Genomic DNA, 72089 nt, shown 5'->3' on the forward strand with positions numbered 1-72089 from the left:
ATTGTATGGCAGATATACTGGGACTCATGTCAAACAGGTAGGCATTATCACAAAGGAGTATAAAGAGAAGAAAAATCATTCATAACATAAGTAGAAGGGAACAAGTCATTTTAACACATAAACATGACATTCAAATCTTAACCAAACACTATACATTGTAGAAAAATATAATACTGGTCTATGTAATGTTTGTTTAACAGAGGAGTCAGTGGAACATGTTAGGATGATATGTACAGCATATGAAAGAGAAAGGGATCAACTTGCAGTCCTTGAATGAGATGACAATGAGAGATGAATAACAATCCTTAGAAGTGAAAGAATTTTCATAAAGTAGTATTCAGAATAATAGTCCAAATGCAGGAAAACAAATAAGTGCAATCATGAGATTTCTTAGGAAATGTGGAATAATGAACAGAATACAAGATTTAGGTGAGAAACAGCAGTCTCGTCATACTCCATCACAGTAGGTGGCGGTATGCACATATGAAGTTGGTTCGCAACCTGCCATAAAACCAAAAGAAGAAGAAGAAGATGGCTCTTCCAGCCTTTTACTGTCTATGCTTCCAGCTCATATTGGGTTGAGAGGTAATGAGGAGGCTGATGCATTAGCAAAAAAGGCAATAGAACGAGAAAAAGTAGATATACAGATTTTTATTTAGGTAGGTCAGAAAATTAAGTCAATTATTAAAAGGAATATTCTGAAAATATGGCAGCAATATTGGGATAATGAAATAAAAGGTAGACATATGCATCAAATACAGTCAATAGTAGGTAAAGGAAGAAGAAACAGGTAAGGAGTAGATATGAGGAGAATATGATTACAAGATTAAGATTGGGGCATACAAGATTGAATAGTACATTGCATTTAATAGGTAAGAATCCAACAGGTTTATGTGAGGCATGTGAAGTTAGTGAAAACAGTTGAGCATGTAGTAATGCACTGCAGGAGATATAAGGTAGAAAGGAAAGAGTTGAAGAAGGAATTAAATAATATAGGAGTTAAGTTTACAATTAAAAATGTATTAAAGTCAGATAGGAGTATAATAAATTTAATGGTAGAATATTTGGGAAATACTGGGTTAAATAAGCGTATTTAAATGAGGAAATTTTTTTTATTTTTTATTTTTTCTCTGTCATGGGGGCTGAGAGTGGACGGAGGAGCTGAACACACAGCGCCGGATGAAACTCTATGAAGCCTCGGTGCGGGTAAATAAGGAGAATTTATGTTGGTTGAAAGGTTATAGAATAGGAAGTGTCTATGGTCCATTTCAAAATAGGTGGCGGTAATGCACATATTTGTCTGCGATCCGCCGTTAAAAAGCAAGAAGAAGAAGAAGATGGCTCGAAAGGAAGTAAATGAGCGTCCTCTTTTAATTTTTATCGTCTGTATTGTATTTATACATTTGTTTATCTGTCCTTACACCAAAGTTGAGGAAAGTTTTAACTTACAAGCAATTCACGATGTTCTGTATCACAGATTTGATTTTGAAAAGGTAAGTGCTCAAATCTCAAAAATATTTTAATTTAAATCATTTAAGATCACGTTTAACCCTAAAACAGCGCATTTAACTATTTAAATTATAACGTGTTCTCTTTGTTAATCCTGTGTTATAGTGCGTTAAACCTAAGCCAGTGATCTGATTAAATTTGCTAAGAGTGCTGCAGCTGTGACGTCAAAACCCCGAAGAGAGTCCCGTCGTGGATTATTAAGCACTCCGTTGTAGTGATATGTTGCTTAGTGTTGTATAGCATTGAAACAATAAGACCTACATAAAGACTTAACTCTTTGTTATTACTGTTTCTCCAGTATGACCATCATGAGTTTCCTGGTGTGGTTCCACGGACGTTTCTCGGACCCCTGTTCATATCAGCACTCAGTGCACCAATGACTTGTGTGCTTGCACTCTTTCAGATACCAAAGTTTTACACTCAGATCCTCGGTATGTCTGAGATCACAACCTGTAGCTTTAGGCCTGCATTAAACTCATTTTAATTGTTTCAGTTTCATCTGCTTTATGTTCTTCTTTGTTCCACAGTGAGAGGAGTTCTTGGACTATGTGTGATTCTGTCACTATGGCAGATGCAAAGAGAGGTCCGGAGGCAGTTTGGGTCAATGGTGTCCAGGCTGTTTTGCTTTATCTGCATCACACAGTTCCATCTGATGTTTTACAGTACCAGAACCCTCCCAAATGTGTTTGCTTTTTTTTTTGGTGAATATTTTATGTATTGTTGTAAGTATTTTTTTGGAGCAATATTTACAGTTTTCTATTAGCCGTTTTGTTATTTTTGGCTTAGAAAACAAAGCAACTTGACTTGCTGACTTGCTTTATGAATCATATTCATAAAAATGTCAGTGTGTAATGGCATCTTGTTCTAGTAACACATTATTTTGTCTAACTTAAATTTTAGCATTAAACAGCTTTTCCAAATTGTCTTTTATTGAATAGTTTTGCTGGCATTCACATCTTGGTTGGGCCAGAGACACAGTGCCTTCATTTGGCTCTCCGCTTTGGCCATTATTGTGTTTCGCTCCGAATTGTGTCTCTTCTTTGGTCTGATGTTGTTGATGTCACTCCTGAGCAGAAAACTCCATTTTCTACAGTTGCTTTACCATGCCGTACCTGCTGGTCTTTTATCTTTGGGTCAGTGATGCACAAGTACTTGTTTTCTGTATTGTCTTAGTATTTTATTTGTCTAAAGCTAAATGTAGACTTTTCCAATTGTTCATTATGTTTTGCTTCTCATCATGCACAGACAAAGACCTTCACAGACTGAAGTGCGTTTGTCTTTTGTAGGTCTCACTGTCATGGTTGACACAGTTTTCTGGAATAAGCTGCTCTGGCCTGAAGGTCAGGTACTATGGTACAACACTGTCTTGAATAAAAGCTCCAACTGGGGAATATCCTTTTGCAAAATTCTTTTAAAATGCTTGTAGTTTAAAGGAATAGTTTAGTCAAAATAAAATGTTCTGTCATTGTCTCTCATGACAATCCAAGCCCTTATGACTTCTGAGGAGCACAAAAGGAAGAACTGGTTGCTCTTTTCAAATTCCAATGAATGAGCACTGGAGATTTCAAGATTTAAAAATGACAAAGTCAAAAGGACTACTAATCCATAGGACTAACAGGTTTGTGAGGAGAGTGCATTTGTGTGGGATAACAAATAATGGAAAGGACGGAGAAAGCTGCTTATCGCATATACATTCTAGTTAATAAAACTGCTAACAGTGCATTTAAACACATACTATTACTCAGTGTTTTGGGCTCAGTGGCTCTGAAGGTAATAGCTAAGGCTTTAACAGCTGAATGTGGAAGAAAAACTTGTATTCTGCTTCTGCATTCTTTTTGATGCTTAAAACAATGATCACATGAGTAATAGTGACCAGTAAACTGTTGTGTTACAAAGAAGAAAGAGAGAACTACAGATTTTAAGTAACATGAGATTGAGTAAATGATGACAGATTTTTTTTTTAAACTTTGGGCCAACTAGGCTAAACATTTAAAAACAATGGTAATGCATTACTATTATCATAAAAAAATGCATTCTTGCACGATTCTGTTGCCTGTCAAAATTTTGTATCTTTCCTTGACTTCTTTCGTGCCTCAAACTTTCCCTTTTCTGTGGTACTTCTACTCTGCTCTCCCTCGAGCTCTTGGCAGCACTATACTATTTATTCCACTCGGCCTGTTGGATAGACGAACAAGAAAACCGCTCATCGTAACTGTAGGCTTCATTCTACTGTACTCCTTTCTCCCCCACAAGGAGCTCCGTTTCATCATCTACACCTTCCCTGTGTTCAACATGATTGCTGCCTGCGGTTGTTCCTTTATGTAAGTTGAACATATTTTGATAGTATGATTTGGTAGCTGTATTGAATTTTCTTGCTTGAAACCCAGTTTACTTTCATGCTTTGGTGTATTGAAGAGTGAAACAGAATAGTGAATGAGAAAAATGTATGATAAGATTTTATTTTATCCATTTGAGACTTGATTGGTAGATAAAAAAATATGGGTGTACCTGAATAGTGCCAGAATGAATGAGAGTTTGCTAAAACAAAACTTTAGTAGTTAGCATTTTATAGCCTACTTGGCTTAAGTGACATGAGAGCAAAAGGAAATAAATGTAAAAAGAAAGTTACAACAGTCCCTTAGTAGCAAGCCTAATAAGAGAACATTGATAAGGACAAAATACTAGGGAAGTAACGATATTATCAATATCGCGATAGCAAAACTGTCTTGATATTATCGTGGTCACATGACAATATGAAATGTAGATCTTCTGGACAAAAAGTGTAGTTTTTAAAATATATTTAAACTTCTTATTTTAACATAAAAGGCCTTTAAAGTTGTGTTTTGGGCCATTATGTCAATTGTTACTGTCATTACTGTCAAACAAACTGTATCTGTCAAACAAAATGGAGCTCTTAATTTTGAACTGTCAAAGTGCATTAGATAGAATAATTTAACTTTAAAATGTATTTTTTTTTTTCCAATTCTTCAATTGTCGTTACATCCCTACAAAATACCTATGATTTTTTAAATAGATGAGGAAGAAACGTTATCACAAACCAAAACCTGCCTAGAAAGCTTCATACTTGACACAAGATGTCCTGTTAGCTGAAAATGTTAGAACACTGGACATTTAATTTTATTTTTTGATTAACAAAATAATTTAATTGGTCTTGAACTGCATTTTTCAATGTTTCCTGAGATTACTCAGGGCCTGAACTTTAGTGCAGGATTATACATTTTGCAATTAATTATCTTTCCTGTATGTACCTTGCATTAATATAGTTAATCCACATTCATACACAGATCAAATATGCAATTTGACATCTTTCTGTCTTTCTGTTTCACAAACAATTTGCAACAACAAACTTTGTAAACTTTATAAACTAACCTCCAGTGTTGGGGTAATGCATTACAAGTAATGCGAGTTACATAATTTACAAGAAAATATCTGAGTTACTTTTTCAAAAAGTAACACCAGTTTCTTTGTTTTCCCATTTATTGACTGAGAAGTCTCCTGTCCCCATATTGAGAGAAATCAGAAGTACAGATGTAGTTCTAGACTAAATGTGAATTTGCATTAATTCATCCCACTGGAAAAACAGATTTAGTATTCATCAAAATTAATTAAAACAGTGAAATACAAACTCAGAATTTGCAAAAACCTGCAATAACTAAATATCTTGACACAAATGTATGATCTAATCCCATTTTATTAACTGCTGACCTTTGATGATCCAGTTCAACCATACTAATAAGCAAAAATGACTTTAGATAAACTAACAGTTGTACTTCTTTATATATATACAGGTCCTTCTCAAAAAATTAGCATATTGTGAAAAGTTCATTATTTTCCATAATGTAATGATAAAAATTAAACTTTCATATATTTTAGATTCATTGCACACCAACTGAAATATTTCAGGTCTTTTATTGTTTTAATACTGATGATTTTGGCATACAGCTCATGAAAACCCAAAATTCCTATCTCAAAAAATTAGCATATTTCATCCGACCAATATAAAGAAAAGTGTTTTTAATACAAAAAAAGTCAACCTTCAAATAATTATGTTCAGTTATGCACTCAATACTTGGTCGGGAATCCTTTTGCAGAAATGACTGCTTCAATGCGGGGTGGCATGGAGGCAATCAGCCTGTGGCACTGCTGAGTGTGTTATGGAGGCCCAGGATGCTTCGATAGCGGCCTTAAGCTCATCCAGAGTGTTGGGTCTTGCGTCTCTCACCTTTCTCTTCACAATATCCCACAGATTCTCTATGGGGTTCAGGTCAGGAGAGTTGAGAGGCCAATTGAGCACAGTAATACCATGGTCAGTAAACCATTTACCAGTGGTTTTGGCACTGTGAGCAGGTGCCAGGTCGTGCTGAAAAAACTAAATCTTCATCTCCATAAAGCTTTTCAGCAGATGGAAGCATGAAGTGCTCCAAAATCTCCTGATAGCTAGCTGCATTGACCCTGCCCTTGATTAAACACAGTGGACCTACACCAGCAGCTGACATGGCACCCCCAGACCATCACTGACTGTGGGTACTTGACACTGGACTTCAGGCATTTTGGCATTTCCTTCTCCCCCAGTCTTCCTCCAGACTCTGGCACCTTGATTTCCGAATGACATGCAAAATTTGCTTTCATCCGAAAAAAAGTACTTGGACCACTGAGCAACAGTCCAGTGCTGCTTCTCTGTAGCCCAGGTCAGGCGCTTCTGCCGCTGTTTCTGGTTCAAAAACACACGCCTGTGCACGGTGGCTCTGGATGTTTATACTCCAGACTCAGTCCACTGCTTCCGCAGGTCCCCCAAGGTATGGAATCGGTCCTTCTCCACAATCTTCCTCAGGGTCTGGTCACCTCTTCTCGTTGTGCAGCGTTTTTTGCCACACTTTTTCCTTTCCACAGACTTCCCACTGAGGTGCCTTGATACAGCACTCGGGGAACAGCCTATTCGTTCAGAAATTTCTTTCTGTGTCTTACCCTCTCGCTTGAGGGTGTCAGGTCGGCAGTCTTACCCATGATTGCGGTTTTGAGTAATGAACCAGGCTGGGAGTTTTTAAAAGCCTCAGGAATCTTTTGCTGGTGTTTAGAGTTAATTAGTTGATTCAGATGATTAGGTTAATAGCTCGTTTAGAGAACCTTTTCTTGATATGCTAATTTTTTGAGATAGGAATTTTGGGTTTTCATGAGCTGCATGCCAAAATCATCAGTATTAAAACAATAAAAGACCTGAAATATTTCAGTTGGTGTGCAATGAATCTAAAATATATGAAAGTTTAATTTTTATCATTACATTATGGAAAATAATGAACTTTTTCACAATATGCTAATTTTTTGAGAAGGACCTGTATGTATGTGTGTATATATATGTATATATATATATGTGTATATATATATATATATATATATGTATATATATATATATATATATATATATATATATATATATATATATATATATATATATATATATATATATATATATATATATATAATATATTTATATATATATATATATATATATATACATATATATATATATATATATATATATATACATATAACCTAACCTCTAGAAACATAATCTGAGATGGCGTTTCATGACCTGTGATTGTTGTCATATACAGTCATATACAGTCGTTCTTTGTCGCAACAAGTTCACTGCTTTTATGCATTAGTGAATCGAGCCAGTGACTGAATGTTCAACTACACACAATTCTTGATAGTCACATGAAAACCACAGGGGTTAAAGCAAAACAAAAAACCTGAGCCTGAACTTTTTTCTGGGGCTTGAGGGTTGCGGGGGCGGACATATACACAGGGTTATTTGGCAAACAACAAAAGAAAATGATTTTCCTCTAAACTAATTAGTAACGTATCTGCCATTAGCCCTTGACAGGCTCAGACTACAGATTATGGTTGGATTTTTGAAACAGCAATACCAAGAAAGGTTACTCACTACAATATGGTGCAAACCACTGATCTATATATGACTGGATCACTCATCGCGTTCTAAACTGCCAATAGGCAGTGAATCCACCGGATTTTACTAATCCCATCCCTACCGGCAGAGAGCACCATTGACTCACATGCAAACCGCTGACCTAAAATCACCCGATTTGAAGCAAATCAGTCAAACTGGATTATTTTTTTTATGTTGTTTGTAAATTAATTTTTACTTCAGGTGTTATCTGCAATGTTTATGGTCTTTTTGGGCAGGATAAGAGATATATTTAAACCGCTTAGGTGGGTGTGTCTGCTACGGATTGCTACGTTTTCAAGGACTAAAATCAGATCTAATTTATTAATCAATATTGTTATTATCTTTCAAATTCTAATAAATAAACTAATAAAACAAAATGGTACAAAAAAAGTGCAGCACATGCAAAGAATGCAATGACTGTGGCAACTTTAATATTTGAAAGGATACTATGGCAAAGTTATCACTTTCCTTATTCAAACTGATAAAAAAAAAAAATGAATATATGATTGCCCTGAAGAATGAAAGCTATGTTATACACGTGGAAAATTATGAGGTTTATCATGCTCATAGACAAGGGTGTGACAATACACTTATACTTGGTTCACTAGAACGAGACAATGTTTTGAGAAATTTTCAAATGTCAAAATATTTGTCTTTTAATCACAGAAAGTAAAACAATGCAGTTGTATTTTGAAATGTTTTAACTAATCTAGTGCTTAAGGGGATACTTCACCCCAAAATGTAAATTTTGTATTACTCACTTACCTCCATGTCGTTCCAAACCTGTAAAAGCTCTGTTCGTCTTTGGAACACAATTTAAGATATTTTGGATGAAAACCTGGAGGCCTGTGACTGTCCCATAGACTGACAAGTAAATAACAGTGTCAAGGTTCATAAAAGGTATGAAAGTCATCGTCAGAATACTCCATCTGCCATCAGACGTGCAATCTGGGTTATATGAAGTGATGGGAAGACTTTTTGTAAGCGAAGAAAACAAAAATAATGACTTTATTCAACAATTCCTTTGTCAACAGTCTCCTCTGTGTCTCTCCATACCACTGTATGCTGTGTATGCTCTTCTGTGTCATCCGCGCCATAAGGATGCGCTGTTTTATTTCAAACCAAAGCTAAATACACATAGAAAGAGTGGAAGTGGAAAAACAGGCTTTAATATGACTATATATAAAGTAACGATGAGGCAATAATAATTGGCTTCGAATAAAGTATCAAAACCAAGTACATGGTTTTATTGAACAACACTGTTAAATACACAATATAATATGCCTATATTATTACAAATACCTGCAGAGGGCACCAACGGCCTGGTGATGTTTCATGTAATTCAACTACATTTAAATCCATTTAATTTTAATATTTGGCCACATGCATTCAGAAACTTTTATTTTGAAATCGTGCTGTACAATAAATCGCATATTTAGAAAAATGTTGATGTATTCTACTGTGTTGGCATAGGTTCAAATGATTTACATTACAAATCAAGTGAGTTTTCCCAGATGAACATTAATTAAGCAGCCCAAACTCACCGCATATGCAGTGGAAGAGTTTAGCGCCTTTCACACTTACAGTCTTTACTGGTAAATTAACGTTAAGAGATCATGTGTTTACAAGGCTCCACTGCTTTTTAAATAGCTTTTCTATGTAAATATGACACTAAATGGAAATCTTTAACCATTGTGCCTCGCAGCTTTTTTTAGTGTGTTGCGCTCGAGACCCAGGCTTCTTTTCCATTCATCAGCTAATGCTTGTGTTTATGAGAGCAAAAACTTCTGATTGGCTTGTAATGTTAGTTTGGTTGAGAGTGAAAGGTGTGTTCCTCTCTCATACATTGGTAGGTAAACTCATGAACTCGAACGTGATATCAACAAGTGTTTTTAAATGTAGGACGACTTTTTTTTCCCGCAGCCAAATGCTGCAAGCTGGAGATCCGGCACGGTGCCGGAGAACTTCAAGACCTGAAACCAGCAGTGAACTATACTGTGATCATTTTATATATAGAAAGCAATCAAAGATCATTCTCTTTATAATCACAGGAGCAGTAAAAGTCTATCAGTAACATGATTTCTGCATTTTTGCTGCAACTCTAGTTATAATCAATGACACAGTTTACAACACTCAATAAATCTCATATTACACTGTTTTCACTATGTTAGTTATACCATTGCAACAAATAGGACAAAAAGTCGAATGTCAAATTAGATCTTGGAGTGTAAATGCAGACTCATAGACTTGCCAATTGTTCTGTATAATGAGTTTCTTTGTTCTTCATTTTATTACTAACATTTCACTTGACCTTTTTAAAGCAATTTTTACTTAATTGAAAACTATTTGAAGGCTACATGCTGTTTTAATGGATTATTTACTTTTTTAAACTATTATTCTATCTTAATATTTTTAACTAGTTTTCAAATAGAACATTATTAAACTAGGATAAAACATTATTAAACTTAATTAAAAAATATTGAATTGAAATTGAATTGAAGTTACAATAAAATAGAAGTAGAGACAGAGCTTTTGTTTTTATATTGTGATGTACATCTGAGTATAACAGATTATTGAAAAAGAAAAACTTTTGGATGGGGATTTGATCTCAGTTGTTGATTGGATTTGAAATGTGCGTGTTGCACTAAAAAAGGGAGGAAAATGAAGTTCGCAGGTGGAGAATTCCTGCATACGTCACCAGAGAGAGGGTTTTCTCGGAAAAGCCCTGTTATTATATTTTGATGAAATATTACAAGGTCAAAATTTTTAAAGTAAAATAATCTGAAATACATGATCCTAATTTCTGAAATTCATGAACCTTCTTTTGTGTGGACGTACAGTATTATTTGCCAGTGCTTCTGAATTTCAGTAAATGATGGGCAGTTTCAGTTAACACAACCCCTAGTTATGCTGGCTAACTTTTACTTGATATTATAGATATTAGTTAAAATTGCTCAGTAAACAACACCCTTTTTACTTTGTCAAAAACAGCTGTTCACAGCGACCCAGCAAGTCTTATTTTTTTTCTTTGCTTGTCCATGTGGCTAAAAAAACTAATCTGATACATTCAAACAGACCAATCAGCACATTAAAGCTGTACTAAATGTTAAAATCTGTTTTGGTATGGAACAGGTGGTTTTAACAGGAAAAGTGTCTTTGTTAATTTTTCATCCCTAAAATATTTCATGTTAACAGATATCTTTAGATAGTTTTACTTTTCTCTTGTTTTGTTTTTTTTGTTACAGTTTGAAGAATTACCACAAGTCATGGATGTATAAAATTGGCTCCATAGCTATGGTAGGACATTTGATGCTAAATGGAGTATACACAAGTATTTCTCTTTATGTTTCCCATCACAACTACCCAGGAGGGAAAGCAATGCAGGAGCTACATAGAATAATTCCAGCAACAGCAGGTATATTACTTTTGATTGCTTGTTTACTATTGAATTATTATTATTGAAAAATGAAAGCAATCTGATTAAGTTGGATACTTCTCACACAGATGTGTCATTACACATCGACATACTTGCTGCGCAGACGGGAGTCTCACGTTTTCTGGAGCTAAATAGTAACTGGAGGTGTGTGACCAATCAATTATCAAAGACAATGCTATACATGTGCTTTATTGGTAATTTTTTTTCTGAATGTTTTTCTTTTAATTTCCTAGATATGACAAGAAGGAGAATTTGACTCTTGAAGATGCAGTTATGAAAACATATTCACACCTGTTAATGGAAGCAAATGCAACTAAGATATCGCTACTCAAAGACTCTCACAAACCTTTGGTCTTCTTCTCAGGATACCAAAACCTCGTATTTGAGATGTTCCAATTTCCACCTATCAAAATCAAGCTAAACAACAAGCTTGTGCTGCTAGAAAGACACTCAAACAATGAACCCAGATAGTGAAAGCCTGAAGCGAAATTGTTACAACAATTGAATAAAATATTCCATATGCAAAGACAGGGACAAATAAATGTTTACAGAAGTGGTTCTCTGAATTCTTGTCTGTTTTACTGAGAGGGGAGTTGTCCTGAGTTAAGGTGTTTGAATAGCACGATCATTTGCTCGCTGCTTCCTTTTGTAAGAAATGTAAAAATGCTATTACTATGCCTCCCAGTATGCTTTGCATGAGTAATAACTGTGGTTTCAGACTTTAATTGCACTTAAAGTCATCTTTACATTTTTCCAAACCTGTACAACTTTCTTTTGCAGAATACAAAACAAGATATTTTTAAGCTGGTAACCAAACCGTTTTGCTGAGCGTTGACTTCCATTTAATGAACAAAATCATGTTGTTCCACAGAAAAATGAAAGTCATACAATTGTGGAATGACATAAGGGTGAGATTATACCATTCCTTTAATCGTACATTTTTCCAAAAAGATTGTGCTATGCAGAATCATCTAAACCTCTCTGGCTGAAGGCAGAGGAACACCCTGGGCAGATGGCCTATCCATCAAATCCTTTTTTCAGAATTGCAAAAAGTATACTAAAGTTCAGCAAAACATCAAACAACACTAGTCCTATGGCAACTATAGTGCTTGTATAGCTATGTCCTCTGTATACAACTAGCCCTGTTAATACCTGAACTTCTTTCCCCACATTTTCTCAGTTTGTAGATATAGAATTAGAAAGATAATCCAGATTTGGAAAATATATACAGTAATGCATAAGGTGACAATAATTAAAAACATTCACAAGACCAAGATCTGAAACATTAAAATTGAAAGCAACATCGTTTCAAAAGTGTAAAGTTTTATTTACAAATTACCACATAAAAAGAAATAAACAAACAAAAAAACCTAGTTGTTCCAGTCTCAATTATTCCTGTCAAATTATATTTTAGAAATGTATAAAGTGTACAGTACATTTCCTTAATGTTCCATAATTTAAGATAAAAAAAAAAAAAAACGTTTTGTGCTTGACAAATTTTCAAAAAAAGATTTTAACCTGAAAGTGTACAGCATTATGTACATTTTAACAGATACAAACAAAATCATCAGTAAAAATTAAAAATAACCCTAATTCTAACAGTACCATGAACCACAAAAATCACAGAATTAAATAAAATACATTTAAAACATCTCTCAGTCACAGCATTTATTTTGGGTCATGTATTTATATAAAACAATATTCAGCTTGTAGTTTCAATTTTATAAAATCATTTAAATCAGAAGACTATGACTTGCTTTGCACATCAGTTAATATTTACAGCATGTTGACCTGAAGTAGTTTGTATAAGGCACAAGGAGAGAGAAGACAAAGATAAAATAAATGTTATAAAAGGAATCAAAGTACAGCAACAAACAATAACTACCCCTATAGCTAGCTAACCCTCCCTCCCTGAAAACACTTTTCACCAGGAACAAGACTCCAGTTATCAAGTGTACTTAACAGTAGTACTCAAGCAATCTTTTATTCAATTAAATATCATCCAAATGCTGTTGTATTGAAGAATATGAACCTCAGCAACATGAATTTAGTTAGGCCTTCTCAGAAAAGTTACTTGAGTGGTCCTAGGTTGAGGTTTATCAGAATCTAAGAAACAGCCTTGCAAATATAAATACGCAATCATCAGTACTGAAAATATATCAAAGGAAGGTTGACCTTTAAAAAAAGAAGTCCTTCAAGATTTTCTAGCAATGGCCGGGACTGATTCAGAGCACAATTGACACTTGATGTGCTAAAAAGTGTGTCTGCTGGTACAATGCTGGGTGGACAACCCACATAGCGTACAGCTACTTTGGCAAGTTCAGGCCACAGTAACTTCTTTAGGTTCCAATAATCCAGAGGATCACAACTCTGGTCAAGAATGTCTTCCTCCAAATACTCCAGCACTGCAAGCTCCAATGATTTTGGTCTCTCCTCCTGCTTGATTTTCTGTCTAATGTCATCCATAAGAGCCCAGAGGTTTTCATTGTTTGAGGCCAAGCTGTTTGATGAAGCTGGTATTTCACTGCATCCGTTTGACAGTGGTGGTTTAGTCTCCACAGAGTTAGATGCAGACACCTCAAGGTCTTGTATGAGGTCATGCTTACACTGCTCTGCTTCTTCCTCAGTAAAAAGGGAGGTCTTATACCTCGGGTCCAACATGGTTGCCCATATGTACCTGGGGTCATGAAGTATAGGTGACATTTTAGTCACCATTGCTTCCTTTAAAGACTTGAGCATATTGTCAATACCCATGGTCTCATCAAAAAGCATATCTATTTTTCGGTTGAGTATGTGAATGAGTGGAATGACCTGACCTAGTGTTGCTGTGCGATTGCTCATCTCCCTGCAGGATACCTCGAAAGGCTTAAGAGCATTACAGACTGACTGCATGACTTCCCACTGGTCACAGCTTATCAGTTCCCTGAAATTGCACTCTATTGACATCTCATCAATGGCCTTCTTTTGCTCCACTAATCGCTCAAGCATAAAATATGATGTTTTCCACTTAGAGGGAACATCCTGAACCAGCTGGTTTTCAGGTAACTGATAAGTTTTTTGCAGCTCTCCCAACTTCTCCTTTGCTTTAGCAGAACGATGCACTCTCTCACAGATTTTCCGAGCAATACTAAGCAAGTTCTGAACCATCCTCTGACTTTTTATGGCTTCATTAACAATGAGGTCTATGCTATGAACAAAACACTGCATGGTGGTGTGATCACTGCTCTCTAGTATGCTTCCAATAGTTTGATTATCTGTTACAGTAAATCCAATTTTAAGGCCTGAGGAACCAACCCAGGTGTCCCAAAGATATTCAAGCTGCTTCTGTATGTTCAGCACATTGTAGTCACAGTCAATTGAAGAAACACCAAGAAGGGCTGAACAGTGGAAATCTTGCCCCTGAGGCAGAACTTGAGACTCAAATGTTACCCAGTGGGCTGTAAGAATCAAGTACTCTTGAGTTTGGCTGCTCACCCAAACACTCGTTGTGAAATGAATGATTCCACCTTCAGCCTCCTTGAGGTGGGTCAGAACTACTTCTTTCACGCTTTCATACATTTCTGGGATTGCAGTGCTGGTAAAGTAGGATGACGAAGGTAGAGAATACTGTGGCTGGAGGTATTCCAGTAGTCGGTTCAGGCCAACATTTTCCACTACAGTTGATGGCTGAAGATCCAGTGCAAGCATTTCAGCAATGAGTTTGGTGATTTTTTTGGCAGCTGGGTGGCATTCACTGAACTTCTCTGCATTCTCCTCATAAGTAGAAATGTCCATGAGCTCCTGCTTAACTTGAATTTCAGCAGATGACACATCACCTGAGATATTGCTATTATTTTCAAGCACATGCCCATGAAATCTCTGCATGTGCCTAAATAAGCAACTAGTGCCTAAATTGGTTGTCTTTTTGCCTCTGCTAATTGTGCGGCTACAGTGCAAACAGACCACCTTTGTTGGGTCCGCAGAGGAAATGGAAAAGTGATTCCATAGCTTTGAAGTCTTTTTGCTGAAAACAGGCAGGGTGTGGTGTTTGTTCTCAGCAGCAGGGTTGTCCGTTGCATTTGTTGTCATGTTGTCCTCTGCAGCAGGGGTACAATGGGGAGACTGAGGTGAGGAAACTTTGTCATTTGTGCTTTTTTGGGTTTTGAGAACATCAGGATGCCGTCGCATCAAATGTCTCATTAAACAGCTTGTGCCAAAGTCCCCTCGTTTACCACGGCTTATGACACAGGGACAATACCGACACAAAGCTTTGAGTTGATCAACAGGAGAGACAATGAAATGATGCCATACTTCTGATTTCACTCGTTTCATGATTTTTTTGTTTTGTTGAAAAACTGAGCTCTGATCTTGGGATATGCTGTGCCCCTCACCGTGTTCCTCTGGTGAGGATGACAGAGGTATATTTTCCCCTTTCAGTCTAAAAGATGCATCAAGTGAGGACTCTTGTCCAGATTGATATGTAGCATCATTTGCCTCATCCTCAAGAGTCATGTGCTCACTGTCATCATTGGGCACTTCGTCTGATATGACATCAGAGTGATGTGAGGTACAGAGGAATTCCTTTTTGACCTCTGTGGAGTCTTGTGTGCGTGAGAGCAATGTTGGTGGAGTGGTGTAAGGTGGAGGAATGCCTGAGCCCTGTCCATTTTCTTCAATGACTATGTCTCGATGGGCCCGCCACATGTGGCGAATAAGGCAGCTCGTCCCCAAGTCTTTTCCATTTTTGCCACGACTAAATTCATTCATGCAGTGAATACACACTGCTTTCGAGCTGTCAGCAGGGGATAAATAAAAGTGTTTCCACACTGCTGAGCGCCGCCGGGAACTTGCGCTCTTAGGGGCTGATCCAGGGCATTCACTCCCCAAGTCTGTGGCATCATCATTATGGTTGTTTAAGGAATGTGGGGATGGAACCACACACATGTCACTCTTGACGCTCTTTTCAGCTTTTGGTTTGACCTTTTGTAAAGAGTCTTTGGACACTATGTCTGTGGGCTCAGCTAGAATGGAGGACATTGGAGTATGGTTGTCTGTAGGAGGCTTGATGCATACAGACAAGTCTCCATTGTTTGGTGATATATTGGGAGGTATTAAAGATGAATTATTGGACAAGCTATTTACAGAGTCACTGTCTTGCAGAAGAACAGTGGGGTGAGCCCTTCGCACATGCCTCATTAAACAACTAGTACTGAGATCTTTCTCATTTTTACCCCGGCTGAACTCTTTCATACAGTACATACAGATTGCTTTGGTACTATCACGTGGCGATATGAAAAAATGGTTCCAAGCAGGGGATTTTTTTCTAGGGTTAAGTGGACTTCTTATTGATGATAGAAGGCTTTGTGTGACAGCATCCATTGCAACATCATACAGAGTACTTGAGTACCCACTGAACAAGCTACCATAATCATCATCATAACCTCTGGTGGCAAAGGGGCCAAAGGCCCCATCAAATGATAACTTTTCATCATCCTGAGTGATTTCACCCGTTACATTTGGTTCTGCTTTGATACATACACTTGTTTCAATTTCTGAATGATTTATTTCAGTGTTCTGGCTATTATTTGAAATTGTTGGAGATGTTTGGGAGTCATGCTTTTCACAACTTTCTGCTGTTGAATCCTCTGTTGAAAGCCCATCGACCTCAGAAGAGCCATCTTCCTCTGTGCCCTCAAATGACACCAAAGAGGAATCTTTTGTCAGTGTCTCAGAGGGACAAGTGTGGGGTTCTGCTTGCAATACCTCTTGAGGAGTAATTCTGTATGATTTAAACACATAACCATCTTTCCCTTCTATTTTTAAACAGGTTCCTTTGGCCTCTATTCTCTTGTTATCTTTGGAGCCATTATGCTTGTGGCTTATATCCTCAGTCTTCTGTGAGAGGCCGTCCTCTCCATCCATTATTGCAGAAAGAATTTCTGCAGGGAAAGTAAACCTTCTCTATTCAAAGCAGCTTTTTAAGTGTTCAAGTGTCATGGGTGTGGTTCTTTCTTCCATCCAGATGTTTACTTTACCATGTTATATCTGAGCCCAGATGCAACAGATATGTTGACTTCCATTTAGGATAGTGTAAATCGCTTGTGTTCATTTGTAGAACCTGAAAAATTAGATGGGAGATAGAAGAACATTAAGATTAATTAACAGTTTAAAGGAATAAAAGTTCATCGCAACTGGATGTGTGATTAAAAATGTTATATACACATTGACAAAAAATGTATTATACAACTCAGAGCCACTTTTTATAAGTAGTTTTTATAAGACATTATTTTAAACTCATTATTGTTAGTTATTAGTAATACAATTATTATTGTAGTTCATCTGTTTGAATCAGTCTGATGATGTAAATGAATTAAATAAATGACTGACCTGAACTGCAAGTTATCATTACTTTCAGAGATATCAGTCTTGAAAAGTGGTTCTGTGTATTTATGATTTGTGGAACTAACTCTTTGCTAAGACGTGCTCAAACAGTCACCTAAAAGGTGTTCAGGGTACCAAGGAAGACTATCCAAAATGTAAACCAGAATAACGTTTTGTTGGCAACAAATTGCTGGATATTTCACTCGTTAGATATTGAAAAAATTATATTATTATCATTATTATTATATTTATGAATAACACTGGTTCTGTTCTCTCTTTTCAGCTTTGTTAGTATGTCCAATGAAAATAACCATATAGGCCTAACAGCCAAAACAGACAGTTAGTTAGTCAGTTATCAGCATAACACAAAAACAATCATCTTATTCATGGCCGGTGCATATATAAATTAGGGATCAGTAGCAATGATCAATCATACATGAACATTATATGATAATACAACCCATTCATCCAAGTGAACATGATAATGATACTTTAAAATGAACAGGAAACCTGTCCAACAATTAAATTATTATATAACCTGCATAAGGCTGCTATGGATGCCTACAGATCAGTAATGATTTTGTGCACTTTGAAGCCTTCCAAATGCGTTGTGCCTGCAAAAGTGCTGTGTGTGTGTGTGTGTATATATATATATATATATATTTATATATATATATATATATATATTTTTTTTTTTTTATTTTTTTTTTTTTTATTCTGAGTGGCATCTTTAATCTGGACCTGTAACTACACAGAGCTATGAGAGCTATACTGTGATATACACACATACTTAATTTCTTGAATTGAAACAGCGTTTATTGACCCAATAGGTATATTTTCCTCTATATAAACTATTACTATTTGAATCCTTGGTGGGGTTTTTTTCCCGAAATACCTCCATATTTAACAAAGTCATACAGCCCTTTCTTGGTTTTAACCGGTTCACAACGGAACATAGCGATAAAGATAAACAAAACGTCAGTTGTCATCAAAGACTATCTGGCCTATTACAGCAATTAATAGCAAAAACTAAATATAGGCTACATTATACGTGTCAAACTATGCTAAAATATTTCAAAGTAGAATTTGTTTTATTTGATGTAAAGAGTAGATGAAATAACGTTTACATTTTCTGTCAGTTGTCACGACATATTAAGGCATAAATTAAAAAGAAAATCAAAAATATACACTGAGCAACCTACTATGATAATTATGACCGTATGCTGTTGTATGTTCCATGTAACGTTAGTTCGAATAAAATGATGTAAAATTTATCTGAGGTGTTTCTAGTAAGGAAGTTGGGTGCTGCTTGAGGTACTCGTCTCAACACACGCTCTCGCGACCTCACGAGATGTAGGCGCTAGCTAGAGCGACACATGCTAATGGCTAGTGCATTAGCTCGTAGACAAAACAACAGGAAAACACTTAACATTTCTCTCCTGCCATATGGACATAAAACTCGAGTTACTTGTGTGTGTTTTCTCATTATTTAATTTGTGAATACGACTGCTTGGGGATTTAAAATGCGTACGTGGAATCATTTAATCATGTAGAAAGAACGTATTTGACTTAGTGACAACTCAGTTGTGTGGTTACGTTAGGCCACACAGGACATAACCTGATGAGGCAGAACCGGATCCTGGTCGCACAAAACAGAGAAGCTCGTCGAACTAGACGGGTCACTGGATCTAAACCAAAATCATGCATGCGTCTTCCCCAGACAATGTAAACACTCGAGTAAAGACATTAGTATATCTTACCTTTGTGTCCTGAGGTTTACTTAAGTGAGTCTCGGCTGTGAAATGGTTAAATAAAGCGCACGGTTGATCCAGTGTTGTAATTGAGTTCGTTGCTTTGTCTCCTGTGCCGTAAACAGTGCGCTGTAGTAGCGCCACACGGCGTCAGACGGAAGAAACATGGCTCTATGGCGTCACAGAGGCTTTCGATATAGTGGGTGGGGTTAATAAAACAAAACTACCGTCATTGCTATATCATAGCCGATAAGAGATCATAATCATGTAAATAAAATTACGAAACAACTGATTCTACACTTTGCATACCTATGTATAGACGCTCAAACCACAGATAACAAATAACGAGGGTTTACCAAAGCAAACACACGGGGTTTCTTGACCCCAGGGTTTCTCTCAGGGGCAGTCAGGCAAAACTAAAAGGACCTTTGATGTTTAAATGCGTTTTTAGGTCAATTTAAAACATGTGGCATTTTTCTGGATTTTTGCTGTTTATGAGATACTATAGCCTATTGTCCTCAACCGGCTTTCTATTTATTTGTATTTCCTGTTTGCAAATTAAATGATAAATATGTTTGTGTTCATAGAGGTTCATACAACAATGTAATTGTAAATGTTATTGAGATTTCGAATTAAGGATGGAAATTATTATTATTATTTTATTGTTGTACTTAGAATCATTAAGCTGAAACAATTGAAATGCATAACAAAATCATGGCAGAACAAATAAAAAAATAATATAAATAGTACAATACAGAATATGAAATAGCAGGATGGAGCAGATAAAATAGACATTCAGTTTTTGTAAAATAATTCTACCGTTCATTGACAGGTCTCTCATTGAGCATAAATTAAATCTATTTTTACCTTTTTGAACCACAGGTTGAAAATTAAGCGGTCCCCTTTCCATTTCATCTTTACATATTTTGATTTCTAAATAGGTAACAACATTCTTCACAGGGATCATTGATATCAAGAAGTTCACAATTTTTAAAAGGGAACAACTCACATTTGGTTACATTTGTTTAAACCCTGAAACCAATGAAAACTCATTCAAACAATCAATCAATCAAATTTTTTATTTATAATGAATCTCTAACAAATATTGTTGTATCGTCTGCTTGACAGCATTTTATTTCTCTTTCTAAAATTCCGATTCAGTGAAACTCATATTTGTTAATGTAAAGAGTCATTGTCTGGGTTACAAGTAAAAATAAAAAATGAAATATTGGACATCCCTGATTATGCCGAGGAATCTGGAGGGTTGTCTACTTCTTCTTCTTGTACGATTTAATGGCGGTTGACAAGCCAATTTATGGTGTACCGCCACCAACTGAACAGGAGTGCGAAGCATTGGGGGTTGTCTAGCTTCCTGTGTGACCTATGAGCGAGCTGGGTACGTCATGACGCTATGCTTTGCGGGTGGGACGTCTATTCGTAGTGAACCATCCGCATTGTTGTTGGTTGCATGCGAATAATAGTATCACCGCTCCTTGCCGGAAAGGAAACGACGCTGTCTTTGAATGGCAATCAAACCAAGAGTTCTCGTACTCGTAGTGATTATTAGTTCATAATTATAGTCCTGGCGGCCGCTGTGGTTAAGCGTTTGCAGCATTCCAGATTTATCCATGCAGATTTAAATTGGTGCTCCTTGGATGAGAACGTTGTGTACGAAATAACTGCAGGCCACCTCGCCAGAAAGCTGGTCCTTTCTTTATTCAGCAGATCAGAGGTAAAATGATCGATCATAAGATAACCGTCATTGTTTTGCGATTTGCAGGGGCGATTTGCACATGTTTTATAATGCCTGTGAATATAAAGAGATAAGATTTGAATGTGCACCTTCATAGTGTCTCAAAACATCGCGAACTGCCTACATTGACTGTATTTTAGGGCAGTGGTTCCCAATCCTGGTCCTGGAGAACCCCCAACACTGCACATTTTAGACGTCACACTATTCATAAACACCTGATCCAACTCAACAGCTCATAAGTGAAGACTCCAAGACCTCAAATGTGTGTGTCAGATTAGAGAGACACCAAAAACGTGCAGTGTTGGGGGTTCTCCAGGACCAGGATGATGTACCATGATAACAGTACTTTTGAATAACTTCCTCCAATGTTCTCTTTTCAGCTTTGTAAGGATCCCCAATGAAAAGAAAATCTGCACCTCACAAAGTATTCTCCCCTCAGCGGCTACCTTCCCCTATCAAACTTTTCTCAAACCGTGAGACGCTGACTTACACCCAGGCCCAGATGATGGTCGAACTAGAAGTTAATGGCCGGTTGCACCGGTTCAGCATCTTTGACAAGCTCTACATCATCACGGATGAGGATTCCATTGCACAGGAAATTATGGAGTGTACCAGCAATAAGGAGAATGCTGAAAAACACCAGCAGGTCCTGGTACGTTCTGCACGCCTCAGAAACAACCAACATAAAAAGAGCACTGCTGTCACTGCACAAAATTCTTTAGTGCAAGGCAGCACTCTTCCCGAGCCCAAATTCCGCACAGTGGATTACAATCTCCCAGCAATCCCACGCAGACCTGCTACATACTACAAGTATGAGGAGAAAACTTCTGAAGAGCTGAATGAGGAGGTGGAATATGATATGGACGAAGAGGACTATGCCTGGCTTGAGCTGGTCAATAAGAAAAGAAAGAATGAAGGTCTTAACCCGGTTTCCCCTAATGCCTTTGAGTTCCTTCTTGACCGTTTTGAAAAAGAATCGTTTTTAGAGAGTCAGGGCCAACAGAATCTACAGTTCCTAATCGATGAAGATGCTGTTTGCTGCATATGCATGGATGGAGATTGCATGGACAGCAATGCCATCCTGTTCTGTGATATGTGTAATCTAGCCGTTCATCAGGAATGTTATGGTGTTCCATATATTCCAGAGGGACAGTGGCTTTGCCGACATTGTCTGCAGTCCCCAACACAACCCGCTAACTGCGTCCTCTGCCCTAACAAGGGAGGAGCGGTCAAAAAGACAGAAGATGACCAGTGGGGTCATGTTGTTTGTGCTTTATGGGTTCCCGAGGTTGGGTTTTCCAACATGGTCTTCATTGAGCCTATTGATGGTGTTTCAAATATTCCGCCAGCTCGATGGAAGCTTACCTGCTACCTCTGTAAAGAAAAAGGTGTTGGGGCTTGTATCCAGTGCCACAAAGCGAACTGCTACACTGCGTTTCATGTTAGCTGTGCACAGAAGGCTGGTCTCTTTATGAAGATGGAGCCTATTAAAGAGTTGACTGACTCAGGTGTACCCACTTTCTCGGTGAAAAAGACAGCCTACTGTGGGGCCCACACCCCAAATGGCTCCATTAAAAGACCACTTACAATTTATAATGAAACTAAGACAAATGACATACTTTGTCAGTCAGTGGACAAAAAGAGCAGTAGGACAAGATTAAAAAAACAGAAGAGACTTAAAAACAATGAGGTGGAATTTGTAGGCCCAGTTCCAAATGCATCTGTACCCAGTTTTTCACCTGAAAGGTTTGTACGAATATTTGATTTTACAAAAGCTGGTGAGATATTGGACTCTTTTAAGCCATTTCAAGGCAAATATCAAGACTTTTTTCATTTTATTGTATACTGTCATATTCTCCTACAGGTTAAACACAATCTTCAATCAAGTTTCTTTACAGAAGAAGAAGGCATTTGGCGAACTTGTATTGAATTATTGGATGCTTAAAAGACTTTCAAGGAATGGAGTGCCACTCAACAGACGCCTCCAAACTAGCTTGCATTCCAAGAAAAACACACAGCCGGTAAGTACAGTCAAACCAAAATTTATTCAGACACCTTCAACATTTCTCACCTTATCACAGTTTATTCACTATAGTTTAGAAAATGGTAAAAAAAAATACGACAAGAACTGTGTAAACTGTGTCAACATAAATCTTGATAATCAGAGGGTTCACTGATGAGCAAGTGTCGTAATGCTCAATTTCTCAAAATCTGTTCCAATAAAGACACCAAGTCATCTATAGCAAATATTCATTTTTAGGTGAAATATTTCTTCAAGCAACACTTACACATGACCGTGCATGCTTTTACATTTTAATAACATAGTTTGCTTGAATTTGAAAACATTGTAATGACAGAAACAGACAGAAGAGGAAACTGAAGCATTGAAGGAGCAGCTGAAGGAGTGGCAACGGTTGAGACATGACCTTGAGCGAGCAAGACTCCTGCTAGAGCTGATAAGGAAGAGAGAGAAACTCAAGAAAGAAGAGGTATGAAAACAATGTGCTGCTTTAAATCAAGACAAGTTTTTGTAACAGTAAAATTTGCTAATGTTAATTGTTTGCATATTTGTGTTCTTGATGACTCTTGTGGTTGTGTTGCAGATCATGCTTCAGCAGACATTAATGGAGGTCCAACTCACTCCTTTCACAGTCCTTCTGAGGACTTTGCTGGATGAGTTACAGGAGAAAGACCAAGCACACATTTTTGCAGAGCCTGTTAGCATTAAAGAGGTTTGTCTTCATTTTCCTGAACTTTGACTTTAAAAAATGCCAAATTTGGCAAATTGAAATTGCATCATATGAGCCCTTTAAAGAACTTTTTCTATTTTTCTTTTGAACTTTACTCTTATTCATCGAAGAATCCTGAAAAATTATCATGTTCAAAAAATACAAATAAAAACCAGCATAACTGTTTCCAACACTTATAATAAATCAAGCATATTAGAACGATTTCAGGAATTTGGAAATACATAAAAAAAAATCTTATTGTTTTTGTCACATTGTCATTATTGATATAGGACTTCAAAGGTTTTTCAAAATACAACAACATGTTTTAATTATTATTATTATTATTATTATTTTTTTTTAAGAGGCTTAAGAGTCTGTGTCACTGATCAGAATTTCCTTTTTTTTTGTGTGTTCCTCACAGGTGCCTGACTATATGGACCACATCTTGCACCCTATGGATTTTTCCACAATGAGGAAACGCATTGATGCACAAGGCTACAAGAATCTGGATGAATTTGAAGCTGACTTCAATCTCATTACTGAAAACTGCATGAAGTACAATGGCAAGGATACATTCTTCTACAGGGCAGCTGTTAGATTAAGAGACCAGGGTGGAGCTGTGCTAAGGAAAACTCGCCGAGATGTTCAGAGAATCGGCTTTGATTTTGAAACTGGCATGCACCTGCTTGAACCACCTAAGATCGAGCAATCTGCGCCTTTCTCCTGGGAAGATGGTAAATACACAAAATCTGTAGTCTCAATGGTGTTTTTCCTGGTATGATTTGTAAATTTAAACCTCTTTCGAACCAGGAGAAACTGCCGTATCTGTTAGAAGAACACAAGAACTGCTGTGTGTTTGCTGCTCAATATGTGTCTGTCTGTCACCATAGAAGAGAAAACACTCAGCCTGCCCTGATCTGATGTTTCCAGCACATGTAGATTCTGTTATGCCATATTACTCTATTATATTACTTAGACTTTACATTTTGCCTCTGTAAATCTAATACTATATCTTATTTTATTTTATTTCTAACTTATACACTTACATTAATTAATTTTGCACTACATGCTTAATACTTTTTATATATTTTTATTATTACTATTATTCTTATTCTTTCTGTTAATACAGATGTGCACTATTTGTAAGCAGCCCAACTGCTTTGGCAATACAAATGTACAGTTTTTGTCATGCCAATAAAGCTCACCTTAATTGAAATCGAAATTGATTTGTAAAAGATAATTCCTTATGGACATAAAGCAAACTACACTCGTTGCACCCCCGGTGATAGTATGAGATCATTGGATATGTGTACATGTAAAACAAAATGAAAATCACACATGCATACCCACTGTTTTTCTTTCATGTGTTCTTCAAAATATAGCTAAACAAATGTACTTATTCAAGCATGTCTTTTTGTCTAACCAATGACGTTTCTTGATAAAATGTCACCATGCGACTTACTTCTCAGTTTAGTGCTTACTTGAAACTAAGAATCACTAATAGAATCAGTAAATCTGTAAAAAGAGTTATGTCAGACCAGAATGATCACATTCTTTTGCATTTCCTATCCCTACATTTTAACAAATAAATTAAAAATGGTTGCCTTTTTACTCTTTCAGTGGACCGCTTATTGGTTCCAGCCAATCGAGAGCACATGTCATTGGAAGAGCAGCTGAGGGAGCTACTGGAAAAGTTGGATCTGACTACAGCAATGAAATCCAGCCCATCACGGAGCAGACGACTAAAGCTGCTTAAGAAAATCATTAGTGATGTGAGAATGGATCTGAGTTTGAATAAGGCTTTTCCTGCTGTTGAAATGGAGAATGCTGCAGAAGAAGAAGCCGGCCATATCCTTCAAAAAGGTTTGTTTGAAAAATTTTGGTATAAATGTTTTTTCAAATATTAACCACCTCAACATCTGTCAAATCCTTATAGGTATGACTTTGACATAACAGGCTACTCAAGTTCAAGTCCCATCTCATGTTCATACTGATCCTATCCCTCTCCTGTCGCTTCCTGCCTCTGCTAAGCTGTCCTGACCAATAAACGCATAAATGCCCCAAAATACACTTAATATAAACAAGCAAACTACTTGATTAAAATCACAGTTTGTGTCTTTGGTATTGGCTAAGGTTAGCATCACTATTATTTAGGGCTGCCCCCTAATAGTCGACTAATCGTTAGTCGGGTAGAAGAGGCTCGGTCGACCAAAATTTTATTAGTTGCTTAATCGCAGAATCCACTTTGGCGAAGTCACGCAGATCGTTAACGGCTGGTCTATGGTAATACAGTACATCCGGCAGGACATCCAAACACTCATCATTCGTCAACCATAAATATAGCTTATCATCTGAAAAATGTTAGTAGCAGAAGCGTTACATGGACGCTCAATCTGATGTAAACATATAAAAAAGTGTCTATGCGGAGAGTGAAAGCCTCTAAAGTAGAGCTCGCTGCACGGCAGATGTAGGCGCCGGTGCTCTCACTTGCTCTTAAAATATTCCATGATTTTTGGTCATACAGATAAAAGTAATACATCTTTCGAATCTGTAAAGCCCTACTTTTATTTGTGTGCACTCACAATAGCAACAAAATGTGCTTTTGTAAAATAATGAAAGCAAACATGATGCTCTTTCTGATGTCTCTGTCAGTAAACTTGAGCACAAAACTCTGTGTATATCTTTGCCTTACAGACATCAAAAATATATCTATAGAGAGTGAAATGTCTACTTTAAAGTGAACCAATTCAAATGGAAAACAAATATTCTCAGATTATGTAATAATCCATGTGAAACATGCATACAGGCGCATCCACTACTGTGGAGATGACAAGAAATCACTTGTTTACCAGTGAATTATTAAAATGTTAATGCAGCCTCCTTACTGTTTTCCCGACACATTTATAATCAAAGCTTCTGCGGTGTGCTGTGGCAAGCTTTATGCGTGCGCTTGAGCACTTATTAGGCTTTGTAGGCAATTAAAGGCTCATTATAATGATTAAAATGGTTTATTAATAAATGTGAGATTAGTCGACTAATGCTTAAAATGAACGACTACTAGTCGACCAGAAAAATCCGTAGTCGAGGGCAGCCCTACTATTATTTTAGGTAAGTGATTTGCACTGAGACATATAATGAAAAAGAAAATTACAGCAAACTTTTTAACAATCTGAGTCTAGTGGAAGAGGGTAGCTCAGGGTGGATGAGAGGATAGATGTTTATTCAAATGGTATTCTGTCCCTTGGCTTCGTTGTCTCTAGTCCAGGTTTTTAGGTTCATTGTTTTATTGCATGGTGTTTCTGAGAAAGATCAGTCAAGGAAATCAAGCTATAACCTGAAGTGGTCTAAAGAGGTGAAAAATAAAATATTGACATACAATAGACTTGTAACGCCTTAAAAGGATACTCCACCCTATAATGAAAATTTTGTCATTAATCAGTTACCCCCATCTTGTTCCAAACCTGTAAAAGCTTTGTTCGTCTTCGGAAAAGCATCGTCAGAATAGTCCATCTGCCATCAGTGGTTCAACCATAACATTATGAAGTGACGAGAAAACGATTTGTATGTGAATAAAACAAAAATAACAACTTCATTCAACAATTTGTTTCCTCTGTGTCTCTCCACATCACCATAGCGCCATTTTGGAGAATATGAGCTGAATGCAGGCAGCGTACGCTCTTCTGTGTCAGCCGTGCCACAAGGATGCGCTGTTTTCGTTCAAATCAAAGCGTAAATACATGTAAAAAACAAAAATGACGCTACAGTGATGTGGAGAGACAAAACACAGAGGAGACGAATTCTTGAATAAAGTTGTTATTTTTGTTTTATTCGCATACAAAGAGTATTCTCGTCGCTTCATAACGTTACGGTTGAACCACTGATGGCAGATGGACTATTCTGACGATGCTTTTCATACTTTTCTGGACCTTGACAGTGTAATTTACTTGGCAGTTTATGGGACAGTCACAAGCCTCACGGTTTTCATCCAAAATATCTTAAATTGTGTTCTGTTAACTGCCCGTTCAAAAAAAGTATTTGTCATTGAACCTTTCATTCAAAAGATTCTAATTGAGAAACAGGTCTTAATGAATTGAGACACTGACTCCTTCATTTATTATATATTTTTTTAAATAAATATATTTTTTAAAAAGACTCAAGCAATGAACATTTTGTCAGAACCACTAGTAAATTGTTATTTTGTTTAGTTTTCTAATATTTTTTTTTTTTAGAATCGTGATCTTCAATTTATATATATAAAAAACATGATTCTAAATTTATCCAGAATCGTGCAGCTCTAGTTTACATGTTGTTTATTGCTGCATATAATTAATTAAAATAGAAGTTTAATTTTATAAAGTATAAGTTGATTTCAAAATGCACCTAAATTCTTTGCATTTTGTGTTTTTCAATTGAATAAATGACTTTTTCCCTATATCATCATTGAGGATTTCTTAAAAAAAAGTCTAAAAATCTTGTCTCGTCTCTTTCTTTGTGAACCCAGTCTCGTGTCTCATCTCATCTCATGGGATAAGTGTCTCGTCACACCCCTATTGTGCAGCCATATGGAACACTCTTTGGAACATCTTTGGAACCTTGCTGTATTGATGTAGCAACCACATAGTAAAACACTAGTAACCATCAAGAGCACTCTACTAGCACATGGTTCTTCAATCCTCTTCCTGGTGTGCTACTGTCCTGTTTCAACCCTAATCAAACACACCTGAAAAAGCTAACATGGTCTTCAGAATTACTAGTAAATTATAGGCAGATGAGTGTGATCAGGGTTAAAACTAAACTTTGCATGATAGTGGCCCTCCTGGAGCAGGATTGAAAAACCCTCTCTTAGCAACTTCATGACACTGCACTGTAAACACACACTAGCAACTTGATAGCATTATCCTGCCAACCACCTACAATATTGATTAGATTTTTCTGAGAAAATGTAAAAATTTTAGTTTGTTCTTTCTGAGAAAATGTAAAAAATCTAGTTTGTCGTCACTAAACACTGTTTTTCATACAATATTTGACGTATTTCCTTGTTTCATGGCAGATGATAAATCGGTCCCACCTAAGCTTGAGCCATCTGTTTCTGTGCCACCCTTCATTAATGTGGGATGTCACTCTGAGCCACCCAAACTGAAACCCATTGAACCCAGTCCTTATAAAAACAGGCACCACCAGGATGGCATTTCCCAGCCACTTAAAAGACACTCCCATCTGCTGTTAGAGGACAGCGATGTCAGTGTATTAGCTACATCAACTCTGGCCGAGCCATCAAGCCCAATAAACAGACGGACGTCTGTGCTTTTCCGCAAATCAAAAAGCACAAGCCCTCATAAGCGCATGAGAGGTGGTGAAACTCCAAAGGGCAGTTCTCGGCTAGGCACAAAGACATTCTTGTCAGTCGTCATACCACGCCTAGAGACATTGCTTCACTCTAGGAAGAGACCACGGAGTACCAGTAGAGACAGTGTTAAGGACAAACCGCCCATCAAACGCCTGGACACAGGTAGAAACTGCAGGAACACAAACAAAAAGGGCAAGATAGATACAGTATGATTGATACAAATTCACATTAATAATAAATGCACGTTTTTTGACAGGTCAGAGTGCATTTAAGGCTTTTTAGAATCAGGTCACTAGGATTGCTTCATGGGAAAGTGTAATATTGGGTGATTTCCTTGGTCAAAAATTAGTCTTGCGTGTCAGTAATAGACATGTGCTGTGTGATTTGTCATGTAAACCAGCGGTTCTCAATTCCAGTCCTCGCAACCCCCTGCTCTGCACATTTTGTATGTCTCTCTTACCACTTCAGACGTTTGTTCTATTCGAACGTAAGTGCCTTGCGAAGTGGACATCACAGAATATTCCACCATGATTCCAGTTCGAAGCGAACGTATATGTTCCTATCAAAGTGCATTGAAGTGTGTGAGATGTGAATTTAAATTGTATTTATTTACCGAGGTATATGATGTCACACTTGTCCATGTGTGAAGATGTTGCACAGTGCAAATCTGTGAAGGAATGTTCCGCAGTAAAGTAAACTTCAACAGTTTTCCCCTGCTCGGGGAGTAGGGAGCAATGAACACTGTGTAGGGACCATGTCAGTGGAAACACAGTTCATGCATGGAGCTCACTTCTAATGAGCTGATTATCTGAATCAGGTGTGTTAACAAAGAGAGACATAACAAATGTGCAGATCAGGGGGTCGCGAGGACTGGAATTGAGAACCGCTGATGTAAACAACCTATCTGCTATTAAAGTCTCACAAAGCTAAGTAGTTCCAAGTAAGCACAGTAGTAACCACTACTGCGCTTGCTTGAACTACTTTAGCTTTGTGAGTTTCTTTATTAGTTTCAACACTAGTTTCATTAGATTAAATGGGAATGATTTCTCTCTTTCTCATTTCCTTGTGTCTATCAGGGCTGTCAAATGGATTTGATCTGGAGCCGGAGAAAGAATTGGATTCTTGCAGGCAGTTGGAGCCTCGGCACAGGTGCGCATCTGGATCCAGCATGTCCTCCAGCAGCAGGTGGGTAGTTGACAAGTACTTTTGAAAGGATGCAGTGTACAGTGGTGTGACATGCTATATTCCATCAAAAATGATTTTCAACAGAGTTTTATATATATAATAAAGAATAAAACAAATAGAGTTAGTAAAGAGAACACCCTGATTAATAAAATTACATTGATCCAAAAGCCAGAGAGAAAAGATATGTTTTCAGTGAAGATTTAAAACACTCAACATTAGATGAAAGCCTAATGTGTACTGGCAGATCGTTCCACAGTCGTGGAGCCGCAACAGAGAAAGCACAATCTCCTTTTAACTTCAGACGTGCCCTTGGGACAGTCAGCAACAAACTGTTTGAGGACCTTAAGGGCCTAGAACATTTCCGGTGGACAATAAGATCAGAAATGTACTGTGGAGCCTGGCCATTCAGCCCCTTATACACATACAATAAAACCTTAAATTTAACACAGTATTCAACTGGAAGCCAATGAAGAGAAGCCAGAACAGGCGAGATGTGTTTTTTGCAACACGCTTTCAGAGCTTCTCTAAAACTCAACAGTTAGATAAGTAAATGATCTTCACTCACTTCATTTCAGTGCATTAATGCGTTTGTCAGATTTACATTTTTAAACAAGAAAACATACAAGTTGTAAGGCTACCCACAGGTTATTCGCGAGAGGACTAATTACTGAGCATGACTTGTTCATATAACAGCAGTAGCAGCAGCAGCAAGTGGTTTTTGTAGTTTATGTATGTGAGAATACAACGTCAAGTGTCGCAGATTTTAGAACAGTAAAGTGAATGGGAATTACCTTATTTGCCTGAAATCTCCAGTGCTTTTAATATCTTCTGTGGGCATTCATTTCTACATCAACCATGAACGGATCGCTTTCAGATGCAAACCTCACTAATGGGGTCGGTTTACAATTGGCATTTCACAGTTGTTCACAGTTAAATCAAGGTGGACCCGTATAACTGTCTTTCATAAACCTCATATTGTCAACAACAGCCCTACCTATTTAACCATAACAACTTAATGAGCAACAAAATAATACAGGTCCTTCTCAAAAAATTAGCATATTGTGATAAAAGTTCATTATTTTCCATAATGTAATGATCAAAATTAAACTTTCATATATTTTAGATTCATTGCACACCAACTGAAATATTTCAGGTCTTTTATTGTTTTAATACTGATGATTTTGGCATACAGCTCATGAAAACCCAAAATTCTCAAAAAATTAGCATATTTCATCCGACCAATAAAAGAAAAGTGTTTTACATACAAAAGTCAACCTTCAAATAATTATGTTCAGTTATGCACTCAATACTTGGTCGGGAATCCTTTTGCAGAAATGACTACTTCAATGTGGCGTGGCATGGAGGCAATCAGCCTGTGGCACTGCTGAGGTGTTATGGAGGCCCAGGATGCTTCGATAGCGGCCTTAAGCTCATCCAGAGTGTTGGGTCTTGCGTCTCTCAACTTTCTCTTCACAATATCCCACAGATTCTCTATGGGGTTCAGGTCAGGAGAGTTGATAGGCCAATTGAGCACAGTAATACCATGGTCAGTAAACCATTTACCAGTGGTTTTGGCACTGTGAGCAGGTGCCAGGTCATGCTGAAAAACGAAATCTTCATCTCCATAAAGCTTTTCAGCAGATGGAAGCATGAAGTGCTCCAAAATCTCCTGATAGCTAGCTGCATTGACCCTGCCCTTGATAAAACACAGTGGACCAACACCAGCAGCTGACATGGCACCCAGACCATCACTGACTGTGGGTACTTGACACTGGACTTCAGGCATTTTGGCATTTCCTTCTCCCCAGTGTTCCTCCAGACTCTGGCACCTTGATTTCCGAATGACATGCAAAATTTGCTTTCATCCGAAAAAAGTACTTTGGACCACTGAGCAACAGTCCAGTGCTGCTTCTCTGTAGCCCAGGTCAGGCGCTTCTGCCGCTGTTTCTGGTTCAAAAGCACACGCCTGTGCACGGTGGCTCTGGATGTTTCTACTCCAGACTCAGTCCACTGCTTCCGCAGGTCCCCCAAGGTCTGGAATCGGTCCTTCTCCACAATCTTCCTCAGGGTCCGGTCACCTCTTCTCGTTGTGCAGCGTTTTTTTTGCCACACTTTTTCCTTCCCACAGACTTCCCACTGAGGTGCCTTGATACAGCACTCTGGGAACAGCCTATTCGTTCAGAAATTTCTTTCTGTGTCTTACCCTCTCGCTTGAGGGTGTCAATGATGGCCTTCTGGACAGCAGTCAGGTCGGCAGTCTTACCCATGATTGCGGTTTTGAGTAATGAACCAGGCTGGGAGTTTTTAAAAGCCTCAGGAATCTTTTGCAGGTGTTTAGAGTTAATTAGTTGATTCAGATGATTAGGTTAATAGCTCGTTTAGAGAACCTTTTCATGATATGCTAATTTTTTGAGATAGGAATTTTGGGTTTTCATGAGCTGTATGCCAAAATCATCAGTATTAAAACAATAAAAGACCTGAAATATTTCAGTTGGTGTGCAATGAATCTAAAATATATGAAAGTTTAATTTTATCATTACATTATGGAAAATAATGAACTTTTATCACAATATGCTAATTTTTTGAGAAGGACCTGTATACCCGCTCATACGTGTACTCGTGCCACATATTTCACATGTTAACTTGGCTCAGCGATAGTGAAGAGTTTATTATGAAAGTCATGTTTAGTGATAGTTAAAAGATAATTGATCATGAATTTGTTTAAAATATAAAATTACTGCTAATAATAAATCATTTCCAATCAGTAGCGCATGTACAATGTAGCTAATAGTAGGACACTCTTAAACTGGAATTTATTTGTGTATTCAGTTGGGCTTACAGCAATTATAGTACTTTCATGGAGTGTAGCAGCAGTATCATAGAATTCAGATCGTGTTATTAGCGAATTGTTAATAGCAGTATGCATAGGAAATCAAGTCAAATTATTACTGTTGTTTATATCAGCGGGAGCAGGAAGTATTTGGCTGTGTTAAATTTTAGTGATAATACATGGGTTAAGTTACTATTTAAAATTTAAATAGGCTTTTATTTCTTTATTTAACAGGGCTTACAGAGATTTTGTGAACTCTTCAAAGTGAAATAGGCATTATTTGTTTGTGTTTCCTTGTTTAATAAAGATACTTTTAGTAATTCTATGTACTTTCATTCAGCTGTAGCAGCAATGTGCATAGCTATTCAGATCACAATTTTTAGTTAATTTAATAGCAGCAGAATGGTATAGCAAATTCAGATGCAATGTTAGAAATAATATTAACAGCAGTCTGCAATAGCAACCAATTATTATTGCTAACAGCAGGGGCAGCAGAAAGTAGTTTAGTTGCATGAAATTTCAGTGATAATGCATGGATGGGCTACATCAATTCTAGTAATTTCATGGAGTGTAGCAGCAGTATCCATAGAATTTCAGATTGCGTTATTAGCAAATTATTAATAGCAGTATGCATAGCAAATCAAATGATGCTTCTAGTTGCAGCAGCAGTAGGTAGACCACAAGTTTCAGGGACTAAAAATGGATGGTATGTGAACTCTGCAACGAATTGGCATCGTTTGTGTTTTGTTTATTTAAAAGGGGCTTATAGCAATTCTAAGTACCTTTATGCAGCTGTAGAAGCAGTATGCATCGTTATTCAGATCACATGTAGAGAATTTAATAGCAACAGCATGCATAGCAAATTCATATGCAATGTTAGAAATAATATTAGCAGCAGGAAGTCAAATTATTGTTGCTAATAAAGCAGCAGCAGCAGAACGTAATTTAGTTGCTTGAAATTTCAGTGATAATTTTAGTGGGGTAAGTAACTCTTTAAATTGGTCATATGAAGCGATTTAAATTTTTCCTTTCTCTTGGGAGTGTTACACGCTCTTGGTGCATAAAGATTATGTGTAAAGTTGGAAAGACTAAAGTCTCAAATCCAAAGAGATATTCTTTATAAAATAGAAGAGTCAACCACTCCTACCTAAAACGGCTCATTCTAACACGCCCCCACATGTCTCTGTCATGATGCGGGAATATTTGCATAACGCCACCCAATTGTTCACGCAAAGAAAGAAGGTTTAATGGCTGTTTTACATTGCAAGTGTGAGCAGCGCATATTTTTTTTTGGCATGCATGTTAATCAATGAGTGCATTCACACCGGCAGCAGGAGCAGTGAGCAGCAGTGAAGTAGGGGTTTTGGCACCGAGTCTATTTTTGCTGCGCTGCTGACGCTCAATTAAAGTGACAGCACACTTTTGAAACATGATTTCACACAAAACGTGCTAAAAATGCACAGAATAAGCACGTCTGGTCTGTTTTAACATGAATTGGAGTATGTCAGGAAAGATAAAAAATATGTATAGAAGATTTAGGCTAAGCATTTTAACTTATTTTTAATTTTTAATTGCCATAAGCAAATAATAATCAAACTCACAACGAACAATTAATCTTGCTCAGGATCTTAAGTTACAATGGATTATATACAGTACATAAGAAATTCATCATTCATTATTGACAGCTTCTGTAAATATTGTATTCTGTAAATATTGCACACATGTTCACTTACGATTGAAGTGACAAACTTATGCCTTTTATTTATTTTCAGTTTTTCAGTTACAGAAACGGTGCTATAGAAACAAAAAAAGCACATGAAACATATTGACATCTTCAACATTCGGCTTAATAAAAATATTATAAATGCTCAGCGTGTTCACCTCGGTTAGAAACACATCTTTCATTTATTTTTTTTGAAAAATTAACACATAATGACTTAAACATAATATTCTCACTTAATCTTCAGTTACAAAAACGGACAGGCACAAATTACAAACAAAGGACACAAGATGAACACAGACACAAAACAATCGTATTAATCATATTGACAGCTTCTAAGAAAAATATTAAGATTTAAATTAAGATTGGCTAGAAATGCATAGCCTTTTTTTTTTTTTTTTTATTCAGCTCTGCATAAATACATGTTGACATTCTTACTTAGCCTAATGATTCAATCCAATGAATAATTCACATTTCTCCCGATCAGTTACAAAAACGGAGCTTAATCACAAGTAATTTACATAAAGAATATTGACAGCTTCTATAAGAAACGGACATGGAGATTATGGACACACACTGTTGTTCCAGCTGGTCTCCTAGCCTGACCAGCTGAGGAAGTGGTCAGAACCCCTCTAAAACCAGCCTTCTGACCAGCTTTGACCAGCAAAGACCAGGCAGGATGAACAACTAAAATCAGTCAACCAGCTAAGGCTGGATTTAGTTGTTGTTTTTTTTTTTTTTTTTTTTTTTTTTTTTTTTTTTATTCAGCAGGGAAATGCAATAACATTTCATGTGTCCTTTAACCCACCTCCACAGACTATACACTGACTTCATTTAACCAACTATGATAATACAAAACTCATGGTTTTGGTTAGGGTTTTGTATTCACGTTACATTTTCTAAGTGACAATTTGTTCGCAAATGGGAAAAAAAAACACTCAGATCGCACAGTAAATTTGCTCAAAGATCGTTAATGCACACTGAAAACTAACATTGACATGCCATTTTCAACACGAAAACTGGTAAAAACTTTAGAAACTCTTAATATAATTTCCAACAATTCCAATTTATGTACCTTTTTCCCCATTGTATTGTCACTGGTAGGAATTCCTCAAATACAATAGATCCATTATTGAAACTCAGTGAAAGTTTGATCATGGCACATTTGGTAACACAAACAGTACAAATGGCTTGTGAATAAACACACATTGTCTATATCAGGGGTTTTCAACCTTTTAGGACATGCGCCCCCCCAAGTTTGTCTAATTTCACTTGCCCCCCCCCCCCCCATTATTCACACCGAATTACTTTATTAACAATAACATAAACGCAAATATCCATTAAAACTATTAAATCACAGAACAATTTTTCTTTTGGTCTTTTTGATTAACATTATTTACATAAAATATGCACGGATCCGTTATACTGATGTAAATTTGATATTTTCTTTACTGTTTATGTTCACTTAAAACAACCGACTGTGCTTACAAGGATACTTGTCAAGACAACCATAGGTATTCACCTGCTGTCTGAGAAGGCTAAAGCTGTGCGCATGCGTTGCGCATAGAAACGCTTTATCACAGCGCGTGAGTACCGCATTAAGTGACAATTTGTTCGCAAATGGGAAAAAATCCCATTCTTTCTTGGGCTTAAATGGCTTAAAATTACTTTAGTGTTTAAACTGACAAGACTTAAAACACGTGAGAATGAAAAACTTTCTTGAGGAAGCAGCACTGGCCTGATTGTTAAGATAGTTTTTGGGGGCTAAGGTGACAGATAGGGGGTCTGAAACCCACCTAAAAAGGGTTTAGAACCGCCCCTGGTATAGCGTGCATAATTATACTGAAACATAAATATATAACCAGTATACCTGTTTCAATGTTAATGCGGAGCATGTTTCTGAGATAACAACATGCCGACACAGCTAACCGTAAATCATCTTACTTTGTCAATAAGCGTGACTGATACTCCAACCGACTCTGCTCTAACTGTCTACAAGCAGTGGGAGTCAGATTGCCCCCTAGTGGATGACTAAAGATTTGCTAACTCATATTCATAAATCCCCAAGGGAATGTCTCTGAATTAACTGATGCTCATGCCCCCCTTGACAGGTGCGCCCCACAGGTTGAAAACCCCTGGTTTATATGACACTTTCATGTAAGCAGAATATCGCGGTGGAGAGATCGCTAAACTCGTATGTTATTATCATCATCAGCGCTTGTTCCGCCATCAGTGAGCGCGCACAGGGTTGCCAGATTGCACAAATTAAATAAAACACCGGGCAGAAAGTGTATCCTTAAAGGAGAAAAGTTCTGTTTTGGGGCTTAAAGCTCTTCACATCTGGCAACCACAAGCATGAACGCTAGTGAAGACTTGTTAGCAATGCAAGATAACGCAAATGCCAAATTAAAAACACGTTTCAGGATAAATTACGAGCTGGCCAATATCGTGACTGTTATTTTTAATTAATCTAGAAAGGTGGATATTGTTATCGAGATTAAAATACGATTAATCGTGCAGCCCTAACTGCCGTCATTCAAATTATGAAAAAGTATTGCCGTAAACAATGTATTTTGCGGCACCACAAAATAAACGATAAAGCATAATATGAAACGATAATGAAACGACTTTTAATTTCGTCCGTCCGATATATATCGTCATATCGCCCAGCCCTAATCGCGCAGGTGTTCTGACATTTTATCCTACCCATCTGGCACACACGCCATCACAGTGTTAAGGGGCGTAACGTTTCCATCACACACTTGAGACATTCGGCCAATCACAATGCACTGAATAGCTAGCCAATCAGAGCACACCTAGCTTTTCAGAATGATGAGCTTTGTAAAAATCGACGCATTTCAGAAAGGTGGGGCATATAGGAGAAACAATAATGTACATTATGTAGAAAATAGTGTTTTTTGAACCTTAAACCACAAAAACACATTGCATTACACCAAATACACAAAATTCTCTACTTTTTAGCAACGTCATATGACACCTTTGAAGTGAAATAGGCATTTTATATCTTTGCTTATTTAACAGGCCGTACAGTAGATTTTGTGAAGTCTTCAAAGCAAAATAGCATTATTTGAATGCGTTTGCTTGTCAATAAAGACAAATAGCATTTCTAAGTACCTTTGTTCAGCTGTAGCAGCAGTATGCAAAGTTATTCAGATCTCTAGTTTAGTGAATTTTAATAGCAGCAGCATGCATGCATAGCAAAATTCAGACACAATGTTAGAAATATTAGCAGCAGTCTGCATGGCAATCCAATTATTATTGTTGCTAATATAGCAACGGAAGCAGAAAGTACTTAGTTGCATGAAATTTCAGTGATAACCTGTTTTTTATACAGTCTATAATCGAGGGTAAGTAACTCTTTAAAGGGAAATGGGCATTTTATTGCTTTCCTTATATAACATGGCTCAAAGTAGATTTTGTGAACTCTTCAAAGTAAATAGCCATTATTTGATTGCATTTGCTATTTAATAAAGAGGCTAATAGCAATTGTAAGTACTTTTGTGCATGGCAATCTGATTATTGTTGCTAATATAGCAGCGGCAGCAGAAAGTACATTTATTTGCATGAAATTTCAGTGATAAGATGGTAGTGGATGGTAGTGAATTTTTTTGGTGAAATAGGGATTTTATTACTTTGCTATTCAATTCAACAGGGTTTATAGAACTCTTCAAAGCCAAATAAGCATTAATTGGTTGTTTCTTTATTTAATAAAGGGGCAGTAACAATTCTAAGTACTTTTGTGCAGTAGTATGCATAGCTATTCAGATCACAATGTTAGCTAATTTTTTTATGTTATGAATATTTTATTGAGTTGATATGTTATTAATATTATTGGTTGGAAATTATATTAGCAGGTACAATGCTTGGGGAGGCAGAAAGCGCTTTAGTTGCATGAAATTGTAGTGATGTAAATGGAGGGTAAATGAACTCTTTAAAGTGCTATAGGCATTTATTACTTTGCTTATTCAACAGGGCTTAACAGCAGGTTTTGTGCAGCAGCAGTAGATTATTATATTATAGAATTTTAATTTGATCCCCTGCTGATTTTGTAAGTTTGCCCACTTACAAAGAAATAAAGTGTCTGTAATTTTTATGGTAGGTTTATTTTAACGGACCGAGACAGAATATCAACCAAAAAAATCGAGAAAAAAACACATTATATGAAGGTTAGAAATTGATTTGCATTTCAAATTTGCAAGTGAAGTAAGTATTTGATCCTCTACCAACCAGCAAGAATTTTGGCTCCCACAGATTGGTCATGTGCCCATGTGGAATACCGATTAGTCCAGCCACTTTAAGAAGTTACTCCTAATGTCCGTTTGTTAGGTGTATAGACACCTGTCCACACAATCTCTATCTTCCATTCCAACCTCTCCCACCACCATGGGCAAGACCAAAGAGTTGCCAAATAGGGCTACACGATAGTGTGCTTTGCTCGTCAGTGAACTAGGGTTTGTTGTAGTAAATGCTGCTCCATCTGAAAGCACGTGAAAATACTATTTAATAGCATGTTTTTACTCCAAACTCACTTCATTACGTCAGTCGAGTGTTTGAAATAAATCCTTCAGTAAGATAATGTGGCTTCTTTCAATAAGGCACATAACATATTTCATATTATTCTAAGCAGTGATAAAGGCTATGTTGATTAGCATTGCATTATTGTATACTTTATTATAATAAAAATTATAATTAGACAAACTCAGATTAACCATATATTGTCATAGTTGTGTGTTTGTCATGTTTAATCAATGAAAGCAGTTAAATCTTCTGTTTATTCAGCAGCTACTATAGGCATTTCCTGGGTTTCTTCTGCAAGGTGTATTTGGAGTTTCCGTGCGAGAGTGTCGTCTGTCCTTCGGATGGATATTTACTGATGATTACAGAACCGTGCTTCACTGAAAGATATGCATGATAATTGCAGCTTCTGCCTAATCACGATGTATCGCCTTTGCGATTTAATTTAGATTAATCATTCAGCCCTGTTGTCAAAGGATGTCAGAGACAAGATTGTAGATCTGCACAAGGCTTGAATGGGCTGCAAGCCTATCAGCAAGACAACTGTTGGTGCGATAATTCGGAAATGGAACAAATACAAAACAACCATCTTTCGGCGTTGATCTGGAGCTCTGTGCAAGATCTTGCTTCATGGGGTAAGGTTGATCATGAGAAAGGTGAGGGATCTGCCCCAAACTACACGGGAGAAGCTTGTTAATGATCTTAAAGAGCAGGTCATATGCAGTGGTGTAGTACTAAAGAAAAAAGTGGTTTACTATTACCCAGTCGCACCCCAACCCCCTGTCCCACCACCACTACCAAAAAAAATAAAAAAAATTCATTAATTAATAAGTAATTAATATAGTAATTTAGTAATATCATTACAGTGCACTCTAAAATTGGTCAATGAATTATTTTTCAAGTAGTCTACGGCATGACTTCCAGGTTGTTCCAGCCCATCTGTCTACGCATTATTAATAATAATAATAATAATAATAATTCATTACATTTATATAGCGCTTTTCTAGGCACTCAAAGCACTTTACATTGTCAGGGGGTATCTCCTCACCCACCACCAGTGTGCAGCATCCACCCGGATGATGTGACGGCAGCCATTATTACACCAGAACGCCCACCACACACCAGCTTATTGATGGAAAGGAGACAGAGTGATGAAGCCAGCAGATATGGGAATTGTTAGGAGGCCCTGATGGTCAGAGGGCAGTGGGCAAATTTGGCCAGGATGCCGAGGCCATGCCTCTACTCTTTTCAAAAGACATCCTGGGATTTTTAATGACCACAGAGAGTCAGGACCTCGGTTTAACGTCTCATCCAAAGGACGGTACTTGTTGACAGTACAGTGTCCCCATCACTACACTGAGGCGTTAGGTCCCACACAGACCACAGGGTGAGCACCCCCTGCTGGCCTCACTAACACCACTTCCAGCAGCAACCTAGTTTTCCCAGGTTCCCTGCTTAGCTTCAGTGGGTAACCCTGCAGTCTTGGGCTGCAGGGTGATATGGCTGCCGACAAGTTTTTATTACAGTTCTATATAATTTCAACATGTTTCTTTGGAATTATATTCACTGTGAAAAGTGCTTCACAGATATTTGAATTTAACGTTTTATTATTATTTTTTATTTAATGTTCATCTGAATTTTGTTTTATTTTATGCTTTTATACACTGATTGTATGGTTTAGGAAGGGAATTCTACTTCTTGCAAGTGGATTTTGCAGCATATAGGCAGGGCTGGACTGGGGTTCAAATTCAGCCCTGGACATATCCAGCACATGAGTTCCTCCATGAATGTTTTGCTGGATTGTAATTTTGTCAGATAGAAATGCACTTGACATTAAAGCAATGATTTTGAGCTAGAATGTCAAAAAATTCTGTCATCCTTTCCTCACCCTCATGTGAATGCAAACCTGTATGACTTAGTTCTTCTGTGGAACACAAAAGAAGATATTTTGTAGAATGTTACCAAACCATTTTTCTTATACCCTTAATTTCTACTTGAACTATGTCTTGAATTTCTCAAATTATCTTCTTTTTTTATGTTCCACCATAGAAATAAGTTCATACAGGTTTGGAATGACATGATGTTGAGTAAATGGTCATTTTCATTTTTGGGTAAACTATCCCTTTAAGAACTTTAATATGTGTAAATAATACACAAGTTTTATTTACACATATTAAATCACATATTTTATTTACACATAAATAAAAAACCGAGCTTTAATCTGGCTCTTACTGAATCAACATTTTACTTCTATTAAAGTTAATTAGAAATAAACATCTAAAGAGAGTAGTTCTTGCTTATAATTAGTGGTTAAGATTGGTCACATGGTAAATTAAATTACTATGGTGCTGAATTGACAAGCCTGTGTTGGAGTTTTATTTTCAAATTACTATGGTGCAGTTTACATCGTCGTGGGTGTTTACAGGCAGCATCACTACAGAAACTTTAATGTTCTCATATATCACACAACTATAACAATAATTCTGTTTCACATCTGAGTGGATGAAGCAACTTATCGCTGTTATTACTTTACATCGTGGCGCAAGCAAAGCGCTGTGCAGGAGACTGCAGATTAAGCTTTTGCGCGTGGCTGGCGGATGCATTGAGTAGTACCGCTTCACACTTTTGGAGTATGTGTTTTTTGCAGTTCGCTGTAATTTAAAAACAGTGACTAATCTGGGGGAGGTCTCCCTCACTTCGGCGATCGGCTCACTACTCGACTGGTCCACCGGTCCGGAAATGTCCCAGTGCTCCCGATGGCATTTGAGCGGAGCTCTCTCACTGCAGCGGACACACTCCATCAATAATGGGCGGGAAAAGGTAGAATGACAGAAGTGATAATGCACCAATTACAACAAAGAATCACGAGTTTCACACAATTGTATGGGACACCATTAAAGGGGAAGCTATATGATAGTAGATTACGGACTTGCGAAGCAAAAAAAAACAAGTGGGTATACCGATGGTATACGCAAATATTGATTCTTAGAAGTCGTAATACGCAAACAGCCCGGGGAAAAAAGTAAGCATACGGCATATACTTGCGTATGGCTCCAACTACACCACTGGTCAATATTGTGTTGGAGTCCCCTACAACAGGTTTAAATGCATCTAAGGTCAGAAAACATTGCAATTTTCTCAGAATATACATTTAATATTAGAGTCATTTGACAATGATTTCTAAACGATTCGTTCCAAGCTTGTTCGGAGCAAACTAGAGATCGACCGATATGGGTTTTTCTATAGCCGTTTGGTCAGGTTCAGCCGATGGGTGTGTGCTGCCGATTTTTTAAGGCCGATATCTTGAAGTTTTCCCCCTTATTTGCATGCTAAAATGTCACACTAATAATAAGTGGATGCACAACATTTCTAAACTTATCATCATTTATTGAGCACTGACTTGAACCATCTCGCGAATCTTAATTTTGTGCACTGCACGGTATAAAAATTAAATTTATCCAAAGTTAACCAAACAAATTATATATCCAAGATAGTTATCTATATATAAACATATATATATAGATATATATATATACACACACACACTATATATACACACACAAGTCAATCATTTACATAAAATTTTTAGAGCATTTATCAAGCAGAATTTTTCAAGTTTGTTGGAACATAAATGTAAACTTAAATATGCATTTAAATAATAATAATAAAAAAACAATTTTATGAATAAAAATCAATTAAACTGAAAAATATAAAAAATAAAATATATAAAAAATAAATAATAGTAGTGCTGCAAACACACTAGCAACCAGCAACATTTGTGTTTGGTATAAATGACACAGAACATCTAAAGTGCATTCTAATTTCAAACTTACATCGCAGTCTGTTCATTGGTAAAATAAAGTACAGTCAACCAAAATATAAAAGGTTACACTGGACATTTTAAATAGACTGTATTATACCGGTCCACTCTGCTGTTATGCCAAGGATGTTTTTACTCATGTGAAGAGGATGATCTTTTCCGTCTAGTTTACATTAAAAAAAGAAAAAATATTATAGTTAAACATTCAGATACATTGCGGATATGTGCAGAACGAGACGTGAGCAATAACCTCCAAATACATCTAGCCAAACCCGCGCTCGCTCGTCCTAGTATGCATGCACGCACGCACTGTCATGATCTAATGCGCTGTTAATGCCGGATTTTTTAAAACAAATAGGCCTACCGGAATGCAAAAATTCAAATTCTGACATTCTCCAGAACAGGATCAAATAAAGTACTGGTCATAATACTCGCATAAAATGTTTAATGTGAAAAAAGCGGTTCACTGACTGCGCAGCACTGCCACAAGCGCCACAGTTACGTTTGGGATAATTTATTTTTTTAGTACTATAGTGTCATTTGAAAACATTGCAATTGCGTTTTAAAGTACAACAACGAGCACCACGAAACCATTTAAAGAGGCACATTCATCGGTCTCCTTGACGGGACACAGTCAACTAAGTTAAGTAAAATGATCACAAACGTATGGCGCGCTCTCTTCATTTTATCAAATGATCATAATCACATCTATTCATTTTACAGTCCTGCTACTAGCATTTTATTCAGACTAAAACCCCTTTAATTCGGGTGAGAAAGCTTTTTTTCCGAGTGGCTTTTGCACATAATAATAATACCGCTGCAGACGCATTTCACAGCATTAAGGTTATTAATTGATCATTAATTTAAACGATGATCGATCATGAAAAATAATCAAATATTGACATCCCTAAATGCAAATGAGTTGGATGGAAACCTTGCTATTGTCTGCATTAAACCATGCTTCCGAGCAAATGTCATTCACCGTTCTGGACTGCTCCAGGACAGCTGTCTCTCCGAGCACGGTGCTGTCTGTGAGCGGGGCGGAGTAACGTAGAACTCAATCATGCTGCAGTGTTTGTGAGAGCTGCCATCTTCTCCACCCTATTTACAGAGTGAAATTCCCTGACTACCTTTATCTCCCAGGACTGTTGTTGAATCTTCCAAAAGTTTTGGCTTGGGGTCCTTCACATGCGGCAGCAGCACTTTCCATCGCAGCAATAACACGGGGCTGCCCGCCGACGTGCCTGAATTTAAATCGGTGCTACTAAACATGGATATCGGCCGATGCCGATATATTAAAAAATGACAAATATCGGCTCGATATATCGGCCGACAGATATATATTGGTCGACCTCTAGAGCAAACCTCAACCTTCCAGAAGCCTACTCTGCTCTGATTGGTCAGTTGTGACTGGCACAAAGAGGAGTCCTTGAGCCAGTTAGCATGTGCTACCATTGACAAAGCACCTTTACATAAAACAATAATATAGTGCTCTGATCCGTTCTTATAATAATGACATAGAATGCAAAAACACTTATGCGTGCAAATCATGCCCACAGCTATAGTTTAGCTGGTAAACTGTGAACACTTAAAACAATAATGGTGGGTACATTAGCCGAGTGCTATCGTGACTAACTGTTGAAACAATACAGTTTGTAATGTTACTGTAACGTTGGAAGAATGACAGACAAAAGACGCTCTGTCTTAACTTTTAATCAGAATGCAGAACAACTGTATCACATGAGCAGCAGCCTTAAATAACTCGCTCGTCTCTTCGCATTAACCCTATAACTACTGGTGCAGCAAAATAAACAGCAATTTTAATATGATTATAAAGTCTGTGTGCTACACTATATTCTTTATTATTAAACGAAGTAATTAGAACAATGTCAGTCTACATTAATAGACACATTGTTGGAAATAGTGGGTTCACAGCGAATTATCAGAACTACTTCAGTAAAGCCCCCTTTCACACTGCAGTTCCGGAAAATACACGGGTAATGTGTCCCGGCAGTTGTTCCCGGGTCACTAGATTTTGCCCCTATCACACTGCCAGTGATTACCCGGAATATGTGTGTGCGTTCACACACAACCCGTAAAGATCCCGTGAAGACACGTGATATCAGGGTCTGACGTGTAATGTACGAGTCGAAAACGCTAGGCACGTTAACTTTCGTACCGCCGCCGCGGCGTCTGCAAAGTGCATTTACAGCTTTTGACCGCTGAGTGGCGCTTTAATCACAAGTTTTCAAACAAGCGCATCAAAGCACATTTTTGCGAATAGACGTCAGCTGTGCCTCACCGTTTTGTTATATTTGACTGCAGTCGGGAAAACACTTTAGGCTAGTTAAAATATTTAATATTCACAGATGAAAATTTAGTCCTTATGAAGATATGTGCGTTTCTTAGAATGAATTCAAGCAGGATAAATGTGAAGCCTATGAGCCTGTGCTTATATTTTCTCTACACCATATTTTAGATTTGACACATTTAAATAGTGTGCAGTATTATTTATATAATATGAATTGTGTGTTATATTATTCAAAAGAAATTGTGGTTTACTTTGCATCGGAGCATTAAGAGTGGTAGCCTATTGTGAGCTAGGCTTGCATGTTTTATAAATTATTTTCTTTATCTTAGTAAAAGTGAGGGACTGTATAATTTCGCTCCCATTATTTAGGCCTAATTAAAACAAGAAACAAATAAATTAAACCTGCACGATTTAGCTAAATCACTGAAACTCTAAAGAATGGACTGATTAATAAAACGTCCTCATGATTAAACTCAAGTCATTAATCAACAAAATGCACACGATGTGAAAAAGAGCTTCATTAATTGACAACTTCAGTGATTTTAAATGGAGTCTTCTTTACTTGTTTTCATATAATTTAAGTAAATAAATAAATAAATAAATGAAATAAATAAATTGCAGCCGCATTTAAATGCAGGTTTGTACAACATTCTGTAAAATGTCAGAGTGCAAGATTTGCTCAGCGCGCATGATGCTGAGTGCATGTGCAGTATTTATTCTTATTTGTCTACATTTGATCTTAATTGCAAATCTTGTTTAGTTTTATTTTGGATAATTGCATATAAAAAAAAATACTTTGTAAGGCATATGAAAAATGTGAATTATTATTCATATTCAAGTGTTTGTGCGAAAATTATTAATGCGCTTGACAGGGAGGCACCCTCTCGATCACGTGATTTTTTCCCTAATAATGAAATAACTGAAAATCTGGGTGTCTCACATACATGAAATGTCTTTTAAACGAATCAATTCAAAACGAAAGCATTATGTAATCTGAGAAGGTTTCATTTCTTTCTTAAAGCCGCGTTCATGTGGAGAGAGCCAGCACTGTGAATTTCATCTTGCAGCCGACAAGAATAACATTTGTTTATTAATAAATAATTAAAATGTCTCCTTTTTTACAATTATTAGGCTACTTCTGCCTGTGCTTTGTGGCAAACTTAATGCATGTTCTTGAGCGCGGAATATATTAATCCTCATTATGGATTATAGTTGTAAATTTAATATAAACCTGCGATTAGTTGAATAATGACAAATGACCGACTAGAAACTAGATAATCTTACGTGGGAGGCAGATCTATTAAATACCCTCTAGACATCTCTGTTAAAGTTTTTTAAAGCATTTTATACGCGTTTGTATAAATTCTTCTTTCAGAACGGTCTGTAACCGGAGAGATGCCTTAACAATGATTTTCCCTCTGAAACACAAAAACGAAAATTTAAATAAATTGATATTTTATGTTTTGAGAATGGCCAACACCTTCTCTGCAGATATTGTGCTTCTGGTTTGTGCATTTTAAATCACATAAAGTCTACAAAATATAATATCTCCCAAAACTCTGGTGTTTTTTTGTCACCTATAAAACATGTTCATAGACGGATACTTTACTGATGTCTGGACTCTGTTTGGGATTTAGAAAAACTTAAAGAGATGGTTTAATATAGGCCTATTGTTTATGAATAGGCTACATTCTGTGAAAATGTATATTTCACACTCTTAAAAAATATTGTATGGACGCAACAAAATTAAACGGCCGACGCTTCACTCAGGGCTCGTAGTTCTGATTGGGCTCAACCCTCCCCCGCGCGTTTGAGACACGCTGCCGAGCAGAGTATGAGCGGAGCGGAGTGATTCTGACTGGAGCGATTTTTTTAAAAGTCGGAGCGTCGTGGTTTTTCCATCGCTCCAGCACCGCTCCATCACGAGTACAAGCCATGTCAATGGCCCGTAATATAACTGCATATTTAGCAAGAATTCACATGATAAACATATTTAGCTATAGCTTGATACACATAATCTCTCCGTATAATGATGGCAATAGTCGAGCGTTACAGGCTAGTTCTCGAGGAGTTTGTCTGTTCCTTTTACTGATTATTTTCGGGTTAAAGCATTATTTAAACAGATACAGCGCATTCACACGCAATCGCTGTCGCAATAATGCATTCAAACAAATGTAATCTTACAGTACTTCATCTGTATCTGATTTTGAATGAGCAGAAATCTGTAAGAAATGCATCAATCTGTAGATAAAATAACCGAAAGTGTACTGTTATTTTCAATACAAACAAAATTTGCACAGCAGAAAGCAGCAATTATACCTTTTAATGCTGACAATGTTATTAGTTTGGCGTTTGGTAGGAAAAAAAGTTTGCATACAATAGCCTAATCCCCTTTGAAACTGTCCTGAAATTTTATTTATTTATTTATTTATTTTTAATTTTTATAGGCTACATTATGAAAATAACATTTCAACTTTATCCACGGAGCAAGTGCGGAGCAGTGTTTCTGGTATCAGTGAGCGTGGAGCAGAGTGATTATTAAATGCTCAAGCGCAGATGGGAAATTGTATGATTGCATGATGGGCTAGTAAAAATTTAGTAAAAATAAATAAATAAATAAAATAAAGGTCTTTCCAGCATTAAGGTAATAACGTTACTGCTTTTTATTAATCATCTTGTCTCAGTTATAAATTTGACTGGTAAATGATAAAGAATTATATTAAAACTTGTCTTGAACAATTTCGTTGTCATTTGAATATTGATTTTAAGTAGGGAGGCAAAAAAAAAATCGATTTAAATTGTAAAACGGATTGTTTTGTAAAAACAATTGTTTTGTAAATTTTTTTTTAGTAGGCCATAAGGCCTATCGCCCAGTCCTAATGCAACAGTTTGCATCTTTTAATTTAATTTTTTTTATTTATTATTATTTTTTTTTATTTATTTATTTTTTTGGAGTTAAGGCACTTCCTCTGAAATTAAGTTTTAATAACTAATAAACTTTATTGCGCTATACAGTAGTCAACATTTGAAGTGGATCAAACCTTTCTTTAAAGTTGTCCTAAAACCTGTTCTGCAAGTTTGATACCCTCATAAGGCACTGTCCATATGAAAGAGCAAGAGATTCACACCTTTATCTCGACCCCCACAAGCTATACAGAACTACCCCCAGCCCCCTCCAGATGAACTGAATTCGGTCTGTTTTTTGGCTGTGAGGAACGCTGTGTTGTTACTGGGTTGAAACATGCCTGCGCTCACAGCAGCCTTACTCTTTTTATTCATTATTTTCTCGCAGCCCATATTATTATTTTCACTAGACCAAAATAATAACAAATTATCAATTGATAATCATTATTTTGGCGAAAATCATGTTTATTTGTGAACGTAGGCGTTTGAGGAAGGCTTTATTATCTTTTGATATTTGTTGTTTTATTTATGAATTGGTTTTACCGTCCGCGGTTTTGATTTTACTAAATCAGTTTGAGGCGAATACAACTCATTTGATCATGAGCCCCAACATTTAGCAAAGTGTGGAAAACATTCAGTCTACCTGAAGGAAGACATATTTCATTGAGCTAATGCTGTTAAATAGAGATTTAAAAAAAAAAAAAAAAAAAAAAAAAAAAAAACCTACTGTAGGCTATTCTTAAACTTGGATCTCATTATATTGAAGTAAAAATCCAAACACCAGAAGTGTCATTTAAGTGCCATTGTTTAAAAAAACTGCATCATAGAAACGTTTTATAGACCTTCAGTTGTCATACTTTAAAATCCCATGCCATTTGTAATTTCACTCACTGTATTTTCACCTCCTAAATTACTACCCCAATTCTATAATGGTAAAAATTTATTCAGGCCGATGGGCGCGTTTTTTATGACATTATTTTTATTTTTAGATTGTATCCTACATAAATGGGTGAATCAGAACAAATATAACTTTTTAACTGCAGGCAGATATAGGCCTATATTATTGTACATTACAAAATATTTGGATCTTCCCTAATTCTCTCCCTTATTTTATTAAAGAATAAATACTTATTTTATTCAAGAATAAACATTATAAATAAATAATAAAAGAAAGAACCTCTATTAGCCCTTTTTTGTAGGCTGTAGGAGATATGCGAGCGATTAATAGATTTTAAAAAAGAAAAAAGTGGGTGCTTGGTTTCAGAAAACGAAAACAGCTAGTAAAAAAAAGCTATGATGAAAAAGTCATGCTAACTTATTAATTCATAGAAATAATTTAAGCAATTAAAACCTTTTTTATACTAGATTCAACTTGAATTTCAATACTATTAAGCTGACTTAAAAATCTCAAGGAGTTTATAAGTTGAAACGGTAAAATGTCACACTGCATGTTAAATAGCCTAAATGAACTTGTGTCTTATATTGTATCTGAAGACCTTGATTGCATGTTAGCATAAAACTAACAATATATTTTGATTTTTTTACTTTTTTTTATTTTATTTATTTATTTATTTATTTATTTTTTAATGAACAATTCCTGTATAAAATGTGACGGCAACCTTTATATCAAACATTTTGAAATCGCACAGCTGAACAACGCGAGAGGCAGATTGAGCGCGCCGAGTGAATGTGATGCACAAAGTCATTTTCAGATGCAATGGAAAAATAAAGCTGGATAAAAACATACACGAAAACACGCTAAAAATAAATTAAGTTTGTGAGAGTTGCATTTTATTACATTCAGAAATAATAACGGCATGCCTTATAATGCTATAGGCTAATAACAGGATATTTTTAGTTCCCTTCACTTTACAACAAATCCTTTAAATTCAACAAGTTTATCAGAACAGAACAAGAATTACCACCATTTTAAATAATATAATTATATGGATAAATATAATTGCAGTATATAATAATAGAGGCTTATAAACAAAAAAAAAAAAATAAAATAAATAAAAATAATTTAAAATAATTTAAAGCAATACACAAGGTAAGGTTGGGGTTATCTCTCACATCATTCCGGACAAATCCAAACATGTGGCCCCATTTGAAGCTAAAAACTCTTATTCATTAGGGAAAACAGGCTTTGGATTTCACACGTGTTTCAGTATCGACGGAAAAAAAATCATAATGAGCAAAAATATGCCAAAGTGGACTGCTGCTCGCGCCGCATGGCTGGTGACAACTGCTGTTTCCAATGAATATGTGCGCGTGAGGCACCAGCGCGATCAAAGTCACAATTCACAATTTTTGGTCACACAGTAAAGGCATAATTCCAAAATGCAAAGTGTTAGCAGTTTAAAAAATCAAGAATAATAACAGAGTGAATAAGAATTATTTGTAAATGCTGGACTTTTCTCATTTCGCTCTGCAAATGGAACCTGAAGATTATTTTATATATAGGTATCTATATCTATCTATCTATAGTAGGATATATAAGATATATATATATATATAATATATATTATAATATATATATATTTAACCAAGAATGAACTGAAATTAAAACATTTAGCTTTTAATCCGTGTATATATATATATATATGTGTGTGTGTGTATATATGTATATGTATGTATGTATGTATGTAATGACTGTTTAATAACAATAGAATGCATAAGAGCCCTTGTGTAAAGGTCTTTCTTTAATTTTTTGATGAGTAGACTGTAGCCTAAGACTATCCTATTTTTTAATGGCTTTTAAGGATGTTATAATGTATATTATAATGTTATTGTTGTTTAACGTCTTCCTTTCATTTTATAATTACATTCAGTTCGCAATCCGTCCCTTTGCGCCACCTGGTGGTAGTTTCGCGAATGATTTTAACACGCGACTGAATTGCAGTTAACGCCGCGGCCCTGCGGTGGCGGTACGTGCGGCGGTATTACCCATTTTGGATGTCTACCTACTGTATTAGCACAAAAACTTGATATTTTGAGCACTCAATTGATAATGTACACATAACGTATCAATCGGACTTATAGGTTGTGGTTTGGAGCTTGTTAGTCCAAATTACGAAGAATAGAAGCCAATGAAGATAAAAGCCAAGATTAGAGAAGCAGTCTTTGGTAAAATGACATGCACACAACAAAAGGTTTGAATTGTATTTCTGTGGTATCCTTAACATAGCGTATTCTCAACATGATGTAAACGCACTAGCGGAAGTGTTTGTGGGCAGGTCAGACTCTGTTCGTACTTCGCAGGCAGGAGCGGATTATGCAAATGTGTTACCCAGTGACACAACAGGCAAAAGAATAGAAAATATGATGACTTGTAAAGGCGATTCAGAATCGACTCTCTATTTTGAGAGACGATATCTTTATTTATCATGGACTTTTTGATTAACAACTTTACAGTTGGGACCACACTCACCAAGCAAAACATTGGTAACACACTACGCCACAATAAACTGAAATCCTGCAGCGGCCGCAAGGTCCCCCTGCTCAAGATGCCACATGTGCAGGCACGTTTAAAGTTTGCCAGAGAACATCTAAATGATTCAGAAAAGGCTTGGGAGAAAGTGCTGTGGTCAGATGAGACCAAAATTGAGCTCTTTGCCATTAACTCGACTAGCCATGTTTTGAGGAAGAGAAATGCTGACTATGACTCCAAGAATACCATCCCTATAGTCAAGCACGGAGGTGGAAACATTATGCTTTGGGGCTGTTTTTCTGCTAAGTGTACAGGACAACTTCACCGCATTGAGAGGCAAATGGACAGGGCCATGTACTGTAAAATCTTGGACGAGAACCTCATTCCCTGAGCCAGAACACTAAAGATGGGTCATGGATGGGTCTTCCCGCATGACAGTGACCCGAAACATACCACCAAGGCAATAAAGGAGTAGCTCAAGAAGAAGCACATAAAGGTCATGGAGTGGCCTACCCAGTCTCCAGACCTCAATTTTATAGAAAATCTGTGGAGGGAGCTGAAACATCAAGTTGCCAAACGACAGCCAAGAAACCTTAAGGATTTATAGAGGACCTGTAAAGAGGAGTGGATAAAAATCACTCCTGAGATATATGCAAACCTGGTGACCAACTACCAAAAAAGGTCTTTCTCTGTGCTTGCCAACAAGGGTTTCTGCACCAAGTACTAAGTCATGTTTTGCTTGGGGATCAAATACTTATTTTACTCACTGAAATGCAAATCAATTTCTAACCTTTACATAATGTGTTTATTTCTAGATGTTTTGGTTTGTATTCTGTTTCTATACGCTAAAATAAACTTACGATAAAAATTACAGACCCCCTTCATTTTCTTTGTAAGTGGGCAAACTTACAAAATCAGCAGGGGATCAAATACATGTATTACTTTATTCATCCCTTGAGAATCAAACCCATGGTTTAGGCATTGCTAGCACCATGCTCAGTGGGTTGAGCTGCAGGAAGACACATTGCATCCACAAGTACTTGAGCACTCTGCTAATTTATGATTTATCTGTCGAGTGCTTGAGTAGTCAAATGCACATCCCTGTAACCCTGTACCATTCCTATTTTCATGTGCATCCCACACTACACCATAATGTTTTCTTGTTTGTCTTTAGTACTATTGCAGTTAACCTACCAAAGTGTGGAAAGGGGAAGCCAGCCCTCATCCGGAGGAACACAGTGGAGGACAAGAATGAGATTATTGCTTGCATCGAGAATAGAAACTTCGCCAAGGCTGCTAGAATAGCTGCTGGTAGGTATCCACATCTGTACACTTTTAACTGTACTGAAATTTGATCTCAGTTTGACAGTGAATCAAATCACAGTGGATGGGATGTTTCTTTTTTTTTTTTAAGAAAGATCTTAAGAACAATCAAGGCTATGCTATAATGTTTTTTTTTTTTAAGTATATTATGCACACTGCCAAATATTATGTTTTTGAAATAGACTGAAGTAAATAATATTTTGTCTGAAGTTTTTAAAATTACATTATTTTTGAAAATTTATTACAAATTTACAAATTTGTTTTTTTACCATTATTTAGTGGTTTTGTAAATCACTGAAATGTGATTTTTTTTTTTTTCTTTTCTTCAGAATGACAAAAGAATCATGTTCTTTATAATAAAACAAAAAAACAAAACAAAAAAACAAACAAAGATAAATTAATAAATCGTTGTGCAGCTTTGGTTGTAGTGCTAATATTAGTAATGGCACTATTGGGATGCCTCTTCATTTATTTGGATGCCAGATTAGAGGACCGAAACACGTCCACATCCATGAACACATGCCATGGTAATTTTAAACATTTTATTTATTTATTTAATTATTTTTTGCAATTTACCATTATGAATCTAAATTGTCCACAAGGGGTATACAATATTCGTACAGAAAAGTTTCGGTACGTGTCTTTTGGTATATGTACCAAACAAAAACAGAGTTGTTTTAACCACTGCACAGTGAATTTAATTTGAAGCTTATGTTTTTAAATATCTTAATTTTAACAAACTAATTCTTAAATTTCAAGATTGTTCTTTTAGTCTATGCTGTGTAGAAACACAATTTTATAATTAGATTTATAAGATAACATAAAAACTGGCTTATGTGCAATTTACATGTTTGCATACACTTTTTTTTTTTTTATTTGAGTGTTGATTATGAGATCTAAAAATAAATAGCAGTTGAATAGTTTGGGATCTGTTTTTAATTGTAGCCTTTAATAATATAGTAATGTGCAAGTGATCGGGCTCCCAGTGTATAGTTTACAGCTTTTGCTGAAATTTTTTTTATCCTTAAAGTTTTGATTATAATTGAAAGACATAGCCACAGTTTGTTCAGTGAACCAGTGAACCACAGATACCACCTGTATTGAAAACATACTGAACTGTGACTTTAAGACAGAGTTAAGTACAGAACTGTAATTCTTTTGTATTGATTCACCCCTATTTTCCACTATATGAAAAATAGCTACCTGAATTATCTAAAATTATTGAAATTTTATTATTATTAATATTATTTGCTCTATCACTATAGACATATATTATATGTCTGCACCATCATAACATGGCTGCTGATATTCCTGCTTTTCTAGAAGTTGGCAGCAGCAGTATTTGGATGCCTGCTAGTGCTGCTACAGTTCTGGAACCTCTCAAACTAGTTTGGGCTAAATGTAGTGGATACCCCTCCTACCCTGCCCTGGTGAGTCTGAATATGCATGTGTTTAATAGCTATTTCTACCTCTTTCTTTCCTTTATTTCTATTCTCAAGGCTGGGGTCTGTCCAGTCCTGCTCATTGTGCACTACTTTCCTGCATAATTAACATAATTTAAACTATTGAGCTGATGCTGATTTGGCCGAACCAATTGGTGCTTATGGCTTCAGTCTTGTGCATGAGCTAGGCTTCAGTTGTCACACTTTTCAGAGTCAGTTTAATTTACTTGTAGAAAATACGTCATCAGAATACATTTGAATGACTGTCAGTCAGGAAACCAAAAAAACAAAAAAAGAAACAAAAAAAAAAACACATTGGTCAGTCTAAACATAATAGATGTATTTAAGTAGTTTTTCAGTCTTATCCTGTTATTATATATTATCTTAAAGTCTGCAGTGTCTCTATTATATAATAATCTACATTTTCTATGTGCCATCTATCTGGATTCTTTCTCATATTATTCCTATCAGTGCTGCAAGATTCCACATTGTTTTTATTTTTCTGTTTTCTATCAATAGATAGATCAATAGATACTCATCAGACCCATCTACAGAAAACTGATTTTCAAAACCAACATAAATTTTATCAGATTGTTTGATTCATTTCAATACTTTTCAATACTTACAAATAGTCCGTTTTGATAGCAAAGATATGTGTTTCTCTTCTCTCATGTATAGCATTAATTTAGCACTAAAAAGCCTTTGCACGAGTGAGAGTATACACTATTTTTTACTGAAGCTCTAATAACCAAGAGTGCATCATCATTTAAGTCCCATCCCTGATTGCTGTGTTGTTCGATAAGCTTTATTGCGTTTTTGTGGTGTTACACTCATTTAAATTTCTCTGCGTCTCTGTCCACACGTGCACATGTGCCTCATCTGTAAGCACAACCTAATTTACATAGCATCTATTATAACCCTGTTTACATATAACAGTCATTATTGCACACTTTTTCTCTATGTAATTTTCTTTTCTTTTCAGATTTTTTTTTGTTTTGTTTTGTTTGTTTGTTTTTGTGCTGAAATTTGCATTTCAAAAGCAAATAATTGATCTCTTGATCTTTTTTTTTTTTTTTTTTTTTAAATGAAACAACCAAACTTCATTGCATGTAAGCCTGTTAGGGGGGTTTCTCCTAGTTAGGCAACTGTCATAGAATCCAGATTTAGAAAAACATTAGTTCTGATTATATGCCCTCATGGCTGAATTCTGTGTATGCAGCATTGTATTTTACTCATATATATATATATATATATATAGATATATAATATATATATATATATATATATATATATATATATATATATATATATATATATATATATATATATATATATATATATATATATATATATATATATTTTTTTTTTTTTTTTATATTTATTTACACAAGCACTATCCACTGATGTCTATGCACAACCTGTGCATGTAGCCTGAATGCATGTGTAAGTGATTTGAACACTAAATAGTGTGTATGTGTCAATCCATTCTCACAGTCAGTAGACTATAATTTGAAAGGCCTGTGGATAAAATGGATTATGGAAAACCAAGTACAAAAGTACGCTATTAGAACAATTAAAAAAAATTAAATGATCTCTAGAGCAATACATCACATAGAACAGGGGCGTCCAGTCCTGCTTCTGGAAGGCCACTGTCTTGCAGAGTTTAGTTCCAAACCCAATTAAACACACCTGAACCAGCTAATCAAGGTCTTACTAGGCATACTAGAAACTTCCAGGTAGGTGTATTGAAACAAGTTGAAGCTAAACTTTGCAGGACAGTGGCCCTCCAGGACCAAGTTTGGACACCCCTGACATAGACTATGTATTTAATAACAAGTGAAAGAACATTGTTAATCATGTGTATAACCTAAGTAATATTTATAAACTATGACAGTCATTTTTCCTTTTTTCAGGATTGTCCTCATTTTCTGTAACAGGTTTTATAATTTTTTTTATTAAAGATCATAGACCCTCACATGCCACGAGTGGGCTGCCAGCACAATGGAGTCTCTATCCCAGTGCCCCCGCTAGACATTCTACGGATTGGAGAACAGATGCAGTACAAGTCAGAAGAGAAACTTTACCTTGTTCTCTTCTTCGACAACAAACGTAGCTGGTGAGATTTAGAGGCTAATTATTGGTGTTTGCCATGTCAATTATTGCTCGTACTATTATTATTGCTCATACTTAGGGATTTGAGCAAACTATGCTTTGAACATCTGCAGTTAACTTGTAACTTTTCCTTTTTTGTACTACTTTGTACTATAACCATTTAACCTTGTATTCTAATGTTTTGACACCAAAATGTTACATACCAGTTAAAATTCATAATTCCAACTTTGATAGCAGCAAAAATTATTAGTCTTATTAATGTAAAATTCAAATTCAAAAATAGTCAGTGATAATCTAAGAGCAAATAAACAAATTACAAGCAACAGCACAAATGCAGACAGCACAAATTTCAGGTAAGGTTACCAGAAGTAGGTATTGCAACTGGGCAGTGTTGCCAAGCTGATACTGCATGTCAGCAGCATAGATTTTATCACATGCATCTGTATATGTGCAATCCACTAGTTCAAACATAATGGATATGACAAGTGGCAAGTCCAAGTCTGCATCCATGCAACACAGAACTCAACAGACCAACAGCAAGCCTTGTACAAGTCGGATAAAAAAGTACATAATAAAAGATGAAGAGCTTAAATAAAAGGAATTATAGCCAAATGCAACCAGTAACATTACTGAAAAGCAAAGAACATGTAATAGATTAACAATTTTGTGATGTATAAGGTTTTTTCCAGTGTAGCCTAATTGCAATTTCTAATGTAGCTGAAAGCAGATGAAGGAAACTCATTTGCATTTATTAAATGTTTAATTATTTAATCTTCAAATCATTTAAAGAAAACAGTAATTTGTAATTTGATAATTTTTTTTGTAGACAATTAGGCAAGTAAAAACTCAGTTAGGTGAAACAATTAGTCTTTTTCAGACATCTGTCAATTTTGAGATTTTGGGCTTTTTGGCTTTTCAATAAGTATTTTTAAAGATTTTACAGATTATTTATAATTCATATCTTTAAAGGCTGTTTTCTCAAAATGAGATTTTTCTCCTGCAAAAAACAAACACCTCTACTTCAGTACCATTTAAATACACTTTACAGTTTTATTCCAATCTGTATTATTAAGGTTTTATAGAGTAGTTTGTTCATATATAACTTGCCTGATTTTATACAATAAAAAATAATTCATTTTTTTCTTCTGGCTTTTGACTATTATTTTAATTATTATTTATGGGGTGATAAAAAGAGATCTCTTTTAATAACCTTTGACTCTAATATGTCACACAATGTAATAATTATTTTGAAACTGGCTTCATCCAGTGTTCGGGTTTTTGTTCTAGAAATCTATGCAAGTTAGTGCATATTTAATTAATGACAATTTACACACAACATTTGAGAAAATTTGTCATCCAGAAAATATTTGCAGTTCTTAATGTAATCAGTCAACTAGGGAGGTATAGTGATATCTATTATTATAATTTTTTTCTATTCATTTATTTGATTATGTGTGTTTTTTACCTTGTCCAGGCAGTGGCTTTCTAAATCCAAGATGGTTTCTCTCGGTATTGACACAACCATCGACAAGATTAAAATGATGGAGGGCCGCACCTCAGCCATCCGCAAGGCTGTTCAGACTGCCTTTAATCGTGCCATGAACCATCTGAATCGAGTCCAAGATGAACCTATTAGTGACCTCACTGATGTTGACTAAGACTGGCAAATGCAGACACATTTCAAAGCCTTACTAATCGTCATTCCTGACTGGCACCTGCTGTGTGACTTCTGAATTTTGTTTTACTCCATACCTGCCACTCCTGTCTCATTTGCACAGAAGTCTCTAATCAGTTCTGTAAATAATGTAATTCGCTTATCTTATTATTATTAACTTATTCTTCAGGTTTACTGTAATGGGTACTGTACATACCTTTTTTTTTAATAGTATTTATACATTTCCATGAATTATTTCCAGCATATTAACTCATTGATGCTGGAAAAAATGAACAAAATAAATTGTGTGGAACTAAAGTAAAAGAATACTGTAATCAGGGCTGGAACGTGATGTGAGAGTATACTTGCTTTTTTGTGTTTGAATTATTTAAGTTTGTACACAAACTTGTCTTTTATTTGGCATTTTTTTTGTAACCTAAGAATGTTTTTACAATAATTTTAACCTATTTTAATGTATTTATATAACTAAATATATAACGTTGTCTTTGCATATTAGCAAGTCATGTTATGAAAACCACAAGTGCGTTATTCTGATATTCTAATGAAACTAAAAAAATAAAGGAAAAATGCTGCCCAGACTTTTGTTTATGTTGAGTGAATGGTTTTGTTTAAACTTTTTTTTTTTTTTTTTAATAATGTTTTTATTTTTATGTGGAAACTCCATAATGGCTGTAGAATATTGTATTTGTACTAGTGTTAATTTATTGTGGTATGGGTGGTACGTTTATTTACTGGGGAAAGGATAAAAAAAAGTTTTACTGGAATTGGGAGTAATTCTTTTTTTTTTTTTTTTTTATAAGAGCCTGTTCACCTTGACTTCCTTAATTTAGTTTTCCTCTGGGCTGTTGTAGGAAGATTTTGGAATACTTTTTAAACCGATGTCAGTTGTTTTAGTTGGTATTACAACCTTTTTTTATATATAAATTCATAAATAAGCTAGTTATATCTTGAGTTTATTACAATTATTACTCTATATTAATATGTACTGTCTAGTACATATTATTATTTGCATGGCACTTTAAAGCAACTATGTACATTTACAACTTGTAACATCAGTTTCCAAATCTGTTTCTGTTAAAAATCAGCTTCTGTTTCTTTTCCACTCTATACACTAATTACAACAGGTATGTTTACAACTCTGAAATCAGTTTAACTGTAGGGGGCTCCAAAATCATACATACAGTTGATTGGTACTGATGTTACATGGTGTTTCTATGCTACGTGTAGTATCATGTTTGTTATGGACAGAGCTAGGTAGTAACTGATTACATATGATCTGGATTACGTAATCAGACTCCAAAAATTAAGTTCTTGTAATTAGATTAAATTACATTTTAAAATACTTATAATCAGACTACAGTTTACATGATTACAAATTATTTACACATTAGCAATAAATTATTCACAATTTATTGATTATCCCTAATTCCTTTGTTTCATCTTTTACATTTTCCTTTTTAAAATAGCCTTCTTCTTATATACGGAAAGTCTTGTGGACATTAACAAAAAGACCAGTCATTAGTCAGATGAAGACACAGCATTTGACCACTGGATTTACAAAAATCTTTTCAGGTTATAGAAGTGACTCTACATTGCATCAACTACTGATGAATACATTCATTTTTATTTGAATTCCCTGTAGGTTATTTAACCATGTATTTCTATGACTTAAGAAGGCTTTCGACTTTCAAACACATCAAAATGCACTTTTATGACATTTTTTTGTCATCTTTCATCTAATATATTTACTTGAATTACCCCTGAAATTTAAAATAAATATTTTAATAAGTATAATTTGCATGTTCATGGTTCTCTGATGTTGGTTACGGTCACGTGACATGCAGGTAAACAATATATTTCATTATTTTTTTTATTTTTTTATTTTAGTAAGTGTTTTATTTTGATTGACTTTAAAATTATTTATTTTCATTTAACATTTTTTATCATTTAATTATTAGCTTTTCATTAAACTCATAACCCCCTGCAATTCCTTCACAAACACCTTGATGTAACCTTGGGAAACCTTGATGTAATATAATGTTTAATGCACTTCAGGTTGTTAATAAAAAGAAATCAATTTTTTTTTTCTTTTTCTTTTTATTAATTACAATGTATAGGATATATTTTTTTATTTTTTTTATTTTTATATATGTGTTGTGTGTGATTTTATTTTTTAGTAGTCAGATTACATTACCTAAAATGTGTAATGTAAAGGATTACGTTACGAATTACAATTTTTGTCATGTAATTTGGAATCAGTAATGGATTACAATGTGTTAGTAATCTATCCAGGTATGGTTATCGACATTTACCATGATTGTAACATGGTATTCTTGGAACTCTCACCTAAATAACACGGTACATAATTACCAAAGGACATTTTCAAATTACCACAGTTTTAACATCTGATACCATTGCTGTATCATGTCACTGCCATTGTCAATGTTTTTCTGAGAGCACTACAAGATAATCCCTACAAGAACTACAGTGGCTGTAATTATTTACTACCATTGTGTTACTATCTGGTACAATGACACTGCCACAGTACTTTATTAGGATTTAATTATTAATTACTTATTACTAACATTATTTGATGCCTACAGTCATCTCATGATAGGTACATCGTCAGGTCTTGCCAATGCTTCAAAGCCTATTCTGTCACTAGAGGTCACTGTGAATCTATGAAAGAAAAACAGAAAAAGCAAGCAAGTCTGCATTTTCACTGAGACAATGTCATCAGGATACTTCTTCAGAAAGAGTGAAATTAAGCAGCTCCTGATTTACGGGATTTTTCTCAGGGTATTAATGCATCACATCTTTATGTCAACCTGATTACATTGTCTGAGTTTTATATCTCAGAGTGCTTGAAATGCCAAATAAGCAATGCTTAGAGGAAACTGATGAATTCAAACTCCTTTACTGGTGTTGCGCTGAAATTGACCTTGTCAAAAGTGTTTAGAAAGCTTTTGATTGTGCTGAAAGACTGACAGTGGTGTATTGTATCTTCAATTCAAATATGTTGCTGTCTCTGTTTGATATCTAATTGCTTCGGGAAGTAAACAGCACGCATGAGTGGATGGCAAGTGAGGTGAAGCGTGAATATCAATCTCTCACATCAGTGTCATTAAATGACTTCTACAGAGTTGATGTGCCCTAATTAGCTGCTGCCCCAGTGGCCCCACTATGATGGCGCAGGTCTCTGAGATGTACTGATGGATATCAGCAGGTGCACCTAGGTCTAAATAATGCATTATTCTGCACATGCAGGTTGTCATTTGGTTCAGCATGGAGATTATGTTTTATGTAGATCTTCTATGTCAGCTTTCACTGTTATGCTGATGATACTCAGCTCTATATTCCTTCGCAGACTGACGAAGCATACCAATTTGCAAAACTAACGGAATGCATAGTTGATATGTAATAACCTAGAACAGTCTAATACTTGATGGCTGCTCTGTCAATTTCTCATAGTTATGTGTGCTATTTGAATGCAATCTTTCCTATGAAAACCACGTTTCTAGCATTTGTAAAACCACATTTTTCCTTCTCAAAAATGCATCTTAATTACGACCTATATGCTCCCAATGGCAAATGCAGAAACGTTAATTCATGCGTTCATGACCTCAAAGTTAGATTATTGTAATGCTCTATTGGGTGCTTGCTCTGTGTGCTTAATATACAAACTTAAAATGCAGCAGCTAGACTTCTTACTAGAACCAAGAAGTATGACCATGTAGTGTATCAGAGCGAAGCAAACAATTTAAGATTTGATCAGAACATTGTTGAAACACGAGGAGCCGAATTCCACAAAGAGGCCCAAGACAACATGGAAGATTGTAAATCAGATCCTAGCACCAGCCAGCCTGAAGTAAGCCTAACCAACCGCTTCCTTCACAGCATGCATATATGCATCTAAATCATGCTAAAAGGATTTATGAGCAACTAATCATGTCTATATCATGTATTTATTCTGTATCATGTACTCTATATAATCATGTAACCCACACATTTGACTATCATGTCCTTATCACTCATTGTGTATACCATGCAAACAAGCCTGCATTGGCATTTTCAAAGGCCTACTTAGGGCTATCCTAAGGGCCCCCAGCGGGCTGTCAGCGCAGGGCCTCTGAGATTTTGCTCAATGGCAAAACGTTGGCCCCTTAGGGCTGGCCCTGCATGGGCAGCCCTCACTTAGCCCACACTATTTATCAACAACAAGGGTATCCAACTCTGGTCCTGATCAACACACCTGAACCAACTAATTGAGATCTGAAGGAGCACTTGATAATTACAGACAGGTTTGTTTAATCAGGGTTGGAACTGAACTCTGTAGGAATGTAGATCTCCAGGAATGGCATGCACCCCTGATCTATAACAATATATCTGTTTCACTTTAAATACTTTTCAGATACTATAACTTAAGTCTTTGGGAAAAACAGTTATTATACATCTGAAATGGATACAGTCACCACATAACTAATGTCTATATTGTCAAAATGTACACTAGTCAAAGGGATTTCAAATCAATGGATGTATTAAATACAAAATAGAAAACATTCAATTCAGGTTAATTCACATATTAACACACATAATAGACATAGCCAAACATTTAAATACACAGAAGTTAAAAAAAAAGCAGCAAACAAAGCAATGTAAGATTGTAGGATTTCATCATGTGAAAGTTGATATGTCTGCAAGTTTTATCTGTAGTACATCAATGTCCAAACACTGTCCATAGCTGAGGTTGGCTGATAGCAAATGAATAATCCATCCTTCTGTAATGAAAGCACGCCACAGCTTTTAAACACCAGAGTCTTCCTAACCAGGAACAAGCAAAAATAGTCCAGATTATGGTCTCATGTCAAAAAAAAAGCTTTAAATCCATATTCAAACTGGACCATGATGTGGTGTCCTCACCAATAAAGAGTCCTTCTAAAATGCATACAAATACACTGTCTTAAACTCTTAGCATCAATCCAAATATATGCCACACATACATGTACCATCTCTGCAAAAAACATCAGCAATGTACACTTGTATACATACATGTACCATCTCTGCAAAAAACATCAGCAATGTACACTTGTATACATATATATTTTCCATAGTGTAGACTGCTCACAGAAGATCGTCTGTGGCACAATTAGCCCATCGGCAAGCTGTGGGCCTCCGCTGATAACAACTTGCCCGCACACTATGGGTCCTGTTTAGGCAGCTAGTTGGACGCCAACTTGTGGGGGCCTACAAACCTTGCCCACTGTGGCCTGCAAAAGACCCAGCATTGGGCCCCGCCATGAGGACCAGCCCCTGATTTTGTTTGCAGTGTTGAACATCTGTATGGCTCTTGAATAACTATTGCCAATAGTTTATAGGTGCTGTTATAAGCCCTTCCAAACAAAACAGCCTAGACCCCAAATCCTAACCGACCCATCTCACTGCCTCCCAGAATCGTATCGGAGCCGAGGGGAGCCTTGACAACCCACTGACCACTGCTCACCCAAGACATTGAGGACAGCCACCGATGTATCTACAGCCAGCAAAGGAAGTAAAATGGAATCCCGGTGCAAGAAAAGGACATAAACACCAAGTTCATCCGTCATGGTAAAAAGCAAGCTTTTATTTGGCCACAGGCGTACGTATTATACGCAATAATATACAATAATAACTTTTCTGGGAAATAGGGGAGGGCTAGACGGCCACCAAAACAAAGAAATAAACAGAAAAGGACCCCTACCCCTAACCTATACTAATACCTGCGTGAGTGGCGTTTACAAGCTCAGCATCGGCAATGACAGTTTGTAGCAGCTTACCACCTGAACAACAGTTGAGGCCATACGGGAAACGGGACATATCTTTAATAACAAGCTTCTTGGTTCCAGGCCAAGCCCCACGGTACCTGGCGTATGCCTGGAATAGATCTCTAACACATCAAACCACACACCTTGGGGGGGGTGAAAAACGGCCAAAGTGTCAGCCAGGGTGGCAATAAAGTAGAAGTCGCGCTGGTAATAGGTGCTGGTGCAAATGCCAAGGGTGCTTCGAATATCAACAGTAGCTCTTGTCTTCTCCACAGTGGATACTGTGCCCCCACCTGGGTGCATAAGTCCACACTCCCCAGAAGTCCGACACTTGCCATAAACGAACCCGCCCTTCGGACGAGACTTGGCTGCCTGAATTCTACCCCTGTCTACCATCTGCCAACACCTATCAGGAATTGCCCCGGCCTGACCTCCGACGAGAGGCTGCTACCCCCGCTCTTGCAAGGAAAGCCCAAAGAGGTCAACTGGCCTATCCGTGCCCACTACACCACAACAGCACTAGCTCCGTCATAGACTAAAAGTCCCGCCACCCGTACAACAAGGCGCAACAGACCTGCTCAGGGTCCATCCCTTGAGACCTGTCTACAGGAGGAATGGCTCGCGGCCGCTTTGAAGCAGGAGTGGGAGTCAGCAGGACCCTCACGAATCCACCGTTAACTTTGACCCCTGGAGGCGGTCTTGAAGGAGAGGATCTGGCCACGTCGGCAATGGACTTCTGCCTAAACCGCCTGCGGAACTGGGGTGGGACGTTACAAAGGCATCGATGAGGAAGTGGGGCCTGGAGGGGGCAGAAGCAGTGTGTGAGTGTGGGGAGCCAGAGCAGACCGCTGAGCACATAATCACACCTGTCTCACTGTATAACCCACCTTCGGAGGCCCCGCCTCTTCGACGTTGGACCTGAGATGAGAACTCTGGCTGAGTTCGTACTGAGCTGGACATTTGATGACGAACCGAAAGAAGAAGATTATATTCTTATTAACAGGCTCATGTCTGGCCTACACGGTGCCATCATTGGATTAATGTGGGTGGTTCCATAGTGTAGACTGCTCAGTTAGAGTATGTGTTTTGGCCTAAGGCTTATATTGTTCCGCACTGGGAATGTTTAGGTTTGCGTGTTTGGTTTTGGTTGCCCACTGTGCCTGCAAAAAGCCAGCAAGGACATGTTTGCAGGTTGTCATTTTGAATAACTAATGAATAGTTTATAGGTGTGTTATGTTCTACCTCCCAGAAGGGAGGGGAGCCTGACAACCCACTGCTCGGGCCCACCGATGCCAGCAAAGGAGTATTGGAATCGCGGTGCAAGAAAAAGAAAGAAAAACCAATAACCGTTAAAAACAAAGCTTTTATTTGGCCACGGTAATATTATAAATAATATACAATAATAATTTTCTGGAAAAGGGATGGGCTAGACGGACCGAAAACAAAAGAAATAAACAAAAAGGACCCTAACCCCTAAAACCATACTAATCCCCAATAAAAAAAAATAAATAAAAAAAATAATAAAAACACAAACCAATCTAAATACAAATCACTATCTGGCACACGATTCAAGGCACCCTAACCAAACCTTACAGTGGGTGTGCGACCCATGTTAGCCTGGTGTTCTAGACAGAGATGTATACCCCGGGGTAGCTCTAAATCTACTCCCCAACTCCCTATAAACAACAAAGAGAACCAAAAAAAATAAAAAATAATAATAATTAATACAAATTAATTATTTGTTTCAATAAAAAAAAAGTCAGAAAACCAAACATACACACACAAGGTACAAACCAAACCAAAAACAGGAACAGAATGAATCAACTGATCCAAAACTGAGACTTTTTTAGGACCCAGGCCAGCTGCAGCCACTCATTAGTGGGCTGAAAAGGGTTTCCAAATCCCAATCAGCCCGTTGACCACCATCCTCAAGCTGCCGGAACAATCACAGAAGCCATCTTACTGTTAAAAAAAACAAAAAAAAAAACACACAAACCCCAAGCAATGCCAGAACAAAATGACTATAAAACGAACCCAGAACTCTGGGGACGTAACAAGGTGTATAGTCGTGTTTGGTAAGCACATGTTTGAAAATCTTTTCTTAAATCTTTTCTATAAATCAATTCTTTGTAAAACTGTAACCCAGAACTCTGGGGACGTAACAAGGTGTATAGTCGTGTTACCAACAAGTATTATATTCATGTTATAGAAAACTCAGGACACCAACAAATCTTACTCTTTTTGTTGCTTCTTTTGCCACTGCATTTTGCCACTGCTCTTTATTAAATTCAATGTGATTCACCACTGATCTGGACTTTATGGCGGTGTGTCCAGGCTCAATACTCTACTCAGTAAAGGCACATGAAAACTGTACCATCCCAGATCCCAGCAGAAAAGTGTGGTGGTAGCAGCCTTGTGCTGTGGGGTTGTTTTTCAGTGACAGGGACTGGGGAACATAGTCACAGCACAAGGAAAGCTCAATGCGGAAAAAAAAAAACGGAAAAAAAAACAAAAACAGCAGAATGCCAGCAAAGAGCGCTGCATTTATAATCTCTAAAACACATCTCAGTTCATTGCAATCTCACAAATCTCTGTTACACACCCGGAGCAGTGGGCAGCTATATCCAGCGCCCGGGGAGCAACTGGGGGTTCAGCGCCTTGCTCAAGGGCACTTCAGTCATGGGTATTGAGGGTGGAAGAGAGCGCTGTTCATTCACTCACTCCCACCTACAACTCCTGCCAGCACCGAGACTCAAACCTGCGACCATTAGGCCACAGCTGCCCCAAAGCAGCTGAGAGGATTATAATGAGAGGATTCGTGAGCACGCAAATTTCAGCACTGCATTGCTCAACGCTGCAAACACATTATAGCCTAAATAGAAACTTTGCAGACACTTGCACCTGTTAATCATTTATATTTTATATTAGTTCATGTTGCTTTTGTGTAATAGAGGAATACCAATTTATTTGTTTTAGATATGTTATGTTTAGATATTTCTATTTTGCGGGAGTCCCTTGAATCATTTAATTTTCCCACATCCCACACACTAGTCTCTGCTCTCGCCTATCAAGTCTTGTCCCGCGCAGCACTCTGTTGCGTTGTGTCTTGCTGGAGCAGGTCTCTAATCCACTGGCACTTGACTCGACTGTGCGTGTGCTACATCCTTATTACAATCTCTAGATTATAAAACACTACATTCTGTCAGCAATGTAATGTGGGATTAACATATAGAGACCTTGGCTTGTAACTATACTCTAATTACATTTTTGAAAATTATAAAGATTTTAAATTACTCTGTTACTAAAAAATAAATCAAATTACACTGGTACACTGGTGTTGACATAAAAAAAAAGAAAGAAATGTACTTATGGTACTTCTGTATTTTTACTTAAGTAAAAATCAGTCTTTGCAACTTTCACTTGTAATGGAGTAATATTTGACAGCAGTATCTGTACTTTCACTCAAGTAATGGAGTTGTGTAATTTGTCCACTTCTGCAGACACTATGGTCTCTCTCTTTTCTAGCACCTTAGATACAGTTGCTCCTTTATGTTAAGGAAGATTAAATAAAATAGTCCGACACTGTGGTATAAGAGAGCAGCCCGGAAAATGGAGCACAGCTTGAGGAAAACAAAACTAAAGGTATTTTGTGTTGCATGAAAGTACTTTCTCTAACAGAAAAACCTTAAAAACTGCTAGATCTGATTACTTTTCGTACCTTTTAAAAGAAAGCAAACACAACCCCAAATATTTATTCAGTGGCGAAATTAACAAAAAATATAACATCAGCAGGTGCAGACATTTCCCAACGGCACAGTAGTAATGATTTTATGAACTACTTTACTTACAAAATTGATACAACTAGAGAGAAAATTGTAACCATGCAGCCGTCAGCTACAGTATCGCATCAGATAGTACACTATAGTACCCCTGAGGAACAATTCCACTAATTTTCTTCTATAGGAAAACAAGAATTGTTTAAACTTCTTTTTTTTCTATAGTGAATTAATTATTGTTTATAGTTAAGGCATAAAAGCCCAAAAAATTCTTAAAAAAAACAAACAAAAAACAACAACAACTTGACCCCAACTAATTAATTAATTACAGACCGATCTTGAATCTCCCTTTTCTGTCAAAGAAACTAGGAAAGGTAGTATCATCACAACTATGTTCCTTCTTGGGGTGTATTCACACCTGTCTTGTTCAGTTTGACTGAATTGAACTCAAGTTTGTTTACCCTCTTGGTGTGGACCTTTTGGGCAGGTGTAAATACAGCAATCGCACTTGGGTGCGGACCAAACCCAGCTGAAGAGGTGGTCTCGCTCCGCTTCCAAACGAACTCTGGTACGGTTGAATGGATGAACCAATGAATGGAAGACCTCAAGCACACGAGTGGTTTTAATTACAGTTTCTGGTTCACTTGCAAAAAGGGCAGTGTGAAAGCAAACCGCACCAAACAACAACAACAAAAAAAAAATCAACATTGAATTTGGTCCGGACCAAAGCAAGTGAACTTGCAGGCTTTCCTGGCATGTATACACCCTTAGAGAAAAATGGTATCTGTGAGGATATTGACATGGTCTCTAAACAGTGTTCATTGCTCCCTACTCTCTGAGCAGGGGAAATCGGTTGAAGTTTACTTCACTTCGGAAGATTCATTCACGGATTTGCGCTGCACAACATCTACACACATGGACAAGTATGACATCATATACCTCGGTAAATAAATACAATTTAAATTCATGTCAATGCACTTTGAATGGAACATATACGTTCGCTTTGAACTGGAATCATGGCAGAATATCCTGTGATGTCCATTTCACAGGGTACTTACGTTCGAATAGAACAAACGTCTGAATCGATAAGAGAGACATAAAATGTGTATATTAAAACCGCTGCTTTACATGTTACCCTTGGGAGATATTATTAGGAAAATAACCTAGAACACTGTCTAATATTTGATGGCTGCTCTGTCAATTCTTCGTCATAAATTAGAAACCTAGGTGTGCTATTTGCAGGCTTCAAAGAGCATATTTTTCTCTCCCAACATCCACTGAAATAATCTTATCTGCTGGCTGGCAAGTTGGGCTTGGAGCTCAGGATGAAGGGAACTCTTTTAATTCCCTTTCTCGTCCTTTGAAGTTGGTACACTGGTCTGCCAGGAATTCAAATGGTTTACAATGTCTTGAAATTAATCAAGAATGAATCTGTGTCCATACTGGTGAACACGTCCATGAACAAGATCACACAATGGATTATTAAAATACATAGAACAAAATGATGTAACGCAAAGTTACATCCCATAACCCAGAGAAGAATGAACAGAAATGTAAATATGCTTGTATTGTCCCTATTTTAAACCAATATACTGTATGTCATTCGATCGGCGACTGTAGGCCCTATGCTGGAAAATGTGAGAGAAGTGGCCCTCTACACTGCACTCCATAATTCTCCACTTCACTGGATTGTTACTGCACTAGTTCTCTCTCTCTCTCTCTCTCTCTCTCTCTCTCTCTCTCTCTCTCTCTCTCTTTTTTTAAATATTATTAATCATAATCAATTTTAGCAACACATCTGAGAATAGAACATAACCATTGACATAGGGACTACACACTTGTCTCAGTTCCATCATTTGAAATTTCTCCAGGAGAAAGTTAATTTAATGAGCATTATCACTGCTAATGGGAATTAGAATTAGTCAGATAAGGAAGATTATCTTGGCATAATTAGCACTATCTGTCAACCTCAATTAAAATAATGGGAATTAGGAGAAGGCTTAGTATGGCTACTCACAGACTGTTATTGGAAAAGCAAAGTTTTTGTGACTCTGACAAATAGCTTTCTCTCTTAAAACACACACACTCTCTCACACACACACACACACACACACACACACACACACACACACACACACACACTCTCACACACACACACACACACACACACACACACACACACACACACACACTACGTAGGAGGAAAAACAGGTATGCATACTGTCCTATTATATCACACAAACACAATAGGATGGTGCTTTTAAATATTTAATAAAATAAATAAATACGTCTATTAATAAAAGTGGATTACTCATTTCACTTAACAGTCTAACAGCCTATTTCATATATTGTACACATTTTACACAATGTCTACAATGATAAGACACAGTGGATACAATCATATAAACAATTGCAGACACAATAATATAAAAAAAATTAAATTTTAATTATTTAAGCCCAATGCCATTATACTTGTGGTGCTACTTAGATCTAAAACCACTACATTTAGTGGTGCCCTGTGTGAGGCTATCTTACACTGAAATCACTACAATAAGTTCAGCAGAAGACCAGCTTCACATAGCTCCACACACCAGCACCAAAACGTTACTATTCAGCATTAACCAATTCATGCTGATATATTCTGGTCTCTTTAAAAGGGGTTATGGATACTGATAACAAAGGCCATGGATTACAACACAGTGTCTGGTAGACATATACATCAGTTAGGAACATAATTTTCATGTAACTTTTGTGCAAGAATTTGGATCATTTATATATATGCATTTCATACCTGTTTATATGCTACTTTAACTGATTTGAATATTTCAGAGTTCTAAATCTGATGTTGTTTTGGGTCTCTGTAAACATTTTAATTTTAATTTTGATGATTGCAAATAATGCAAACACATAAACTGAGACTCCCTCCACAGGTAAAGTGGGCCAAAATTACATTTACATTTAGTCATTTAGCAGACACTTTTATCCAAAGTGACTTACAAATGAGGACAATGGAAGCAATCAAAATCAACAAAAGAGCAATGATATACAAGTGCTATAACAAGTCTCAGTTAGCTTAGTACACATAGCAAGGGCATTTTAAATGATATAATAAATAAAAAGAAAACAGATAGAATAGAAAAAGAATAGAGCAAGCTAGTGTTAGAGGTATTTTTTGCTTTTGTTAATTGTATAATAAATGAAAAGAAAACAAATAGAAGACAAAAAGATTAGAAAGCTAGTTTTATATATTTATATATATATATATATTATATATATATATATATATATATATATATATATATATATATACACATACATATACACACACATACACACAGACACACACAATATAAAAATAAATATAAAACACACACACACACACACAGGTGCTTCTCAATGAATTTGAAGTCAGTAATTCAACTCAAATTGTGAAACTCGTGTATTAAATAAATTCAATGCACACAGACTGAAGTAGTTTAAGTCTTTGGTTCTTTCAATTGTGATGATTTAGGCTTACATTTAATAAAAACCCGCCAAATCTCAACAAATTAGAATACTTCATAAGACCAATAATAAAAAAAAAAAAACACATTTTTAGTGAATTGTTGGCCTTCCGGAAAGTATGTTCATTTACTGTTTATGTACTCAATACTTGGTAGGGGCTCCTTTTGCTTTAATTACTGCCTTAATTCGGCGTGGCATGGAGGTAATCAGTTTGTGACACTGCTGAGGTGGTATGGAAGGCCTGGTTTCTATGACAGTGGCCTTCAGCTCATCTACATTGTTTGGTCTCTTGTTTCTCATTTTCCTCTTGACAATACCCCAGAGATTCTCTATGGGGTTCAGGTCTGGTGAGCTTGCTGGCCAGTCAAGCACACCAACACCATGGTCATTTAACCAACTTTTGTTGCTTTTGGCAGTGTGGGCAGGTGCCGAATCCTGCTGGAAAATGAAATCAGCATCTACAAAAAGCTGGTCAGCAGAAGGAAGCATGAAATGCTCCGAAATTTCTTGGTAAACGGGTGCAGCGACTTTGGTTTCCAAAAAACACAATGGACCAACACCAGCAGATAACATTGCACCCCAAATCATCACAGACTGTGAAAACCTAACACTGGACTTCAAGCAACTTGGGCTATGAGCTTCTCCGCCCTTCCTCCAGACTCTAGGGCCTTGGTTTCCAAATGAAATACAAAACTTGCTCTCATCTGAAAAGAGGACTTTGGACCACTGGGCAAACAGTACAGTTCTTCTTCTCCTTTGCCCAGGTAAGATGCCTTAGGAGTGGCTTAACAAGAGGAATATGACAACTGTATCCAAATTCCTTGACACGTCTGTGCGTGGTGCTCA

General features: G+C 36.6%; 3 protein-coding genes across 5 annotated transcripts; 2 read left to right on the forward strand and 1 right to left on the reverse strand.

Annotated features, from left to right (window-relative positions):
• The first annotated feature begins 921 nt into the window (after positions 1–921).
• Positions 922–11500, forward strand: alg12 (ALG12 alpha-1,6-mannosyltransferase). The gene is made up of 9 exons (XM_042722345.1): positions 922–1493; positions 1808–1940; positions 2037–2210; positions 2448–2642; positions 2796–2899; positions 3607–3830; positions 10744–10913; positions 11003–11078; positions 11168–11500. The coding sequence occupies exons 1-9, from the start codon at positions 1287–1289 to the stop codon at positions 11403–11405; spliced, it is 1521 nt and encodes a 506-aa protein (XP_042578279.1). The 5' UTR covers positions 922–1286; the 3' UTR covers positions 11406–11500.
• A 737-nt stretch (positions 11501–12237) lies between these two features.
• Positions 12238–19437, reverse strand: LOC109100625 (zinc finger BED domain-containing protein 4-like). Of its 2 annotated transcripts, XM_042722342.1 has the most exons (3): positions 19355–19437; positions 19055–19233; positions 12238–17031 (listed from the first exon to the last, which is right to left on the reverse strand). In XM_042722342.1, exon 3 carries the CDS (start codon positions 16833–16835, stop codon positions 13077–13079), a length of 3759 nt encoding a protein of 1252 aa, XP_042578276.1. In that variant the 5' UTR covers positions 16836–17031; positions 19055–19233; positions 19355–19437; the 3' UTR covers positions 12238–13076. The 2 variants fall into 2 exon arrangements, with proteins under 2 accessions (XP_042578276.1, XP_042578274.1); XM_042722340.1 differs by having other exon boundaries at positions 19055–19395.
• Positions 19438–20413: 976 nt separating this feature from the next.
• LOC109100616 (bromodomain-containing protein 1-like) lies at positions 20414–58915 on the forward strand. Of its 2 annotated transcripts, XM_042722343.1 has the most exons (13): positions 20414–20777; positions 21179–22544; positions 22663–22819; positions 23156–23287; positions 23402–23530; positions 23949–24261; positions 25148–25390; positions 28578–29036; positions 29951–30059; positions 52785–52921; positions 54257–54363; positions 56337–56491; positions 57962–58915. In XM_042722343.1, exons 2-13 carry the CDS (start codon positions 21196–21198, stop codon positions 58143–58145), a joined length of 3474 nt encoding a protein of 1157 aa, XP_042578277.1. In that variant the 5' UTR covers positions 20414–20777; positions 21179–21195; the 3' UTR covers positions 58146–58915. The 2 variants fall into 2 exon arrangements, with proteins under 2 accessions (XP_042578277.1, XP_042578278.1); XM_042722344.1 differs by lacking the exon at positions 28578–29036 and having other exon boundaries at positions 20416–20777; positions 57962–58910.
• Positions 58916–72089: the final 13174 nt, after the last annotated feature.

Source organism: Cyprinus carpio, chromosome B4 (genome assembly GCF_018340385.1).
Source record: "Cyprinus carpio isolate SPL01 chromosome B4, ASM1834038v1, whole genome shotgun sequence".
Classification (NCBI taxonomy): Eukaryota; Metazoa; Chordata; class Actinopteri; order Cypriniformes; family Cyprinidae; genus Cyprinus; species Cyprinus carpio.

Excerpts from the sequence above, each read along its gene's own strand:
- alg12 (XM_042722345.1), top strand. The coding sequence starts at position 1,287 with ATGCACATATTTGTCTGCGATCCGCCGTTAAAAAGCAAGAAGAAGAAG. Across the intron at positions 1,494-1,807 it reads ACAGATTTGATTTTGAAAAG|TATGACCATCATGAGTTTCC; the intron begins GTAAGTGCTCAA and ends CTGTTTCTCCAG. Across the intron at positions 3,831-10,743 it reads GCCTGCGGTTGTTCCTTTAT|TTTGAAGAATTACCACAAGT; the intron begins GTAAGTTGAACA and ends TTTTTGTTACAG.
- LOC109100625 (XM_042722342.1), bottom strand. The coding sequence starts at position 16,835 with ATGGATGGAGAGGACGGCCTCTCACAGAAGACTGAGGATATAAGCCAC.
- LOC109100616 (XM_042722343.1), top strand. The coding sequence starts at position 21,196 with ATGAAAAGAAAATCTGCACCTCACAAAGTATTCTCCCCTCAGCGGCTA. Across the intron at positions 22,820-23,155 it reads CCAAGAAAAACACACAGCCG|AAACAGACAGAAGAGGAAAC; the intron begins GTAAGTACAGTC and ends TTGTAATGACAG. Across the intron at positions 30,060-52,784 it reads AGCATGTCCTCCAGCAGCAG|TACTATTGCAGTTAACCTAC; the intron begins GTGGGTAGTTGA and ends GTTTGTCTTTAG.